At 37.5% G+C, this 68,562-nt stretch overlaps 6 protein-coding genes and 1 long non-coding RNA gene across 16 annotated transcripts in view; 5 read left to right on the top strand and 2 right to left on the bottom strand.

Moving 5' to 3' along the window:
- The window catches only part of LOC107563659 (rho-related GTP-binding protein Rho6-like), a 12,455-nt gene extending 8,197 nt beyond the window's left edge, over positions 1–4,258 (top strand). Inside the window, exons 3-5 of the mRNA XM_016248594.1 lie at positions 3,113–3,222; positions 3,758–3,892; positions 3,975–4,258. Of these exons, the coding sequence (XP_016104080.1) occupies positions 3,113–3,222; positions 3,758–3,892; positions 3,975–4,220 (491 nt within the window). The 3' untranslated portion in view covers positions 4,221–4,258. The remainder of the gene's footprint in view (positions 1–3,112; positions 3,223–3,757; positions 3,893–3,974) is intronic.
- A 3,903-nt stretch (positions 4,259–8,161) lies between these two features.
- Positions 8,162–15,256, bottom strand: LOC107563660 (uncharacterized). The gene is made up of 3 exons (XR_001606123.1): positions 14,947–15,256; positions 14,002–14,131; positions 8,162–8,396 (listed from the first exon to the last, which is right to left on the bottom strand). It is a non-coding gene; the product is annotated as an uncharacterized lncRNA (long non-coding RNA).
- Positions 15,257–20,216: 4,960 nt separating this feature from the next.
- On the top strand, positions 20,217–25,062 carry LOC107563658 (DNA primase subunit 1). The gene is made up of 13 exons (XM_016248592.1): positions 20,217–20,430; positions 20,652–20,809; positions 21,033–21,139; positions 21,472–21,545; positions 21,640–21,776; positions 21,901–21,959; positions 22,036–22,145; positions 22,385–22,476; positions 22,612–22,747; positions 23,125–23,194; positions 23,324–23,430; positions 23,527–23,625; positions 24,831–25,062. Exons 1-13 carry the CDS (start codon positions 20,322–20,324, stop codon positions 24,848–24,850), a joined length of 1,278 nt encoding a protein of 425 aa, XP_016104078.1. The 5' UTR covers positions 20,217–20,321; the 3' UTR covers positions 24,851–25,062.
- A 2,434-nt stretch (positions 25,063–27,496) lies between these two features.
- LOC107563657 (tuftelin-interacting protein 11) lies at positions 27,497–38,404 on the bottom strand. 3 transcript variants are annotated; one of them, XM_016248590.1, is made up of 14 exons: positions 38,323–38,404; positions 34,180–34,389; positions 33,909–34,065; positions 33,265–33,418; positions 32,994–33,121; positions 32,452–32,607; positions 32,172–32,363; positions 31,558–31,872; positions 30,949–31,055; positions 30,708–30,876; positions 30,046–30,289; positions 29,824–29,966; positions 28,093–28,258; positions 27,497–27,972 (listed from the first exon to the last, which is right to left on the bottom strand). In XM_016248590.1, exons 2-14 carry the CDS (start codon positions 34,380–34,382, stop codon positions 27,611–27,613), a joined length of 2,496 nt encoding a protein of 831 aa, XP_016104076.1. In that variant the 5' UTR covers positions 34,383–34,389; positions 38,323–38,404; the 3' UTR covers positions 27,497–27,610. The 3 variants fall into 3 exon arrangements, with proteins under 3 accessions (XP_016104076.1, XP_016104077.1, XP_016104075.1); XM_016248591.1 differs by having other exon boundaries at positions 34,180–34,386; positions 38,323–38,396; XM_016248589.1 differs by lacking the exon at positions 38,323–38,404 and adding an exon at positions 38,232–38,305.
- On the top strand, positions 38,366–48,912 carry naca (nascent polypeptide associated complex subunit alpha). 8 transcript variants are annotated; one of them, XM_016248587.1, is made up of 11 exons: positions 38,366–38,461; positions 39,254–39,329; positions 44,581–45,749; positions 45,840–46,040; positions 46,338–46,920; positions 47,373–47,458; positions 47,581–47,658; positions 47,759–47,905; positions 48,198–48,326; positions 48,464–48,586; positions 48,790–48,912. In XM_016248587.1, the coding sequence occupies exons 2-11, from the start codon at positions 39,260–39,262 to the stop codon at positions 48,802–48,804; spliced, it is 2,601 nt and encodes an 866-aa protein (XP_016104073.1). In that variant the 5' UTR covers positions 38,366–38,461; positions 39,254–39,259; the 3' UTR covers positions 48,805–48,912. The 8 variants fall into 8 exon arrangements, with proteins under 8 accessions (XP_016104073.1, XP_016104071.1, XP_016104068.1 ...); XM_016248585.1 differs by having other exon boundaries at positions 45,840–46,241; XM_016248582.1 differs by having other exon boundaries at positions 45,840–46,241; positions 46,290–46,920.
- Positions 48,913–49,243: 331 nt separating this feature from the next.
- LOC107563680 (uncharacterized protein At5g50100, mitochondrial-like) lies at positions 49,244–50,741 on the top strand. Its single transcript, XM_016248620.1, has 3 exons — positions 49,244–49,650; positions 49,855–50,040; positions 50,443–50,741. The coding sequence occupies exons 1-3, from the start codon at positions 49,528–49,530 to the stop codon at positions 50,632–50,634; spliced, it is 501 nt and encodes a 166-aa protein (XP_016104106.1). The 5' UTR covers positions 49,244–49,527; the 3' UTR covers positions 50,635–50,741.
- A 6,541-nt stretch (positions 50,742–57,282) lies between these two features.
- Positions 57,283–68,562, top strand: part of LOC107563673 (neurofascin-like) — a 12,754-nt gene continuing 1,474 nt past the window's right edge. The window contains exons 1-21 of the mRNA XM_016248606.1: positions 57,283–57,520; positions 57,596–57,663; positions 58,371–58,491; positions 58,618–58,723; positions 59,008–59,198; positions 59,285–59,407; positions 60,009–60,179; positions 60,469–60,580; positions 60,720–60,904; positions 61,923–62,054; positions 62,135–62,278; positions 64,453–64,564; positions 64,794–64,957; positions 65,193–65,340; positions 65,447–65,571; positions 65,651–65,752; positions 65,851–66,063; positions 66,942–67,018; positions 67,131–67,356; positions 67,446–67,561; positions 67,647–67,819. Coding sequence (XP_016104092.1) covers positions 58,386–58,491; positions 58,618–58,723; positions 59,008–59,198; positions 59,285–59,407; positions 60,009–60,179; positions 60,469–60,580; positions 60,720–60,904; positions 61,923–62,054; positions 62,135–62,278; positions 64,453–64,564; positions 64,794–64,957; positions 65,193–65,340; positions 65,447–65,571; positions 65,651–65,752; positions 65,851–66,063; positions 66,942–67,018; positions 67,131–67,356; positions 67,446–67,561; positions 67,647–67,819 — 2,726 coding nt within the window. The 5' untranslated portion in view covers positions 57,283–57,520; positions 57,596–57,663; positions 58,371–58,385. The remainder of the gene's footprint in view (positions 57,521–57,595; positions 57,664–58,370; positions 58,492–58,617; positions 58,724–59,007; positions 59,199–59,284; positions 59,408–60,008; positions 60,180–60,468; positions 60,581–60,719; positions 60,905–61,922; positions 62,055–62,134; positions 62,279–64,452; positions 64,565–64,793; positions 64,958–65,192; positions 65,341–65,446; positions 65,572–65,650; positions 65,753–65,850; positions 66,064–66,941; positions 67,019–67,130; positions 67,357–67,445; positions 67,562–67,646; positions 67,820–68,562) is intronic.

Raw genomic sequence — 68,562 nt, 5'->3', positions numbered from 1 at the left:
GCCTCCATCTGTCATGCAGTAGCCCAAGCGCGCTACTGTTCAGCTTCCACACTCCACACAAACACGTGAACTGCACACTTTTTTCTAGGCTAACATTAGATTGAGCTGCCATGTAAAGTTGTTACTACATACATATTTCAGATGATAAGCCATATTTGAGGTCGATGAATGTTAGGTGAGCATATGGATGTCCTGCCCGATGTACTCTATTACCAAAAAGACCAGCCGTTAACAATTTGTCCGTCACGGACTGCATGATTTCGCCACTTCGTGTGGAATTTTTTTTTCTGCGACTAATACAATTTTGGTAATATGCATATTAACAGCCTTTTAATTAGCAGAGTAGAATAATCATGGCTGATCGTAAGACATGCAAACATAAAAGAAAACCAAACTGGACGCGAGAACAGCTATATATTAAGGATATAATAAAAAATGTGGAGTTGGGATAACCTCCAAACCAAAGCCGATACCTTTTTAAAAGCTCATTATCATCAAACGTTTCTAAAATGTTTATATTCCGAGGTAGATTGCTGGCAACAGCCATTTTAGGATAGTTCCGATTTTGCCTTAGTGACTTAGGAGTCCTCTTCACTACTCCTAACGTTTCAGATTTAGGAGCAAATTTTAGCTCAAACACTTTGTGAAATACTCTTAGAACAAAAATTTAGGAGTCCTAAATTTAGGACTGACACGCCCATTATTTTTAAGATTTTCTCCTAAATCGGCAAGTTATGAGCTACTTTTAGCCTTAAGATGTTTTGTGAATACGGGCCCAGAAGTAAAAAGGGTAACTGTGAGGGAAAATACATTTTATCATGCACAACAGCTGACTCAGAATCTTGCATGGAAGATCTGGGCCCGTATTTATCAAGCCTCTGAGAATTACTCTCAAGAACGCTACTAAGAATTGACTTGAGTGTAAAAAACTTCTTGGATCAAAGCTGCACTTAAAAGTTAGTTATCAAGCATCTCAGTTGTAATTTAAGCGAAGTGTAGGACTAAATCTTAAGCGTCAGTCTTAGAGCTGACTCACGACACTTTGCTGTGCCACAAACGGGGATTTTGGATGACGAAATACGTATGGACCAATCACTGAATAGATTTCCTTAATTAAGAATATTCTCAGATAAATTCACATTGAATGGTTACATTCCTCAATAGGAGTTTACATTCAACACACATTTGACAATAAAGAATTTTCAAGAGAAAACATTATGGTAAGGAAACGAATTGTCATCACAACCTTCAATTTAGGGTTGTGCCGGTAGACGATAGTATCATGTATCGACGATAGTCAGAGATATCATCTGTTGCTGATTTATTTAAAGACAGCAAGACGATTATTATTATTATTATTATTGTCTGTCAAAAATATAGGCGCCTATCTTTAGTGATGCAGTGCGGAGAGCCGCTTCAGAAACTTGCCGCGGCGAGGATGGTGAGTAGCCGTGATCAGCTCCGGTGGTCGTGTCAGAGCCGTAAAGCACCGCACTTTGGTAATGTAAATATTCTTTGCTCGTTTCTGTTTGAATAACTGAGGAAATGTAACCATTTGACTGCTCGTCGTCAAACATTTCAAGAACATTCTTCCTCTCCTGAAAGATCTCCTCAGCGCCATCACAAACCCCTTCTGGCAACTCCTAACCACTTGAGAGACCTCTCGAGCTGTCTTAAATAACTGGGAGAGTAAGAGTGATTCTTAGCTTTAAGAAATTTGATAACTTGCTTTGATACTTAAATTTGAAAGTAGGAGTAAATTTTATGAATTCTCAGCACTTAAGACTAAAATGGCACTTTGAGAAGCTTGATAAATACGGGCCCAGAGCTGGAGAAGCCAATCAAACAACTCCCATCTATTCCCTCATTAAGCTAGTTAGGCTTTGTTAATTGTGCACAGCCTCGTTAAGTGGGGACGCAGGTGGAACACTGGCAGAGCGGTAGATGCTCGTGCAGACGCAATCACTTATCAGCATACATGAACAAACACACTCTAATCACGACTAATTACAGAAGCTTTGATTGAATTTGCTCATCTGGCTCTCGCTGCTTCAGGCATCTTTTCACACACTCTCCAGATCAAAGAGGAGACGGCATGAGAGGCTGCAACTGAGCCTTTGACAGGGTCTGGTGTGAGCCACTCCTGTAGCTCTTATCATTAGAAATTTGATTCAAGAGGAATATACAGTTTTTATAATTTGTTTTTCCAAACAGTAGGTACAGTCAGGTGTCAAAAGCAATTGCTATCAAATACAACCGATACAGGGAGATGTCTTACCATTAAAATTTACATCTGAATAGATCCATGACCCCTCGCACAGTAGATCTAATATTTTTGTCAAAAATAAATGTAATTAAAAAAATATAAAACATTCTTTACAAAATATATAAAAATATATAATTGGTTTTGAATACATAATTTAATTAAGATAACAATTATATAACATATAATAAAAATGGTGACATATTTAAAGCTGTTAAATCAGATTAATTTTCTACAATGGCCTTACTGTGGAGACCTGTATGGTCTAGTGTGCATAGTGATATCAGGGTTGTCTATTTTTTGTTTTGTCTCATCATATCTCTCCTCTCTTTCTGCTGGTAAGCCATATATCCTCTGACTAAACGTAGTGAGCTGAGTCACTGTCTACATATACAGCAGTAGTACGTGACTCACAGGCTCACACAACACCCAACAACTGAACTGAAAGTCGATACTCTAATAAGCACAAAAACAAGAATATTGGGCAAAATGCGCCCTTTAATGGACTTGCTTTATTTTCTGTCGACATAGAGCCATAATATGAGTGTGTTTGTGCGCGCATCCTTCAATGCCGTTGCCGTAGTTACAGAATGAGATGAGGTTCGGTCTGTACGGGGGACAAGACCTCCTCGGCAACTCATTCTGTCAATAAAGGAATCTCCGAGATTCGCCCACACATGTGCACACCTATTACAAGAACTGCCGTATGTATATATAACTGCCGTATCATCAAGTCCCCCTCGTAGCATTTGATCTTCCATATTCAGTCGCATTCACTCCTCTATCACAAGCATCTTATTTGACACCAAGTTTCCATTATTGATGTTTGTTATGTGGTTGTTCCTGCAGGTTCACCGTATTATGATAATGTCAGGCCTCTCTGCTACAGTGATGCAGATGCTGTTCTGCTCTGCTTTGATATAAGTCGCCCTGAGACCGTCGAAAGCTCTCTGAAAAAGGTGAACGACATTTTGACTTCTTCATTTTCTATTACACACTTATTCTTTTCTTTTTTTTTCCAGTTAAAATATCAAAAACATCCTTAAAATTGTTACTTAAGCAACACTTCATAAAACTTTTTAGAAAATGCATCTTTAATTAGTGTACTTTGTCTCATTGCACAGGCAGATTTTTTTCACTTGTTTTAAGTAAAAACAAGTTCAAAACAAATGAAAAAATGAAAGTGCAGTAAGACAAAATAGACTCATAATAAAGATACAAGCTATCAAAACAAGTCTTAAAGGTATAATTCAACCAAAAATTTAAATTGTGTCATTTACTCACCCTCATGTCATTCCAAACCTATATTACTTACTTTCCTTTGTCAAAAATAATTTTTTATTTTTTGTCCACATAATGAAAATCAATGTTGTTTTGAACCCCACTGACTTTCACTGTAAGGGCAAATACTTTTGGGTGAAGTGTTGCTTCTCAAGTAAAAATACTCATTAAGAAAATTATTTCTGCAGTATATTAACAGCTCTCTCCCTGCAGTGGAAAGCCGAAATCATGGATTTCTGCCCCAGTACTCGAATAATCCTAGTCGGCTGCAAGACAGACCTGAGAACAGATGTTTGCACACTGATGGAGCTGTCCAATCAGAGACTGACGCCCATCTCCCATGAGCAGGTCAGTCGATCACACCCTTTCTAGACTCCTCGCATCACTTTTTCCATCTCTGACTGCATTCTGTCTATTTTTCTGTTTGTAGGGCACCTTGTTGGCAAAGCAGGTAGGAGCAGAGGTGTACCTAGAGTGCTCTGCATTCACATCGGAGAAGAGCATCCACAGTGTGTTCCGCTCAGCGGCACTAACATGCCTCAACAAACTGCAGCCCCCCATAAAGCAAAGCCCCACTCGCCGGCTGTCCAAACGCCTCCTTCACCTGCCCAGCAAAGCAGAGCTCCTGACCTCCTCCTTCAGCAAGGAGAGAACCAAGAGCTGTTCCATCATGTGAGCTCCATGTGTGCCACTCCAATTCCAGAAAAAAAAAAAGATATTTTCGCTCTTCGAAAGGGTTGGTTGGGGGTAGGGGTGTTTGAGAGGAGGGGAGGTCATGACCTTTCATGACCCCTCCCTCTCTCTACACTTATGTTGTTGTTCTTCCATTCTGACACCCCACCTGCAAACACACTCATCCCTATGACAAAGAGCTGCTGCCATTGTTCAAGGTTTTCGGCTATTACACATCCTAGTATCGATTGAGTTCCCTTTACCAGCATATGGCTTTACATGAACTGCACTTTGTATCAATGATCAATCAGTCAGACAAAGAAGGAAATGCAGTGAATATTGGACACTGTAGGATATTTTTGTGGGTAGTCTTATTTGTTAGCGTGCATACATGTATGGGAATGTGGGATGAGCTGTGAACGTAATTTAATATTTAAAGGAAGAGGATGTGTTTCTGTTACACAGTACGCACTTTAGTGAATATGGACGCGATTGTTGAATGGAAAGTGAGAGGATGATTGAATACAGGTTGGCATTAGTTGCGGTTTCAATACAGAATTATGCTTTACTTGTATTAGCTAAAGTCTCTGGCACTGATCTACGATGTGAGATCTCATGCAAGCATAAGGGGAGGAGCCAAACAAGATTTTATGTCCTCCTGAAAAAGGCAGACAGTGTTATAAATCTGCTAGATGAAGCATCCAATCACATTTGTACAATCCAGATGGATTGGACATGCTGACACACTCTTTCACTCGCTCTCTGTCATCTCTACTGTAGTCCTTCTTGAGCTTTCTGCCCTTAGAAAATGGGTCATAAATTCCAGCCAATGAGGAGAAGCCCAGCATTGCCCAGGCCATTTCTCAGTATAGAGCAGGAGTTATTGCCACAAAGACCCCTTCCAGATGTTCCAAGCGTTCTTTTTTAGAAAACAAGATCTTTTATTGAAATAATTTTAGAGGTGGACTGGAAAGGTCATGAGGGGGATTACTAAGGGATATTGCAGTCCACCAAAACTGATCAATGTTGTATAAGTGAGAAGAAAATTTGAATGTTCCAGTTGATTTTTCTTTTACAGTAATCTTAAAATCTGCCACAACACCTAATTTTCAATAACATGCCTGTAAAGAGCCGACTTCTCTTGTCATGTGGTGAAGTTACTGGTTATTCTCATGGCTGGACATTAGATTGCATTATAATTTCAGTGATTCTCATGCATTCGGTCAGATCACTGTCACAGAGGACTCTCCTCTCATGCTAAGCCTCATTCTGGTAATCTCGGTCTTAAATCTCACTACCCCTGGTTGTGTAATGCTTAATCATAAAACAACTAAATCCTCACTTTGGACTTATAAATGGCCAAGTAGAAATGAACTGAGAAGTCAGACGAGACAGCATTATGAAGAATCTGACCTCAGAATAACTTCCAACTAAAGTAGTTCATCAAATTTAATATGATCAAAGACATGGTTTGGGAAATAATTTACACTACCGTTCAAAAGTTTGGGGTCATCTTTGCCATCATAAGAATATATAACATTTTTAAATATATTAAAATAGAAAACCGTTTTAAATTGTAATAATATTTCACAATATTACCGTTTACTGTGTTTTTGATCAAATGAATGCAACCTTGGTGAGCAGAAGAGAATTCTTTCAAAAACAAAAAAAATAAATACATTTAATTTTCACTAATTTAATCCAAAATGTTGTAGCACTGGATATTGTGAAAACTGCAAATTCAGTCAAATCTTAATTTGCATGGTCATTATGAGAATGAAAATACTGTGTCTTGCCTTAAGCGCACATTTGTACTACTTTGTTATTATTATATCACTGACTTTGTAAACTCTCAGTCTAGTTCATCTGAAAGAAGCGTTAGGAGGTTGTTCATTACTTCATGCTACATGCACTGATCACCAATTCTACACCGTTGCTTAGCAACAGACAAGTCAGTTAAGCTGGACTACATGTTCGAAAACCACTCGAGAGAAGTTGAGAGAGAGAAACGGTGTAAAAGTGAAAACAAGTTCTCTCACTGTAGCATAACAAATGTTTTTTTTATGGCTATAGTTTATAGTTTGAAACATAAATCATCTTACAGACCATCATCTTGATATGAATTTGTTACTGTTGTCTGGTTTAGTAGCACTCTTATATGTTATATGTTTGATGTGGTGGACCTCCACAATCTTCCTTTTGTTACTGAAGTCTGGACGTACATATGTTGTGCATAATCAGTTTTTGTACAGCCCTTTAAATGAAGTCTGTGAAGGAAACAAATTCAAAACAGACAGTATGATTGTGTGTGCAATGTAACTAAGTTATTAATTGTTGATTATTGCTGGTTCCGTTTTATTCTTTAGAACAATCTATTTTATATGGAATATTGTCTCTGATGTCATGTGTCACTCTTAAATTAAATTAAAACCTGGCTTTGGTCAGTAAATTGTGTAAATGTTTGCTTCTTTTTAGTGCCAGCACTCATTAGGAGAAAATGCCACGTCTAAAAATATTTACATTTTTATAACTTTTTACACGTTAAGAACTACAGATCCAGAGGCAGTCCAAAATATAATGAGAAAAGTGATGTCTAAAGTATATACATTTAACATAGAAATTAAATAAAATAAAAATGTTTCCCAGCAATCTCTATCAAATTAATTGCAGAACCATAAAAAACTGGAAAAGTCCTGGAAATTCATTAGTCAAAACGAGTGTGAACCCTGTATCTTAAATTTCGGGAGATAATTTCATAAGACAAAGATCCTCATATGACAGACTCTTGAATTACCTCTTTATTCACTCTTTATGGCACTCAAAACTAGGCCAACAGGTCTAAGAAAACCCGGGGTTAAATCATGTGATTCTACAGGAATACAGTAGTATGCAGTGAAACAGTGTACTGAATAATAAAGAGGCAGAAACAATAAAAAGATTTCCTGTATGCATCTGCCCTTTAATAAGTACTGTACACACATCCGACGAGCAGACAAGGCCATGGAATATATGGCGATATTTTTAGGTAAAAATAGCTTTAACTAAATAAATAAATATACCTTGAACAATTTTGGTCCATCGATTTTCTTTATGAATCTATCTAGCCTATATTCAGTTTCTAAAGCTTGCAAATCATCCAGGCTTTCTCAATTGCATCACATACCAATAGGGCAAACTCTGTCATTGATCTTTGCATTAAGTCCCTACACTATCCATCTGTTCACAAAGTTCCATATTACTCTACATTAGTGGTTCTCAATTGTGGTAGACCAACAGTTGGGTTATAGGTCTATTCTGAAAAAGCAGAAAAAAATCAATTGCAAGTAACCATTTAATCAGGTATAGTTTGGACAGCAAAAACAAACAGGCAATCGACTTCAAACAACCATTAAATGCTATGATATTTGGGCAGAAATCCATCTCTCAATTGATAGAAGAAATCAAATTAGGCAGAAATGTATGCTGTAAATTACTGACAAGCAATTATTGACCAGCGAGAAGCATTACAACCCTTGAGTTTTTGGTATTAATAAATTGCAATGTAGATATATTAATATACGTTTTTAATATAAATGTTTAATTTCATATAAAACAATATTACAACTATTTTTAATAATAAATAGATTAATCAATTGTTTTATTGATTAGATTTGTAATTTTGGTATATTGTGTTGGGTCAGCACTTGAGTTCCAATGAAATTCTACATCCTGAAGCAAAACCAGTTCAAAAGCACTTATCTACATCGTGTTCCTCAGTCAGTTCTTTAGTCTAGTACCTTTAAACGGTAGTGTGCATGTTCACACTATAGTATATTAATAAACAAAGAGTGCTTGTACCACACCATGTGCAGCTCTTTCATTTAATGCATTAGATCAAGTCAACCTTGACCAGTCACAGGTTAAGGCATGACTTTCAAAGGACATTTCTAGGAAAAGGAAAAGATATAACTTGGATAAAACAGCAGTCTGTTAAGCATGATTTTAAGAGGAACGTTATGAAAGAAAAATACGGCATCAGAGAGGGAATGCTTAAGGAAAGAGCTCCATCATCCAGCTGCTTGAAGTCTTCTCCACCCAAACAGCCCCAGTCCCTCTCTCCTCTGAGGTCTCTGGGGTGTCAAGTAAGGGAATAACAGAACGCCAGCTCATTACCAATCCCTCACATCCAACAGACAGAAACCTAGTGAGTGAGAGAAACTGGGGAGAAATCAGTAAAGGAGGGAATGAAATATACTCTCCAATTACTGACGAGCTGCAGTCTGCTATAGAGATACGCACACAAACACACACACGCAGCCATCAAACCAGCCACCGTGACTCCAATGCTAACAATGCCATAGATAGTCTAGAACCATATGCGAGTTCAGACCTTCAAATGTGCCGTCTACTCTTTCTTATGCACCTTTTCTGCTTGTGTTACTCACCTGCTCATACTTACATTATCAGAGTATTGACTGTGCTTGTTGTATTGAAACAGCACAGAAAGCATGTCTCTCTCTCTCTCTCACACACACACACACACACAAGAACAACTGCTGGCCTCGTGGCCTCAGGAGAAATTAATGTACATAATCAGCATATTAAATTTATTCATATATTAGCATAAACAATGTGAAACCTCTCAACTCACATCATCATACATTTCTGATTTATATTACACGTCCTTTTTAAAAACGCATGATACATCAGCAGCATATTGGTTATCAAATCTTTTCATGTATCAGTATCAGACAATATTGGGTATATATCAGATGCTTTTGAATATTTTATTGCTAATTTTCACAGATTTTAACATTTCAATTACCTTTAAATACCTTTGTAAAATATATAAAATATAAGTACAATTAAAGATTTTAAGTTAACATTTCAATCATAATAATAATAATAATAATAATAATAATAATAATAATTCCAAACCCTGTTTGGAAAACCCTTAAAAAAAACAATGAAAGTAAATGGGGTCCAAAACAACATGGATTGTCTTCTTTTGTGTTCTGCCAAAGAAACAGTCATATTTGCAACTACATTTGATGATTTTAATATGGTAGTGTTGCAAGAGTCTTGCACAGCTGATTTCTGCTGCGTTGGCAACAGAACAAAGCAACCGCACATGTGCCCTCATATGAGCATTCCTCTCACACTGCCATGGGCTTTTTCTTGCCAACGGGGTCCCCAAGGCTTCCCGAAAACCCACGAGGTAAACCCAACCCCCACCATCACTCACTCTCACACATATGTACAGTGTGTCACGGTGAACCCCAGAGGTATGCTGATAATGGATGAGCATATCTGGCTGTTTAATTAGCCAACCGTGGTTTTATGGCATCTGGGTCTCTGGGCCATAGAGAAGGATAAAGGTGTGGGTTGTATTTGGACATGTCAGGATGGCTATGCATGTCTGGAGTTTAAAGTAGCACAGGGTTTTTGCTGGTTACAGCTGAGGTTGAAGAACAATGATTTAGTGTATAAAAATCTGAAGAAAAAAAAACTGACCTATTTATAAGCTTTAAACTGTCCAGATGTCCCATGCTTGGGCTCAGGTTCTTGACTTCTGATTGACCTGTGCCTGTACAAGTTAACTAATCCTATATAATACGGTCTGTTTTATGAAGATAAAGCTGCATGTACTGTATGTGATAATCTGGATATGATACTAAAAAGAGAGATTTATGTCTCTTAAGGACAAATTTTGACATATGGTGTGACACTGTAAATAACTAAGGTCAGGTCAGGGTGCATTACACATGCAGTAGTGCCCACAATCACAGCAGAGTAGAGCAACTTCTCCAAATTATTGTATATGCTGCAATTTCATGCAGATATTGGAAACTTGTTTTTGTACTTTGATACAATCTTTTCCTGTAAAACCAGGAAACAAACAATGATATACAACAATGAAGTCTGATTGCAATTCCATGTGTATAATATGCTATCAATCATGTATCACAGCAACCGATGATATGCCAGACAATGAATAGAGGATTAAAGATATATTTTAAGAAAATTGCTTCCATAGCTTATCATTATCAGCATAAGCACTGAAGACAAAGTTAGAGATTTTAGAGAATTTGGAGCAGCTACAGACTGATACGGACTAAAGCAGGGTCTACAACAGGGGGTCCAAGGTGGGATTGCAGAGGGTCTGCCAATTACTGCCAATTACTAAAAACTAATTTAATATTTTAAAAAAATACATGCAAAACAAAAATACAATTGTATGTAATATATTATGTAATATTCTAAATTCAATTACATTTATTAATAATTAAGAAATCTAAAAACTTTTTAGATTATCATCATTTTAAAGAATGTAATATATATATATACTAAAGCAGGGTCTACAACAGGGGGTCCAAGGTGGGATTGCAGAGGGTCTGCCAATTACTGCCAATTACTAAAAACTAATTTAATATTAAAAAAAAAATACATGCAAAACAAAAATACAATTGTATGTAATATATTATGTAATATTCTAAATTCAATTACATTTATTAATAATTAAGAAATCTAAAAACTTTTTAGATTATCATCATTTTAAAGAATGTAATATATATATATATATATATATGTATGTATGTGTGTGTGTGTGTGTGTGTGTTATATATCATATATCATTATAAAATATTTTTATATTATATATTAATATTATAAGTAACTTTAAAGTTAGTTGTCTAGTACAATTAAAATATAAGGTACATAATCAAGTATATTACTATGTACAATAACTAACGATTATTTTAATAGCTGTGTAATATTATAAGTAACTTTAAAGTTAGTTGTCTAGTACAATTAAAATATAAGGTACATAATCAAGTATATTACTATGCACAATAACTAACGATTATTTTAATAGCTGTTCAACCTGACACAGCAGAAGAGGTCCTGCATTCTCCCAGAGAAAGCAGACATGTTGATTTTTGTTCAGAAAAAAATAATTAGCTTTGCAAAAATTGCTAAATAACATGTTGAATTTGTTGATATTACCAGTCTGTTAAAAAGACTTGACAGATTTGACCAAATTTCTTACAATTCCCAACCCTAAACCTTAGCATCATAACAAACACATTAATATGAACATTAATTTCCACCAAGGGATCCAAAGGTTGAAAACTGGCATAGATTTAAGTAAAATTCTAGATATTCAGAGCATGACTGCTAGTTATCTGTAGACAGTTCACAACCCACATATCCAGAAAGATCGGTACTGGAGGCAGCTCTTTATGATCAAAATCACACAAAGCTGTAATCATAATTACCCACAACCTTGAGTGGGCCTGAGAAGAGCAAGTATGTGAGAGAGAAAGAAAAGACAGGAGTAGATATGAAAACATGAGTATTCTCTTTGACTTTACAGTGTCAGACAACACATTTACTGCAGAAATCATGTAGTCATAGCAACAGCAGCAAAGTCTTAGTGCAAGTGTGTCTATGTGTAGGTGCACGGATTTACTTTTCAATGGCCTGAAAGAGAAAAATCGTACGAAATAAAATATTTAACATCTCTCTTTTGAGCACGTACATTCTCAGTGTGAAGATGAAAGCGGCAAACAGTCGCTTATCTGGCCAACTAAAACGGTACATTTTAATTAACACCTGCGCCCTGCGTTTATCAGTAATTGAAACCGTATCCATGCAACCCTTTCTGTGCGATGACCCCATTTGAAATTAATTTGATTTGAATGAACGCAAATGATGATCAAGACTGCATATTAATGTTCATAATACAGATAGCTGTTGCTGGGTGAGGTACCATTAGTAATCGATGTTACCTGTAACTCAAACTCAAACGGCAGGCATCCTCCTTAGATCAGAAGTGTGTCAGAGCCTGTCTCTCCAGCACAAACAAAGTTTGTTTTGAAGGAAACTGTTTTGAAGGAAGTTCTCTTTCTTCCTCAGAAGGAAGGGCTGATAAAGGGAAGCCCGGCTTTGAGATTTTCCACTGAGGAAAAAAGTCACTTCCACCCACACACGGAGAACACCACTGCAGGAGGAGGAGGATGTGAACTGAACAATAGACTCGTGTGTCGGTGGAGTTCTGTAGTTGAAGCTCTGACATGCTTCACCCTGTCGCCCAGATAAGCCTCTCTCCCCTCTCATGCTTCTCTACCAGACCCTCATCCTGCCCCGCAACAACAGCCATTGTTATAAGACAAACATTACAGTCTATTTTTGTCAAGGCTGATCAAGTAAACAAGGTGGTGCTGAGCTTGCACCGCCAACCTCATTTTATTTATCTCAACACAGAGACTCTGTGCCAAACATACACTAAAAAGAGGTTTGCAAGCTGCAATTTCAGTAATGTAGGAGCTAGTTGTCACACGAGAAGTTGTTACAAGAACTATAACTCAGTAATTATGAGGTTTTGAGTCAAAAATCGAATTACACAAATGTGTGCTTTCTCTAGCAGTAGTTTGTATGTGGGTTTCAAGCACTGTGCTCCAAACTTTCAAAATCAGTATATTTTTTGCAATATAGCTAAACCAGTGAACATTATTAAACCACATTAGCATGTACTCAGGTGAAAGCCAACAATAAAATAAAGGTAGACTTTAACTGAAACCTGAACCTGCATTCTCAGGACGAGCATTTTTTATAAATACATTTCAGGTCAGGACATTTTATAAATTGTTATAAATTTTACAGTACCATTCAAAAGTATGCGGTTGGAATTTATTTTTTCTTAATCTTTTTAAGTCTCTTGTGCTTACCATGCATTGAACAAAATGGAGTAAAAAAATATAGTAATACTGTGGAATATTAATTGTATTCCACAATTAATTAATTCCACGTAATTGTATGGTTCCTGTGATGGATGCAAAGCTGTATTTTCAGCATCATCACATGATCCTTCAGAAATCATTCTAATATACTGATTTGCTGCTCAAGAAACATTTCTTATTATTATCAATATTGAAAACAGTTGTGCTGCTTAATATTTATGTGGAAACTGTGATACACATGTGGGTCTCTGATAAATAGAAAGTTCAAAATAACAGCATTTATTCGAAAGAAAAATGATTTGCAACATTGTAAAAGTCTTCAGGTTGCATTGTGACAGCTTACCCCATATAGTATGACAACATGCTCTGCTATTAGGGGATTGTATTTCTTCAAGAACAGGAAGACATTTACTCAAAGTGCTGAAAATGGATCCCCGAAGGACGACAGGAAAAGCACTTATTCAGGGAAGAGTATTATGCCTGAAATAGCTTTGACCAGTTGCTACATGAACGTGTCTCTGCTGAGCCACTCAGGAAGCTGCTAGTAATTAATATAGAAACTTGCTGACAGAAGTTAAATCCTCTAACATATACAAGGAACACATAGGCCTTGATTAACGTGAACGTACTGAATTCAACACTAAATAAACAAAGACAGTGAGAGGTGTAAATGAGACTAGTATACTCAGACACAAGTGCTCTCAGTCAGACTCTCTCTGTGAGGGCTCTCACTTGTACAAGAGTTCCTATGAGCTGCACTCCATTTGGATTTACCTTCAGGTACTTGCTATGAAATGTCACTATGAATATGAAGAGAGTTTGCAAGAGGCTTACAGCAACAAGACCCTTTATCAAAAAACACACATTCCAATATCTGTTTCAGTACATGAGGCCTGGGACAGTGTTTTTCCCCTTCCATCACAGGATGCCTTAGAGGTGCCCTTCATTTACTGGCAGCGGACAAAGGCCTGGGATAATATTCCTTGTGACGGCCCAGTGCAACATTATACCCACACATCTTTACATAGACACAGGCATCATATTCAAACATTTATATACCTTCACCTGTTTACTGCGGTGACTGTGGACTCAGCAGATCGGAGCCAGTGTTAGCTGCAGAATTATCAATATGCATGCAGACTGTGTCGCAGTCTGTCCACTACTCAAGGAATTCCTGCCCTCCTGTGGTAAGACTCTGAAAATGAAAAAAAGCATTTCAGTGTTTGATGGTTTTATGCTGAATGCAGATATTATAAAAGGTTGACTAATTTTCTGTGAGCCACTGTATTTTAGTACATAAATAATATTTTCATATTTTTTCCTCTAACATTTACAAAAAGTATCTAAAAGAGATTTAAAAAAAAAAGATAAAGATAAAAATTCTGTCAAGTAAATATGTTTGCGATATAAAGCGATCATATATCTTCACAACACTTGGAATAAACTGCTTAATTTTACAATCTCATTATGAGCTTTTTGGGTCTTCTAAGTTTTGGTTACCCGGACTTTCAATGGAGGGACATAAACCTCTCAGGTTTCATTAAAAAATATCTTAATTTGTGTTTAAAGATTGAGTAACCAAAGTATTACAAGCTTGGAACGACATTAGGGTGAGTAAATGATGACATAATTTTCATTTCTGGGTGAACTACCCCTTTAAACACACTATTCACACTCTTATGTTATTTATTTCGTTTGCTAACAATGTTCAGTAGTGTATTCACATGGATCGCATGAGAATTGACATATTTATAAAAATAAAAAAAGGAAAACAATATCATTTCTACCAGTGATGCATTGTGTTTAGTCAAATTTGGTGTTGGAAAATGACATAACATTTTGGACGTCCAACTCCATTGTTTGGCTAAGGCTAATTACACAGTTAGCATTTAATTACCCTTAATGCACACAATTAATCAATTCCCTTTTCTTGCATAATTTGACAATAATGAGGACTGAAAACTAGACACAGTAAAAAGTATACATATTCTTTTCACACCTGATATTTACCTGATTTTTCGCTGCTTATTCACAAATCACGTCTCATATTTTTCAAGTTCTTCATTGGCACTGTCTCCTTGGAAAATAAGTACTTTACAAAAACTTTATAGGGCCAAACTGTACACCTGCGCGAGTTCGCCTGATTTAAACCACACATCGGTGTATTCCTCTTCAGCCTGTTGTAGCGCCTCGGTCCTAAAGGAGAAACACCCTAAACAGGTGTGTGTGGACAGTCCACCAGTGAATTTAATCATCATGATTCAACATAATCATAACCCACTATCTCCCTACCCTTGAGGTGGCAGAAGAGCAAGTAGAAAACAGCAGCCGGGTCGCGAGACCAATAAACACCAGTAGGTGGCGGAATATGCACCAAAAGCTGGTTTGCCAACCGCCATTAAACATTATAAGAAGAAGAAGAAAACCAACACGAAATCGCATGCTTCCATACTATATAGTATGCGAGGCGAGTAGTATGTCCGAATTCATAGTATTCGAAAAACAGTAGGAGAGAAGGCGATCAAAAGAGATAACATATATTTAATAGTTTGCTGTGTACTGTTTGAGGTCAACCCCTTTATGAGTCCGACTCTCTAACCATTAGGCCACGACTTCCCCTAGACAAGGAAGATGTAATTTAGAGGAAGAACATGAGGAAGATGAAAGGAGAGCAGAAATGGGGAAAATGAATGAATTTGCTGTTTAAATGGTGATTTTAAATGAACGTAAATACATAACGTTACTATATAAGTTTTGTGTGTCATATAAGCGTGATATGTAAGTTGTATAGTTCAATCAATGACAGAACAGAGGTTGGACAAAATAATGTGAACACCTGCAAAATAGGCAATATTTCTGTAAGTTGTTTTGTGTTGTTTGTTCACAATCTTTATTAGTGTTTGATGGCCCCTATCATTAACTTTTTGTTTTTACTCTCTATTCTTTTTCGCTGATGAAGTCATAATAATAATTACGGTCTTAATCATAAAATCAGTTGTTTTTTAATGCACAACAACTGATTTTAAGATTACAGATGTTTTTGTTAAACAGGAGGACACAGTCTGCTGGGGTAACTGGTAGGATAAAACAGACCCTAAAGGTAAGTCGCCGAACTCTGTGGTGACAAGTTTTTTTTTTGTTGGTTACTGGCGGTTAATAATTTAAACATGTGGCTTCTGCTGCCTGAGGTTTTTAGGTTTTCCCTCAGATTCTCTTCAGATTCACCACAGGGCAATGGGACTGGGCAGTAAACATTTGGGAGAATTCCCTCACTTGTGCGTTTTACTCTATGGGTACTACTATCTGGAGGTTTTACTTTGGAAACCGATACTGTGCTGATTGGCTTTGGCTTTAGTCCTAATGTTCTTGATGGCACATGCCATGTTTGAGGCAAAGAGGTTTTACTTGTTCTTGGTGGTACAGATTTATGTCCCATTTTTAGGTAGTGAGCCAGTGTGTAAAGTAGTCCCAGTAAATGGTTACAGTGCCCCAATCCTGCTTTACAAGTGCTCGGATATACGGGTTTTCTTTAGACAGCTCCACCTGCAACAAAACATTGTTATTAACAAAGCCATTATTAACTAACCATAACCCACATTTCAAGACAAGATGTACAAAATATCAGGTGTTTTTAAAATGAAAATCCACTTACAGACCTTTTTTCTTTTAAAATCACTAACCCCAAAAATGTCCTTTTGTCTTAAAAGTATTTCCAAACCATAGTGGATAACTAAGCTACACACTTACGTTATAACAAGTGTTGGGTAAATTATAATCTTAAAAATAAGATTATTGTACTCTGGGAAATGGTTAAACTGTTTTGGAAAAGTTTGGAAAAGTCCCCGGTACTTATATAAATAAATATATTTGCTACATTATACATCAGAAAAACTACTTGAGACCATATTCATATCACCCGTAACAAGTCGCATTGTATTATGACGTGGCTTACTGGAAACACCTGGTATTTAGTATGAACGAACGACCGAACAAACAAGCTCCAAAAACAAACTAAGGACCAAACCTTGAACCTAACTCGAACCGTCCTGAACATGGAGGGTACAGAAATTTGCTTACAACAACACAAAATACCTTTATGTTGTAAGGCGCCTCGTTCTTTCGCATCGAGCGAAAGAACTGGGCCCTAACACTACAGCCTGCTTCGTTTCTCTTCACTGTAAACCACAGGTATCATGGACATCAAACACTACAGTTCAACACTTTGAATTGGCTAAGAGGCTAATGTTAGCACATACAATCAGTGTGTAACGTCGCGATCTTCTATGCAGCATGCTAAGCTAAAGCTAACCTCACAAGAAAGTCGAAAAGGTATGTTTTTCCTTCAACATCGTGGATATAACCTTCGATCCAGTTGCTGTAACCCTTCAGGAGGATAGACCTGGGAATTTTTGATCCTTCGTCCGCCCATGACTCCACAACATTGAGAGTAAGTGGAGGAAGACATGACAGGTTTGTAGTCCACACAGCCATGTCCTGTTGTTGTGATTTCCTGTTTACCCTCACAGCCTCGTTTTCGAATCAAAATGGCGGCGGGCTGAATAAGGCGTATGAGGTCACGGGAGAGGAGGCGTGGCGGTAATGCTCAATTGGTGATTGCGAGCCGCCAATAAAAAACGAATAAGAAGAAGAAGAAGAGAGAAGGCGTCATATTGCCAATAGGGAGACGTTATTACTAATTTATCAGGCCATGATCAGGTCCATTATTGATTATGGGTCATTTGTATATGGGTCTGCTTCTAGTACTGATTTGAATAGGTTAGATGCAGTGCAAACAAGGGCTTTGAGGATTTGTTGTGGGGCCTTCAGAACTTCCCCAGTTTCAGCCTTGCTTATTGAAATGGGAGAAATGCCCTTATGGTTAAGGCACATTAAATTAGGACTACAGTACTGGGTAAAAATTAGTGGGTGTAATTATACATATCCAGCAAGGTGTTTGTTGCAAGAGTTTGTTAGAAGTAGGAAATATAATAATCAGAGCTTTTGTGACAGAGCAGGGACTTGAGGGCAACATTTCTGCCGCTCAAGTCAAAAGAAAGCGGGAGAACCTAAAACAAAAATATACAGTAAGATTTTTTTTTATTATTATTAGTTCACCCCAAATTTTAGTAGTTCATGATTTGATCATGCTAATGTTTTTCCATGTCATAGTAATGCAGTAATCTAGTGAATGTAATTGACTGTCTTGATATTGTGCTTTTCAGACCCGGGATATCCAACAAAGATATGGAGGAACTTCCCCTTGTGGTCGGTGATGGCCTGCAGCTGAACAGCGTGGAACAGCTTCCTATTACAATAGCATGGGGCATCACTTGCTGGTGGCTTGATCCGGATGTGGCATCCGTCTATTGCACCGCATGTGGGAAACTGGAGATCCAGCCAGCTGGGCAAAACCTGCCTCCACTGCCACTCAGCCAGCTGCGCAAAACCTGCCCCCACTGCCTCCAGGTCATCCGGGGTCGGGAACGTGATCAGCCTCCTCAAAATTCTGATGACTGCACTGCTGATTCTGTGCAGAATGTCATGCACCGTGGACTTTGGGATGTCAAAGCACAGTGACACCAGCCTGTACGATGCTGCGTGGGCCAGCCAGTAGAGAAACACAAGCACCTCAACATCTTTTTCCCAGCCACGGTCAGAATCTGACTTCAAAGCAGCGATGAGGGATGTGATGGACTGTCGTGAAAGCCGGAGGTTTGGACGGAGGTCAGATCCATCTTCGAAATACAATCGAAGAGTTGGCACAGCAGCATTCAGGCGGCAGTAGGTTGTAGGGCTCACAGTCTGTAAATGTGTGTGTGTGTGTGTGTATGTATATATATATATTATTATTTTATTTTTTTTAGAATATGTATTTGTTTATATTACTAATGTAATTTATGTATATTATATCTATCTAATATTTATTTAGGCTATGTATATATTGTATGTATTCATTCTCTCCCTCTCTCGCAGCCTGTATGATGCTGCGTGGGCCAGCCAGTAGAGAAACACCAGCACCTCAAAATCTTTTTCCTAGCCATGGTCAGAATCTGACTTCAAAGCAGCGATGAGGGACGTGATGGACTGTCGTGAAAGCCAGAGGTTTGGACAGAGGTCAGATCCATCTTCCAAATACAGTCGAAGAATTGGCACAGCAGCATTCAGGCGGCAGTAGGTTGTAGGGCTCACAGTCTGTAAATGTGTGTGTGTGTATATATATATTTATTATTATTTTTTTAGAATATGTATTTGTTTATATTACTAATGTAATTTATTTATATTATATCTATCTAATATTTATTTAGGCTATGTATATATTGTATGTATTCATTCTCTCCCTATCCAATTATGTATTAATTCAAGTTTATTCATTGATTCATGTCTTATGTTTGTCCTGTGTATTTTTTCTGCATTTATTTATAACAGTAAATTACTTTATTTCGTTGCTCCAAATGAGCCCGTCATGGTGTTCACAGACATGACTTTTTATTCTGAGGTAAAATGTGCTAGCTAAATAGGTGATTGTACTTACCTTATTTGATAAATGATTTACAAGCTGTCGACCAAGGCCTGATCTTTTATTTATTTAGTCATTTAGCAGACGCTTTTTTTCAAAGCAACTTACAAATGAGGACAACAGAAGCAATCAACTAGTATTAAAACAACTAAAAACCGATCCAAAGCTAAAACTTTATAAATACTACCTATACACATTTTAAAAATAAAGAGATTAAATAAAAATGACACATGCATACTACAACGATTTCATAAAGCTAAAAACAATTCAAAATAGTAAAGAACAAAAGGTACAAGAGTATAATAACGATTCTAACAGAACACTAAGCCAAACGCCAAAAAAAACAACCGCTACATATGTGTATGTACAACCATACACACACATATATATACACACACGTATTTATAAATTCAATATATTATTTCGTTTCCATTTTGTTTGTTGAAGTATTAAAATAACTCCAATTAAAAAAACTTAATAAAAAACCTATACAGACATATTCAGACAATTTAACTCAAATTAAAATAAATAACAAATACAAATCAAATGACAGTAGTTTATCAGTAATCCTAAAAAATCCGTGATCTGCGAGCAGCTGACCGAAGCCGCCTCTGAGCTGTTGATCCAATCAACGTTAAAACGCCGATGAAAGCGGTAAGAATAACGTGAAGCAGTGCTGATGTTCGCGCAGTAGTGAGGGCGCTGTTGTGAAGACGCGTGTCACGTGACAACATCAACTACTCGCCAACCGCCATTAAACATCAGAAGAAGACCAAGGAACAAGTGCGTCATTTCCTATTTACGTGAATTTTCCCGCGCTGCCTGTAGTTTCAGCTGTCATTGAGAACAAACACTGAACATTTTAAGGATGCCAACTTCAGATTATGATCCAGCTTGTTTGCCTGACTTGTTGCCGCTTTATTACCGCAGACTGTTCCCGTTTTCGCAGTACTATCGCTGGTTAAGTTATGGCGGTGGTAAGTAAACCTCTAACGTCTGAGATCACACAGCGAGCGTTTCGCTGGTCTTTAAAATGCTGTTTTCAGTAGTTTGTGCGTTTACAATGAAAAGTCGATCTTTATCGTTTTAATTGAACCAGTATGGTTTCTGCATGCGTATTTTTTTTATATGTAACCATGTTTACGTGTCTAGTTCAACATTTCTAATTTCCTTCGTCTCTTAATTTTGCCTCTTGCAGTGTCTAAAAACTACTTCCAGAACCGTGAGTTTTCCTTCACCCTAAAAGATGACATTTATGTGAGATATCAGTCCTTCACCACTCAGAATGAGCTGGAGAAAGAGATGCAGAAAATGGTTCCCTACAAGGTTGATATTGGAGCAGTCTACAGCCACAGGGTGATTATTTTATAGCTGGCATGTCCTGTGGTGAATATCATATTTTAAACAGCATTTTGATTCTTCTTTTTATATTGTTATATTATGCGTATGCCTTTTGAGCTTTTTCTGACTAAAAAAAAACTGTATGCATATTAATTGAAAGACTTGATGAGATATTCATTCAATATAGTTTCATATTGAAATGAAAAGATCATAATTTCTCTGGCTCTGTGATTGACAGCCCAGTCAACATAATGCAGTGAAGTCTGGAAGCTTCCAGGCCCTGGAGAAGGAGCTGGTGTTTGACATTGACATGACCGACTATGACGATGTCAGACGTTGCTGCAGGTATACAGATGTCTTCTCAGCTTCTTTCATCTTAATACATAAGATGCTTATGGAATAGAATATTCATTCAATATAGTTTCATATTGAAATGAAAAGATCATAATTTCTCTGGCTCTGTGATTGACAGCCCAGTCAACATAATGCAGTGAAGTCTGGAAGCTTCCAGGCCCTGGAGAAGGAGCTGGTGTTTGACATTGACATGACCGACTATGACGATGTCAGACGTTGCTGCAGGTATACAGATGCCTTCTCAGCTTCTTTCATCTTAATACATAAGATGCTTATGGAATAGTGTTTTAAATGCAGTTATTTTTAAAACATTTTTACTTCAGTGCTGCTGATATCTGCTCAAAGTGCTGGACTCTAATGATCATCGCTATTCGTATTCTGGACCGGGCACTTCGGGGTAAGCATAACTTCTCATCAACACACATTTACAGTTTACAGTAACATCACAACAAATGAAAACAATTGTAACATGTGCTGTTTGTGTGGTTCAGAGGACTTTGGATTCCATCATCTCCTGTGGGTGTACTCGGGCAGGAGAGGCGTGCATTGCTGGGTTTGTGATGATGCTGCTAGGAAGCTCTCGGTGGCGGCACGGTCTGCCGTGGCAGAGTATCTCAGTTTAGTCAAGGTATTCAAATATCAGATAACTGATCATCCTAGAAATGTTATGGATTTGTTTATCATATTCAGCTGTGTAATCTAAAAGCTTTGATTTAATGAATGAATTGTGTGTCCTGTGCATGTTTATTTAGGGTGGTGAGGAGACTCTGAGAAAAGTTGTGCTGTCAGATCCAATCCACCCTTTCATCAAGTAAGAGGGACTGATGACTTACTTCCTTAAGTGCATAATGTGTAAATGATGTAACTGCAGTCTCTTGTTGTTCTAGTCATTCTCTGTCTGTGGTGGAGCGCTATTTCCAACAATACGCCATTGTGGAACAGGACATATTGGGCAGTAAGGAGAGTGTAGACAAAGTGCTCGCTCTTCTGCCTGAAGATATCCTTTCATTTCCCATAGTGCTTTTACAATACCAGTATTTCAGTAGTCGCTACCAGTACCAGTCAAATTTCACAATTCTGTGTCAATTTTGGTACATATCAAAAAATATTGGAAATACTTAAATTGTTCATGTTGTTCACACAAGCAGGTTTTCATTGCGTACAATGTGAGTAGTGTAACTGATCCTTTTATAAGAGGAGCCCAGTTTACTGTTATTTCTTTAAGTCTGACTACACATATCAAAAAGGACCTGACAATCTATTATCAGGATGAAAAGAACCCAATGAAACGATGGGACAGACTCTGCGCTCTGGTGGAACATAAAAAGGTAAATGCAAACTACTCGCACAGCTGACCACGCAACAACCTTGAGATCTCCTCTTTGTAGACAAATAAAGCCTTTCACCAGGGAAGGTTAGTTCAGTTTCCTGTCGTTTTCATTTGTTTATGTGTGTCTGTGAAGTCGAGTATTAAAAAGGGTGGTCAGTACTTCGATAAGGAGATCATGCTGCAGTACTGTTACCCACGCCTGGATGTCAACGTCAGTAAAGGAGTCAACCACTTACTGAAGAGCCCCTTCAGCGTACACCCTAAGACAGGTGAGAACAAATATTACCAGAGTAACTTACTTTATATACTGCTGTTCAAACGTTTGGGGTCAGTAAGATCAGTCTTTTCTTTTTTTTTTCCCCCAGCAAGGATAAGAAATCTTTGTATCACAGTTACCACAAAAATATTAAGCAGCACAACTGGTTTCAACATTGATAATGATAAGAAATGTTTCTTGAGCAGCAAATCAGTATGTTAAAATTATATTTTTATTCAAATGCAGCCAAAACTTTTCAACGGTAGCACATTGCTAGTTTTAAGGTGCAAGTTTCATCTGTATATGTGTTTTACGTTTGAGGTAAAATGGCTTGCTAATGTCATTTCAGTTTGATTTTAAACATCTTTTTGTATTCAATATTTTCTTCAGGTCGAATCTCAGTGCCAATAGATCTGAAAGAACTGAACACGTTTGATCCTTTCGAGGTGCCTACGATCAGGTAAATCCTGAATATATCAGCATCCATCTTTGTCAGGTTGTTCCAAATAAGTTGTCAAGTGCTTTCTAAAAATACTTGAGGAGCTTTTGTCTGAAGTTCGATATGCTAGACTCACTGGTCTCTCTGTAGTCTGATCTGTGAGGAGCTGGAGAGACCCAGAGCAGATGAGGCGGAGGAAGATGATGTAAAGGACAAGGAGAATGAACAAGAAGCTGGAGAACGACGCAGAATCAGAGGTGAGCAAACATCATGTTTGACGGTTCAGTTTATTCACATGTTGGTATTGTTCAGGAGCCAACCTCTGAGCTAAACATGTTTTTGGTTATGTGTAGACTATAAGCGGACCAGCCTGGCCAAGTATGTGAAGGTCTTTGATCGGTTTTTGGAGGCAATGGCTCGATCTTGGAAAGGAGAGATGCTGAAGAAGAGTGGTGCGTTAGAAACAAGTTTCTCAGTTTTACTGACTTTCATGTCCTTTCACATACACTTGATTTCAGCATTTACATTACAAATGGATTAGGGATGCATGACACATCAGTTATTGGTTATATGGCATTTAGATTTGAGCATTAAATGACTATGTTTGTCTTTAAAAAAAAAACGATGTAATCTTTAGTCCATATCAAAATGAATATCCAGTTGATTTGATTTTGTTCTATTTTTATTCAGTTGGACAAAATAGTTCATAATTTCAATATTGGCCATGATATGAAAATAAGGATTGGCTTATCGTTGATTGCGTCCTTAAACTGATGGTGATTCTAGTTGATGTGACTGTGCAGATTATTTAATTGATTATTTGAATGTGATTTATGATTCCATCTTTGTCAGGTTGTTCCAAATAAGTTGTCAAGTGCTTTCTAAAAATACTTGAGGAGCTTTTGTCTGAAGTTCGATATGCTAGACTCACTGGTCTCTCTGTAGTCTGATCTGTGAGGAGCTGGAGAGACCCAGAGCAGATGAGGCGGAGGAAGATGATGTAAAGGACAAGGAGAATGAACAAGAAGCTGGAGAACGACGCAGAATCAGAGGTGAGCAAACATCATGTTTGACGGTTCAGTTTATTCACATGTTGGTATTGTTCAGGAGCCAACCTCTGAGCTAAACATGTTTTTGGTTATGTGTAGACTATAAGCGGACCAGCCTGGCCAAGTATGTGAAGGTCTTTGATCGGTTTTTGGAGGCAATGGCTCGATCTTGGAAAGGAGAGATGCTGAAGAAGAGTGGTGCGTTAGAAACAAGTTTCTCAGTTTTACTGACTTTCATGTCCTTTCACATACACTTGATTTCAGCATTTACATTACAAATGGATTAGGGATGCATGACACATCAGTTATTGGTTATATGGCATTTAGATTTGAGCATTAAATGACTATGTTTGTCTTTAAAAAAAAAACGATGTAATCTTTAGTCCATATCAAAATGAATATCCAGTTGATTTGATTTTGTTCTATTTTTATTCAGTTGGACAAAATAGTTCATAATTTCAATATTGGCCATGATATGAAAATAAGGATTGGCTTATCGTTGATTGCGTCCTTAAACTGATGGTGATTCTAGTTGATGTGACTGTGCAGATTATTTAATTGATTATTTGAATGTGATTTATGATTTTTTTTTTTTTACTTTTTTGCAGATCTTCAGAAGGACTTCTAAGACAGAAGTGCTGGAACTATAAAACAGCTGTTTATCAGAACGCATTTACGTGTTTATCTGAGGATACAGACACTTTGACATACAAAGAACTATAACCGTTTGATTCCATGTGATACTGCGCTCCTTTACTTTTCTAATGGAAATAGGTTTCCCCTCATTTTCTATGTTTTGTAAATCAAATTTTTTTTGGAATTTGTTTCATTTTTCTACCAGCTAAATAAAATAACTTGTACAAATCTGTTATATTTGTTGTCTGGTTAAAAGGGGGGGAAAACCCCACAAAATTACAAAAATGGTTGTTGTGACTAGGGCTGGGCGATATAACTAAAAAAATGATCACGATAATGTTTCATATCGAACGGTATCGATAATTATTGACATTTTTTTAATAACCTTTCTTAAACAGGGAGCAGTAGAAAAAAGGTTTAAATTGAACCACTATTTTTAATTTACCCAATTTATTAAGACAAACAACAACTTATTTTAGTCTTAACAAACAAAATGGCAAATAATATAAAATTGAAACAAATATCTCCTTTCTTATATTTTATATGCAGATTAAATAAGTAAGGAAACACTTGTTCTGTCTCCTGAGGCCACAGCAGGGCACAATGAGCAAAATAATGCACCTCATTAAACTGTTTATTCAATGCAATGAAAATAACGGCTGTCTATAAAAAAGCACATAACGTCTAAACTAATATTTATAAATCAAATATGATTTCGTAAATTGCATAAACAATAATGAACAAAACAGCATCATGTATTTATGCATAGCTTAATACAAATAGCCAAAGCGCCGATCACACGATTGCATGTAAAAACATATGAGACGCAGTGGAATGGAATAAAACCCCCACAAATTCTCGAGACATGTTTTCTGAAAGTTGAACCTCTTTTAACTTTACATGGCTTTCTATTCAACTCTTGCAACAGTCACAGTTGTGCGTCTCAGGAATGCGTCGAGCATCGTTCTGTGGGAGTGGCTTGGTTTCGGTTTGTTTACACGTGACGTCACTGGTGGCGCGCGAAATGCAGCTGGAGGGCAGGAAGTGATTTTTCTCTCCACAGAAATCACTGGCAGAAACTCCAAATGCCAGTGTTTTGCGTTGTTTATGGGTACTCAAATTGGCCAAACCGAGAAACCACAAGGAGCTTTTATCGTGTACGAAAATGTGTTGTTCATAAGTGGGGAAAAGTCAAGAATTTGGCTGAAAAACGCTGGAAAAAGTGGCTTGTAAACCTGTGTCTGCGGTCGGGAGGAGCGGAGCTCGTGTGATAATGCTCGTGCGTGTAAATGGTTATTATAGGATATAATAATATATTAAGATATTTATAAAGATATTAATAGATTGGGCTGCCACCTCTCACGCACTGACAGTCAGAATTTACTCAGTGCTAAACGCCACACGTAGACACGATGTAAAGAAGATATTATTTGCAGTTCAGAGAGCTTCACTGATTATAAAGGAACATCGTGAGAATTGAAGTGAGTGACAGCTTTTTAGTGATTATATGGAAGCGCTATTTGCTCGCTTTCTAGGCTATAATCAATTCAGAATTTGAATAAAAGTTTTGTTTTACGTGCTACTAACAGGACCAACAGCCACAAACCCTGTACATGCAGCACAGTTTCAGGAGTGACTGAAAAAGAACGGGTGAGATACAGGAAAGTCGGTAATGTAGGCTACTGTTTTAGGCATGATGCATATATATATATATATAGCGCTTTCATTGAATTGCTGCACACCCAACGCGCCTTACAATCGTATGAGGGGATATCTCTCTTCAACCACCACGTCGCACACCTAACATTCAAATATACCTTTTTCATTTGAATGCGATTTTTTTATTTTATTTTTTTAATTCGACTAATATTCCTTTTTTGTGATTCACAGTCTCCTCATCGAAGGCAGGCACGACCCTCATTTCAGCGTGTGTTTGTGTTCTGTTGGCTCTCTACTTGTCACTCATAACACATGCCTTTAAATGAAAAAAGCATGAAACTATCGTGCGATATATTGAACATTTTTTCTATCTTTGTCTCAGCATCTCTCACTGTTTACTCTCACTTACACTTTTAATCCGAGTGTCACACCTGCCTCAAGACCTTTTAACGTTTGCACTGTTAGCAGGGGATAATCCCTACATTTGGGGTAAAAAGACATAATTATGTATTGTGCCAAGAAGGTTGCACTGTCTGTTCGTTCACACAGGTGTGAAACTGATTGGTAGCTGCCTTTAGCGGAGCCTTTACCGATGACCTCCATTGATTCCTAAGACATGGGAAATACAGTTGCAAATGGACTTTGCTTTTTCATTTGAAATTTGGCCGTCACTGTGCGTTCGCGAAAGCGAAAATGCAAACGCTAATGCAGGATTTGCAATTGCATTTGGATTATGTCACAATTTATGCGTCCACATATTGAAAACGCAATTGAAAATACAATTTGCTATTCTATTTGAAAATTGTCCGGAATATCGTTCCATATTTATCGATGATGGTGTACTGTCAATAAATATCGATACGGTTTTATCGCTCAGGTCTAGTTGTGACATTTGAATCGAGTCAATGACAGGGTGGGAAGCGAAATGCAACAAACAAGCCTAGCGTTAATTTAAATACAAATTTATTCAAAACCAGTTCTTCAGCAGTATAAAACAACATTGATAGACAAGTCTGATAGAGCTGTTACAAACTGCATGGAAGCAGACTAGACAGCAACATTTAAATAGCTTTTTTTCGACCGAGCATCAGTCTCATTTGGCCATGTCAATTAGACTCTGTAGTGATGTTGGAACCCAGGTTTTCTCGCCTTGGACGAAGACCACTCCACGCTCAATGTAGATGACTATTCTGCCAAATGTGAATAACTGTTTGCCCATGTGCCTTTTGGCCACCAGTGGCATGAAAACAATGCCGTTCTCCTCAGCTTTGGCCTGGACTAGATCTTTAAAGTTGGTAGGTACAGATGCTGGTACAGCTGCGGTGCCTGGTGGACGTGTGGCAGGATTCTCCACGTCATGACGCTCAGGCAGAGGCTCGCACTGGAAATCTTTTCTTCTCTCTGTCTGAATCAGATATGCAATGTTCTCTCTTGCTCCAGGTTGCATATATCCACCTGCAAAAAGACAGACGGTGAAGTTGAAGGTAGAATGAGAGACCTGTACAAAGCTATAAATACATTTAGTGGACATGTGAAGCCAGCCTGACGTGTTATTTTTTCTAGTGTGTGACTGACCTAGTCCAGAGGCAACAGCGCGATTCATGATGTCAAGGGCTTCGTTCAGTTTTTCTTTGATCAATGGATGACTGAGCAGGTTCTCTGAGAGCAAACTCTTCCAGCCCAGATACCATTTAGTGATCTCCTCATAGTTTGGGTTGTTACTGAGCCAGGAACACAACACCTGCACCAGGAAACAAAAGAAACACCTAGTACTAAATTCAAATGTATGAGTTACACTAAACTAAATTTATTAATAAAAATAAGTAAACTTCTACATATAAATGAGTTGTATTTAAACAACTATTTTTAGTTTATGCCATTAAAGTAGTTCAATGAAACAGTAAAAAAAAATAAAATAAATCACTTTTGATCTGACAAATAGAAATGTAAAATGTTATATTTAATATTACAATATGTATTAAATATTTTAATTATGTTTAAAGGGGTCATATGATGCGATTTCATTTTTTCCTTTCTCTTTGGAGTGTTACAAGCTCTTGGTGCATAAAGAAGATTTGTAAAGTTACAAAGGCTAAAGTCTCAAATCCAAAGAGATATTCTTTATAAAAGTTAAGAGTCAACCACGCCTACCTAAAACGGCTCATTCTAACACGCCCCCACATGTCTACATCACTATGTGGGAAGATTTGCATGACACAGCCCAAATGTTCACGCAAAGAAAGGCGGCGAAACTTTTATTCTCGCTGTAGTATTGTTGCCGTTGCCGCCATGTCCTGAAGACGCTGTGTGTTTCGTTGTGAAAGCGAAACTACTTTGTTTGGTCTTCCAAAAGAGGACGATATCCGCTTCGTCATGCCTAGAGCTGATCTGTGCTGGTCGCTGAGGGAATACTTCAACTTAGTGCTCTGGATCGCCGGCATATTTTATGGAGGACTGTTTACTGATCCTGGGAGAGTAACGTTAGACTAAAATGCCGGCAGTTCTGACTCTCGTAAGTATGTTTTCTTTTATCATTTGCCACTGATGATTCAAATGTGAGTTTTGGGCAGTGTGGAGTAGCACTTGTTGTTTGTCATTTCTTTGATCACAAATGCAGACAGGGTTTTATGTTTACTCGGCACGATGCAACACAACGCGTAAAAATACAGTATAAGTCATTATAATCAGTAATTATGTCTGATTATATGGCACAACTGGATGCAACAAATGCCTCGTTTGTAATGGGCTTTAATGTTTTTGTCTCGTCGCTCCGGCCGGACACGCCATCACAGTATGGTAAGGGGCGTAACATTTCCGTCTCACACTTGAGGTATTCGGCCAATCACAACGCACTGGATAGCTGGCCAATCACAGCACACCTCGCTTTTTCAGACCGATGAGCTTTGTAAAAATCTACGCCTTTCAAAAAGCCGGGGCATAGAGGAGAAACAATAATGTACAGTATGTGGAAAATAATGTGTTTTTTTTACTTTAAACCGCATAAACATTTCATTACACCAAATACACAAAATAATGTTCTTTTTAGCAGCATCATATGTCCCCTTTAAAATGTCAGTTCAATGTGACAAAATAAAACAATATTAATTTCCTTTTTTAAGTACTGGCCAATTTCTATTCTTAATAAAATATGTTTAAATAAAAAAATGGATAAATAACAATAATAAAAGCCACAGATGTATTACACCAGTCAGTTTTGGTTTTAATAGATTTTTCTTTTACACCATTTTCATTAATACAAATTGTTTAGTATTCTTTTGACTAGTTGTAAAAGACTGTTAGGCTGACCTGTAGCCATTTGGGGAAGAAATTCTTATCCAGCAGTCCAACCATGGTGGAGACAGAGAGCATCCCTTCCCAGTCCATCACCCAGTTGAACGGCTCCAGTAGCTGCTGATGAGGATTCACCACCAGCTCTCCTAAACAAAGAGCTGTAACACAGTAGCAAAACCTTCAGAGACTCCCTCAGACTCCCAAAGTCTGACACTGACAATCTAAATAAGCACATACCTAGTTTGGGAACGATATTTTTGACCATGAAGGCCTCCCAGGCACCAGGTGTGAAGACATCTTTCCAGGGTTGCAGAATGAGTCTGGCGGAGGAGTCGCTGGGGTGCCAGCGCTGCAGGGCATAGGCTAGTTTACTGCGGATGGGTGCGTACAGCGGCTCAAGACGGGTTTGCATCAGAGGCAGCCAGGGATGAATCCATGAATGGATTGGTACTGTGTCTGTCAGTGGGTTCCAACTGTCCACCTATCCAAAATCAGTCAGAGAAGTAACATCTCATGTCAAGTCACCATTATTTATATAGCACTTTATACAATACTGATTGTGTCAAAGCAGCTTTAGCATCAAACAGGAAAATAGTTTGTCAATAATGCAAGAGGACAGAGTCCCACTAAAGTCAGTTCATTGATGATTCAGTGATGTCATCATCCAGTTCAGCTCTCTTCCAATAGTGTCTGTGCATTCAGTCAAGCGTCCCTAACTATACTCAGACATATCTATATATCTCAAAAATGAACTTAAATGATTTTAGCAAATGGCTGCAATATAACAAAGAGTGAAAAATTTAAGGGGGTCTGAATACTTTCCGTACCCACTGTATAACACATACTCAGGTTTGACAAGGTAACGTATAGTGTGAATTGGTCATATGTTCAGCACAAACCTCTCTCTGTAGTCGTGGGAAAATAAGCTGCTCCAAAACATGGTCCAGAATCCACAACGGTAATACAGGAGCCCAGCACTCGACACAGTCCACCATGGGCCCCACGTTTCTAGGCTGCCACTGAGACACACAGCTCCTCATGACTGGAACCCACACTTCCCATTTCAACCTGCACACAAAACGCGCTTGAGTCATTTGCTTCAACAGACACTCCACATACACGCTCTCAGATATGGGTTACCTGTGATAGGGGTCCATGTTAGAAGTGTCTGGACCACCATGAAGAGATTGTGAGCTTTCAAGAATGGCCCTCCACTGACCGACTTCCTCCAAACCATCTGAACAGTCCTATACACAAACAGAGAGATCGCAGAATTAATAAGACTCAGAGCTTATACAAAGTTTGGAAACAATAACAAAATCAATGACGATTAATAAACAAAGATCATCCAAGTATCCTGAAAAAATTTATCAGTTTCCAAAGAAATATTAAATAGCATGACTGTTTTGAATGTTGACAATAATAAGAAATGTTTCTTGAGCAGCAAATCAGCATATTAGAATGATTTCTGAAGGATCATGTGACACTGAAGACTAAGGTAATGATGCTGAAAATTCAGCTTTGCATCACCGGAATAAATAGCATTTCAGAATATATTCAATTAGAAAACAATTAGATTTTAAATTGTAATATTTCACAATATTAATTTTTGACTGCATTTTTTTAACAAATACATGCAGCCTTGGTGAGCATAAAATACTTTCAAGACTTTCAAGAACAAAAACACCTTCCTGAGCCCAAACTTTTGAACAGTGGTATAAAACATACTGTATAAAAAGTATTTTTTACCTTCAGTGGATCCCAGCTGCGAAGTCTCTCTTTCAATAAAGCATGTACAACAGACACAGCTAGGTCTCCCAAACCCAAGGTTTTGTACTCCTGATAGAACTCTGTCTGCAGCTGCTGGAAGATCTTAGCACACTCCTGAAGGCTGAGTGCAGGGCTGGCCTCCTTATCGCCTGCTTCGAAACGATCCACCAGGTTCATCACATCACCAAGTCGACCTAAAGCCTGTTCCTCCTCTGCCAGCCTGACCTGCAGTGCGTCACTCTCATGGGTCAGGGTCACCACAGTGTCCTTCTCGTGCTGCAGATGTCGTGCACTCTATATACACACACAACACAAACAGAAACTAATAAAATCAAGAACTGGCTGTTTGCTTCTGTCATTGACCAAAACAAGAATTTACGATGAAGTGAATTATGCATTTAAATATGATAAATAAGATGTGAAGGGTTGCACGTGGTGCACCACATAGGAAGCAACATTTACAAATACTACAATATTTATATTGCATACGATTTTATAATTAGCATTATATTACTTAATTTATTTAATATTATTTTACGTAAATTATTTTTCTAACTTGCTGCTGATTTAGTGCAAGTTTGCGAGTGCTGTACCTGTAGGATGTCTTGCTCTGTGAGCTCAATGAGCAGTTTGAGGTTGTGTTCCAGCTCTGGTAAAGAGAAGCCAGAGGTCTTCTGTTCTCGTGTGCTCACACTCAAAGGGGCCTCCTCAGGAACACTGTGCTTCTGACTCATATGACTGTAACTGTGATACACTTTCTGCTCTCTGCCTGTCATATCGATCACCTGAAACACGAGGGATGGTTTAACAACTGTTTCTTGTGAGATATATAAACGGTTATTGTTCATTACTCTAAGTGTTTTGCACTCTCACCTTAACCTGAGCCAGTTCTCCAGCAGGTCTGCTCATGCTCCTGTTGGCCAGTTTGCCATGAGCTTTCAACTCTTCCACAGTCTTGTAAGAATATTTGGGCTTGTTCTTTGCCGTTCCTGGTTCTTTACGCCATTGCCCCAACTCCCTCTGAAACTCCTTCAAAGATGGAATTAAAAATAAAAATAAAAATATGAAAACAGGATAGGTGATGAAAAATTTGGCCTGCTGCTGATCTGGGGCGCATTTCCAAAAAGCATTGATAGCCAAATAGGGTCTCAAGTTTCGTTGAACTCTGTTGGTAACAACAGATCTTGTGACCATAGTTGCTTTTAGGAAATGCACTCCCTGTTCAGTCAGATGCTTTTTTTTGTTTCCTGACCAAAAGAGAAAACTATTGAGTTCTATCCATTTTGTATTCAAAAAGATCCCTTTATGTCATTTAAATTGCTTATTTGGATGTGTATTTTTTAAACAACACTGTTTGAGCATCTGAATTTGATTTATCCACTGCAACCACCAAGAATTTGTTAGTTTTGACTTACATTCTCCTCCTCCTCCTCAGAGTCTACAGCAGGGAAATCCTGCAGGGACTGCTGGGTCCTCTCATTACCATATGCACCAACTGCTCCCTTCCCCTTTCGCAACTTAGCCTCAATCGGGTTCACAATACCTGTACACAAAGATTTCCATAAGAGGCCATTCACATCATAACCCCATCCCCAAGTAAACACATGATGCACAACATAATTCACAATAAGCTAAATGCAGCAAAACCAGTACACTGAGGTATGAAATAAAGGACTGTTGTTTTACCTTGAGCATTTTTGCCCAATCCTTTTCCTGGAACGTAGCCCATCTTCTGCAGAAGTTTTTGACCAATGCCTCGTGTGTGTTTCTCCCAGGATCCCAAGTCCTGCCCTGTTCTGATACCACCTGCAAACCTTTGGGATGTCTTAAAGCTCACACCCTAAAATAAAGAATTCAAATACATACTGTATATTACACAACTGTTCAGACATTTGGGATCAATAAGACTTTTTATTTATAAGGATTTGTTTAACTGAGAAAAAAAGATCAGATTGATCAGATTTAATTGATCAGAATTTCCACAAAACTATTAAGCAGCACAACGGTTTCAACATTGATAATAATAATAAATGTTTCTTGAACACCAAATCAGCATACTAGAATGATTTCTGAAGGATCATGTTACACTGAAGACTGGAGTAATGATGCTGAAAATTAAACTTTGGTTTGGTATAAATTACATTTTAAATATTTTAAAATACAAAATCATTTGAAATAGTAATACAAGCTGACATAAGCTTAGTTAAGAGACTTTCAAAATATATATTTTTTTAATCTTATCGAGACCCATATTATTAGTATATTATATATTATATTATTATTATATCATTCAAAACTAAAGACATTGTTGTGTTGGCATCTCACTTTACCGTTTGGAGTTTTTTGGGAACAGCCGCGCGAGGTGGAGGAGGTGCATCTCCACCATCACTGGAGTCATCTGAACCCTCCTGCTCCACTTTCTCCTCAGCTGCAGTCTTTCTAAGGCCAGCACTCACAAAGTTAACAGGAGCTGAATAGTCTTTCGATCTGTGTGGATACAAATATCAATATTGTTTATTGTCTTAAAATGACATTTACTGCTTATTCACCAAGGTCTTTAGCTGTTTGACAGCTGAAACATTATCAACAACAACCAAATACCTTTTCCCCCCAAAGCTGGGCTGCTCATCATCAGAGTCATGCTCTGCCCAAATCCCATAAGTCACTTCTTCTTTGGTCTGTCTGTGTCTGCGTCTGTCTGGGTTGAACTCATTGGCCAAGTCCCATTCAGACACCTCAAACTTCTCAATTTCCACACCATCCTCCTCATCACCTCTACGCCCATACAAATGGGACATTGACATCTCTCTGCTGGAATTAAACAGAATAATGTTTTAGGCCAGGGTTTTCAAACCAGGGTCCCGGGAGGCTGTAAGGGAGTACTAGGGGGTCCAAGGAAAATTTTTGAGAAAAACAGTGTAACAAATGTAAGATCAAATAAATTATAAAAAAAAATAAGATAGATAGATGATAGATAGATAGATAGATTAAAAAAATTCTGTAGTTTTTACAAAATAATTTTGGCAGCTGTGGTTGCCAGAATAATTTTGTAAAAAATACAGAAAAACTGTAAACACATTTACGGCCCAAAACTATATTTTACAGTATAAAACTGTAATTTACAAACAAGAAAATTTGAATGTAAACCAGTAAATTCAACAATGCACACTGCTATTAAAATCTATTTTGTACCTTGAACATACTGACAACCACCATAAAAATAAAAAGCTTGTAAGAATCACAAGTAGCTTCGCCACAAGCAGAAGTATATACTAATACATAGAAGGTGCACAGAGTCATTCATGCAAACACAAAACACCATCATGGTAACACACATGATACTTAAATAATGCATTAAACAACAGAAGATGTAACAAAGCCCAAATATACATAACTAATAACAAAAACCAGATTCCAAAAAAGTTGGGACACTGTACAAATTGTGAATAAAAACAGAATGCAATGATGTGGAAGTTTCAAATTTCAATATTTTATTCAGAATACAACATAGATGACATATCAAATGTTTAAACTGAGAAAATTTATAATTTTAAGGGGAAAATAAGTTGATTTTAAATTTCATGGCATCAACACAAGTTGGGACAAGGCCATGTTTACCACTGTGTGGCATCCCCTCTTCTTTTTATAACAGTCTGCAAACGTCTGGGGACTGAGGAGACAAGTTGCTCAAGTTTAGGAATAGGAATGTTGTCCCATTCTTGTCTAATACAGGCTTCTAGTTGCTCAACTGTCTTAGGTCTTCTTTGTCGCATCTTCCTCTTTATGATGCGCCAAATGTTTTCTATGGGTGAAAGATCTGGACTGCAGGCTGGCCATTCAGTACCCGGATCCTCCTCCTACGCAGCCATGATGTTGTAATTGATGCAGTATGTAGTCTGGCATTGTCATGTTGGAAAATGCAAGGTCTTCCCTGAAAGAGACGACGTCTGGATGGGAGCATATGTTGTTCTAGAACTTGGATATACCTTTCAGCATTGATGGTGCCTTTCCAGATGTGTAAGCTGCCCATGCCACACGCACTCATGCAACCCCATACCATCAGAGATGCAGGCTTCTGAACTGAGCGCTGATAACAACTTGGGTTGTCCTTGTCCTCTTTAGTCCGGATGACATGGCGTCCCAGTTTTCCAAAAAGAACTTCAAATTTTGATTCGTCTGACCACAGAACAGTTTTCCACTTTGCCACAGTCCATTTTAAATGAGCCTTGGCCCAGAGAAAACGCCTGCGCTTCTGGATCATGTTTAGATATGGCTTCTTTTTTGACCTATAGAGTTTTAGCCGGCAACGGCGAATGGCACGGTGGATTGTGTTCACCGACAATGTTTTCTGGAAGTATTCCTGAGCCCATGTTGTGATTTCCATTACAGTAGCATTCCTGTATGTGATGCAGTGCCGTCTAAGGGCCCGAAGATCACGGGCATCCAGTATGGTTTTCCGGCCTTGACCCTTACGCACAGAGATTGTTCCAGATTCTCTGAATCTTTGGATGATATTATGCACTGTAGATGATGAGAACTTCAAACTCTTTGCAATTTTTCTCTGAGAAACTCCTTTCTGATATTGCTCCACTATTTTTCGCCGCAGCATTGGGGGAATTGGTGATCCTCTGCCCATCTTGACTTCTGAGAGACACTGCCACTCTGAGAGGCTCTTTTTATACCCAATCATGTTGCCAATTGACCTAATAAGTTGCAAATTGGTCCTCCAGCTGTTCCTTATATGTACATTTAACTTTTCCGGCCTCTTATTGCTACCTGCCCCAACTTTTTTGGAATGTGTAGCTCTCATGAAATCCAAAATGAGCCAATATTTGGCATGACATTTCAAAATGTCTCACTTTCAACATTTGATATGTTATCTATATTCTATTGTGAATAAAATATAGATAGATTGATAGATTGATAGATAGATAGACAGATAGATTGATTGATAGATAGACAGATAGATAGATGATAGATAGATAGATAGATTGATAGATACATACAGATAGATAGATAGATAGATGATAGATAGATAGATAGATAGACAGATAGATTGATAGATTGATAGATGATAGATAGATAGATAAATGATAGATTGATAGATGATAGATAGATAGATGATAGATAGACAGATAGATAGATGATAGATAGACAGATAGATAGATAGATAGATAGATAGATAGATAGATAGATGATAGATATAGATGATAGATAGATGATAGATAGATACACAGATGATAGATATAGATAGACAGACAGACAGATAGATGATAGATAGATGATAGATGATAGATAGATAGATAGATAGATAGGCAGATAGATAGATATAGATGATAGATAGATGATAGATAGATAGATTGATTGATAGATAGACAGACAGATATATGATAGATGATAGATAGACAGATAGATTGATAGATAGATAGACAGATAGATTGATTGATAGATAGACAGATAGATAGATGATAGATAGATAGATAGACAGATAGATTGATAGATAGATGATAGATTGAGAGATGATATATAGATAGACAGATAGATAGATGATAGATAGATTGATAGATAGATAGACAGATAGATTGATAGATACATACAGATAGATAGATAGATAGATGATAGATAGATAGATAGATAGACAGATAGATTGATAGATGATAGATAGATAGATGATAGATAGACAGATAGATAGATGATAGATAGACAGATAGATAGATGATAGATAGACAGATAGATAGATGATAGATAGACAGATAGATAGATGATAGATAGACAGATAGATAGATGATAGATAGACAGATAGATAGATGATAGATAGACAGATAGATAGATGATAGATAGACAGATAGATAGATAGATAGATGATAGATAGATGATAGACAGATGATAGATAGACAGATGATAGACAGATAGATGATAGATAGATGATAGATAGATAATAGATAGACAGATAGATAATAGATAGACAGATAGATAGATGATAGATAGACAGATAGACAGATAGATAGATAGATGATAGATATAGATGATAGATAGATGATAGATAGATAGATAGATGATAGATAGATGATAGACAGATGATAGATAGACAGATGATAGACAGATAGATGATAGATAGATGATAGATAGATAGATGATAGATAATAGATAGACAGATGATAAACAGATGATAGATAGATAGATAGATAGATAGATAGATAGATAGATAGATAGATAGATAGATGACAGACAGATGATAGATAGATGGATAGATGGATAGATAGATAGACAAAAACACACCAAACAGTGCTACAGTGAGTAAAAATAAGAAAAATAAACTAATTATATTCTCACGTTTATAATATTATTTTTACAGTATAAATTTTAAACATGAAAATACATCGCTGCCTTTTCAAATTTTAGGATGATGATAATAATTGGGGCTCCGTGACCTAAAAGACTGAAAACCCCTGGTTTATGCACAACAGTATTTACATAAAGGAGTGGAACCTGCTTAACCTGCTCACATTAAACACATACGATAAAAGAAAGTGTTATTGCTCGTAATATTAGTACGTCAGGCAAAGGTTTTCAAAAAAATATACAGGTTAGCATAGCATTGCTATTTTTTGTAAACAAACGCACATGCTTTCTTTTAAAACAGTTAACGTTACTGTGAATTCTCCACCACGTCCAACGTAACGTACAAACAGCTCTGAGCTGAAACAGAAGCGCTCAAGCACATAAACAATATTTTAATTTAACCTGATAATGTGGTTCTGTCAGCAAGAGCGTATCCAAAAGCAACTTCCTGTCGGCGCCGGAAGCAGAGCTGTGACATCAGAGCGACGCAGAGGCCAGGAACCCTCTCTTACAGCCATCTTGGATCCTGTTCCCTGAACTAGTGAGTACTTCTGTGTTACATCTATTGTCATCCTAAGCTGTTTTGATGCTTTTGACCTCTGATTTACTACTTGTATCGACGCTTTAGTGTTCCTCTGTGCTGAACGGTAAAGATTTGTTAGTTTGGCTCAATTATTGAGGAAATATCTTACTGAATACAACCGGCTGACTGTTCAAAATGGGGGAGCGAGACGCACCTGCGTTGCTGTATGCGAGGACTTTGAGCCTAACGAAACGTTCAAAACATACGAAATATAGTTTTATAAACCACTAAAGCGATATTTGTTTAAAGTCTTTAATGTAATGACAAAAAGCACTTGCTTTGTGTGCGTCAGTAATCATTGGAAAGTTGATCTCGCCTATTAGACAAACAATTTATAAACATACAGAGATAACGTTACACGTGCTGTGATAGCATTACAATATAAAAGGTCAAAAACTAATTTGCTAGTGTTGTCCGCGTTGTTTTGTTTTCACTTGGGCAGTGCTTCTCTCAAACAGCAGTAGTGTGTCAGTGCTGCTGTTACACGCGTGAAGTGTGCACCACACGCGCACCTATGACCAGCCTGTGAAACAATGCTTTTGTGTAGTTATGCTGAATAGGCCATGTTATGTGCTTGGGTTTTTATCAAACTCGATACTTGATCAGATGTGAGCCAGAGGCCTAGTGTGCTGCTCACTTTGAATAGTAAACATATAAAGCCACATGAATATAAAGCACAGACTAAAACTTCTTATTGACTTCATTTTTGCGAAGCTAATGATCTTTGTATTATGCCAATTTCTGTTGCAGTCCAGAATGCCAGGCGAAGCCACAGAAACGGTCCCTGTTACAGAGCAGGAGATGCAGCAGCCCCAGGCGGAGACGGGTTAGTACTGCCGTTGAATTTGCATGTCTGACACTAAATGCAGTTTGTGGAAGGGGTCCTGGAGCTGTAGTTTTATTAATTTTGGCAGTTTTTATTTTTAAGAATAAAGCAGTTGCAAGTTTGATCAGTCTATTTATGGTGATTTTGCACCTGTTTTAGATTTCCTTCGGGGGGGGGGTTATGTCCTCTACCAGCTGTTGTAGACTTCACAAAGCAGGTTTCTGTAGTTGGAGTGGTCACATGTTGATTTGTAGGGTGGGGATGCCATTTGAGTCCACCTAGATGTTTTTAAGTTAATGTTCTTGAGCCCCTCCCTGGATTAAAAACTGCACTAGTTCGGTTAAAGGGATAGTTTGGCAACATTTTGTGTTGATCCAAACTAGGTATGGGCATTGGAATATTTGGGCTCATAAAAAACAAATATTCAAGTATGCGTTTATTTAAATGACGTTTAACGAGATAATTTTTTAATAATCAAGTTTTTGTCACCATTTCTGAACAAGCTTATGATTAGGCATTATAGACAACAATGTTACGAAAACGTGTGTAAACTACGTATATATATCAAGCTCCGGGTGAAAGGTGGCTTCTCGGACTGATAACAATAAGAACGCGCGCCGACACAGACGTTCCAGAGAGACACAAAGATAATGGTGTGCTAAGCAAAGTTTCTTACAGCGCTTTGTTTTCTGTTTTTAAACCAATCTCACTCGAGGAAACGTAAAGGAAGCGTATGTCTCAAGATCATTTCGCTATCAGATAAGCTCTCTTCTCGGCTCACTTGGGGTATAGCTGCGCTTACCTGCAGTCGTGAATGCAGTGATGGAGAGCTGTCTTTCCTCAGTCAACTGGTGTTTGGGTTTCACGTGATTTCTCATTGTGATGGTGATATTATGATAACTAGTCCAAACGAGTCGTTCGTTGTAGTTTTTGAAAAGTGATTTCTGTTAAATAAAAGATCTCCTTTTGAAGTGGACTTTGAGCTTTGTAACTTTGCAGATCTTTTTTATGCTCAAACAGCAACATTACAGACTAACTAAAGTTGAAAAAGTGAAAAAGCATAATAGGACCCCTTTAATTCTTTTGTAGTTAACATGTGTCTTTTCTTCTCCACCTGTTTTTTTTCTGACCCCACTATCCCAGTGAGGTTCAGTCTGAGTTAAACCTCTTTTTTTGGCTCATTTTATCTGTAAAAGAAAACATGCCTAATAATTCTGCACACCTGAATATAAGGAGTTTTTCACTTCCAGCCTTCATGGACAATTATACAGTATATCACTTATAAATGATTAAATACAAAATTAATAGTAGTTATTAAGATTGTTGTGGTTTGGAATTGGTAAAATGTGCTTGGGAAAAAAATATGATCAGAATATCAGTGTGCTTAATAATTATGCACGCTGTGTATAAAGAACAAAAGCATTCAAGCTCAAGCAGAGCAAATGGAAAAATATAACAGACCGTACCAATTACAGTACAAAACGTACATACACTCGAGTCGGCCTGTGTTCATGGTGTTTATATTGTTTCACATGTTAATGTTGAGAAAAACAATAATATCCACATGCTTGGGTGAAAGTTTGTTCCTCAGTCTGATAACAATCAGAACGCGCCGACAAAGAAAACAGTGTGCTAACAGTTTTCTCTCTTCTTGGCTCACTTGGAGTACAGCTGCGCTTACCTGCAGTCATGAATGCAGTTATGGACATCTGTCTTTCCTCAGTTGACTGCTGTTTGGATGTTTAATGTGATTTCTCATTGTGATGGTGATATTATGATAACTCAGTTTCACTGATTCAAACTACACCAGATGACATTCTTTGATCAAGTACAATCAACTTAACACGCTCCACAGCGCCACCCAGTGCATTTATTTATAACTGACTTTTAGGATGTATTCACACCAGGAAAGTCCGCTAGTTCACTTGCTTTGGTCCGGACCAAATACAATGTTGATATTACATTTTTTTTAGTGTGGTTTGCTTTCACCCTTTTTGCAAGTGAACCAGAAATTGTAAACAAAACCACACGTGTGCTAAGGTCATCCATTCATTGGACCGAAATTCTCGAGCGTACCAGAGCTCGTTTGGAACCGGACCTCTTCAGCTGGGTCTCGGTGCGGTTGTTTGGTCCGCACCCGAGTGCGATTGCTGTATTCACACCTGCCCAGAAGATCACCAAGGGGGGAAATAAACATGAGTTCGATTCAATCGAACCAAACAAGACAGGTGTGAATGCACCCTTAGTTTGCGTGCTTAGGATTTATCATGGATTCCCTGCAGCACGTAGTAAAATTCGAATAGTGTGTTTATTTTTCCAATAATAATTACAAATCGACTATTTGTGCACACCCCTAATCCAAACCTGTGTGAATTTTTTTTAATGGGAACACAGATGATTTTTTGGAGAATCTTTTTGACTTTTATTGTATAGACTAATAAAATGTCTTATGACAGTTGAATTAACTCTTTAAGCAGCAAGTCATACCTACAGTGTAGTTTTGAGATTATGAAATTTTCATCATTTACTTATGGATATAATGATTGGTAATAAGGTAATGACAACATTTGGTTCTGAAAAACAATCGATCCAGGACTGCCTTGCCCAACAGTGTGTGCCTGTACTGATTAATATTACACTAAAGTTGAGTTTGATATTAAAGTGATATTAAAATGCCTCCTTAAATCTTTGTGCGTGGAATTTGGACAGTGCCACTCTGCATGAACATTTTCCTAACATCTCACAGAATTTGAGTGATTGCAACCTGAATAACTGTAAGAAATTTATAACAAGGGTTTATTTTTAAATATTGTCTTAGATTAGGAAGTGTATTAGGCTTTACTGGGATTTATTGTGTTCAGGAATGTATTTGCAAGCCTTTGTGATCTTCGTGAGGAGAATCATGCAATTTAACATGTTTCCAAATTATTCTGATTTTGAGGAAAACAAGCTTTTCTGTATATATCTTGATGTACAAGCTTTTTGGGTCATTTTTTCACAATGTAAATGTTGAAAATTAAGTGTTAAAGTAACAAAATGAGTAATTTTGTTGTGTAAATTTGAGTAAGCATGCAAATCTTGGTCAAATATTGGGCACATTTAGTTAGAGCTGCACGATATATCGAAATATCGCAATATGCATATCGCAACGGCGTGCGATATCATTATCATTTTAATAATAGGCTACTTAAATCAAAAGGTCAAAGATTTAGTTCGACGCATATAGCAGAGAATTGCTTGACGTTAAAAAGAGTTAAGTGCAATAAGAGGTCTGTCTGACTCACACCTGAAGCGCGCGCACAAGCTGCATCTCACACAGCATCTCTTCAGTTCTGCTGCACACGTACAAAGCGCACGCACACACACACAGAGACACGTTTCAGACCAAGTTGATTCGTCTTTCGCATCTCCTCCGTATGTTTGAACAGACACATACACACAGAATTATGTCAATGGTACCCGTCTCGACGATCATTCTCGTAAACGCAGTCGGTTGTTTTAAATGAATGTAAACAGCTGAGAAATAAATCAGATGTGTATCATTATACTGTGCAGTCGGTTTTTAAGGGACAGCAGCCTATAAATACATGCTGCTGAATATGTCACTAATGTTAATCAAACAACAAAACAGCTATAACAAAGATTAATCTAAATTTAATTCATACAGTGAACACTATGCAGTGTTATTTTACACTTAATTATTAAATTTCTGTACCTGAATACTACTGTTTATTTTATCTATGCTTGTAAATTGTGTATTTCTTTTTTTCTTTTCTTTTTTACTGACTGTTCACTTGCCTTTAATCATGTTTGAACTTTCTCAGACTATAGTTTTTGCTGTGGTATATGAAGTAGTACTTAAAGTATGTGGAAAGCAAAGTTACAATGATATAAAATTAGTGTCATGACTTTTTTTTGTTTGTATGTTCACACTGATGTTAAATTAAATTTTCTGATTTGTGACATTACTTTTTATGTAATGCTAAAACACTGCTGGTCACTTTCAGAAGTTATAGTGATTCTTTCTTTTCCAAGAAAGAATGTGAAACATATTGGTTATAATTTTCATTTTTAAATATTTTAAAATATAATTGAAATTAATTTTACACACTTTAAGCAATATCGTATCGAATATTGCATTTTTTAACAAGATATCACATTTTTCTTTAATATCGCACAGCCCTACATTTAGTCATAGATATGGAACACTAAATATCTTGGGTAGTACTTTGGTAAACTGCGCATATGACAATATGAGGAATTAATATATTTCACATTTCATAATATCCTGACTACTGTTTTTGAAGTTTAATTGAATTTGGAACTTGGGCACTGCATGGCACAAAGTTTTATGTTTAAATGTTTGTTCTCATTTGACGATATGAGATTGTCAGCACATTCCTAATCTAAATATTTAAACATGCCATCAATTTACGGCTACCATGCTTTTTTGCTACTTTTTTTTAAAATTAAAGTTAGAAGTGCGTCTTGTGACCTATTATTGATTAATTTCCCGATACTGATCATGGGATTACAGTTCATAATTTTAACCAGTAACGTGGCAAATTTTAAATGCACATAAATCCTAACCAATCTCATGCTCACACATTGACCCAGAAGGATAGTGTTTTTAACCAGGTTTTTATTGCTCTATGATCATCATTTCACAATATGTACTTTGTGTTTCAAGTTGTTTTTAATTGGGATCATGTACTGTAGAAGCAATACACCACTTTTTTACAATATTTTAAACAAAATGCTATTTGTTTATTACTTGTGCCTTTGAGGGCTTTTCACTTATGTTTTGTAGAAACTTTATTGCTGTCTGAATAGGCAATGTTACATTTTAGTAATTTTTCTTTAGGTCTAATTTACCATAATGTATTGCATATAAAGTCTGAATCACAATACTGAAGTGGGTAGCAAGTGCCAGTTCCCGTGGACTGTAAATGTGCCAGAGATTGTGTTAATCTTCGAACAATGTTCGTTTAGTACAGATGTTTTTGAATACTGTAGTTCATTGCCAATACCTGTCTAGTTCACGCATGTGGTGTTTTTACAAAGCCTTACAATTCCTAACCCGATAATCAAGGTGTGTTTGATTTGATTTAGTAGCCAGTTGTCCTTTGTGTCCTTTAACACATTTGTCCAATTGACAGCAACCCTCATAACCAGCATGGATGTGATGGTTTACACCATGCCACTTTTTAATTGCCAAGAAAATTCACTCTAGCCCTTTTATCTCCATTAGCCACACCTGCTGCTGCGGCTCCTCCTCCCTCTCAGGCAAAGCCTAAAGAAGGCAAAACTAACCCCAAGCTGTCCTCTTCTCCTCACACCACCGCTCCTAAGCCAGTTCCTGCTGAACGCAGGAAACACTCCTCTCTGTCTGCCTCCTCAAGCTCCCCAACCTCTCCCAAATCTGCCTCTGGCCCTCGTGCTACCCCCCCATGCTCCCCTTTGGCCTCTTCTCCAGCTGTCTCTTCTGTAGCTGGGAAAGCTGAGCAGACTGCTCCCAAGGTGATAAAGGCTGGCAAACAAGGGAAGAAACAGAAAGCAAAGAATTTTAAACCTGCTGAACCTGAGCAAGCACCTCCCTCTGCCTCTAAGCCTGCTCAGGAGCCTGCACCAGTTGCAGCTCTGCCGTCTCTTGCTATACCATTACAAGAGGAAGCTAAACCAGCAGGAGTTGGAAATGCTTCCCCTGTCTCTCCCAACGTTGCTGTGGCTCCTGTTGCCTTTAAAGTAACTTCTAAATCTGCTGCCCCAGCACCAAAGTCATTTTCAGAAGCTGTGGCCACCAGTCCGTTCAAAGTGTCTGAAGCCCCCAAGGTTACCTCTGAAGCTCCAAAAGTAGCAACCCCTGTTGTTTCAGAAGCCAAGACTCTCTCGCCTTCAAAAGCAGCTGCCAAGCCTGGCTCTGCCCAAGTGCCAAATGTGAACCCAGCCACTGCTGCTCCCCCAAAATCTGCTCCTGCAGCGTTTGAGAATGATGATCTCCCACCTCTCTTACCACCTGAGAATCCTTTTACAATGCCTACTTTCCCCCCCATGCCACCTAGTGCAATGCCTGTAGTTACCCTAACAGCTCCCAAAGCAGAAGCTGTCTCTACCAGTAAAGTTGAATCTGGCCCTGCCCCTAAAGCTAAGGCTGCTCCTAAAACTAAGCCAGCTCCTAAGGTTGAACAGAAAGCAGCACCTGCCCCAAAAATTGAGGCTGCATCTAAAGTTGACCCTATTCTCACCCCTAAAGATGAGCCTAATCCTACCCCTAAAGTTGCAGTTGCTTCTGCCCCTAAGACTGAGGCTGTTCCTAAACCTAAAGCTCAGGCTGCCCCTATTGTTGAGGCTGCTCCTGCACCTAAAGATAAGTCTTCCCCTAGCCCTAAAGCTGAGCCTATTTCTGCCCCTATGGTTGAGGCTGCCCCTAAAGCTGAGTCTGTTCCTGCCCCTAAGGTTGAGGCGGCTCCTACCGCTGTATTTAAGCCTGCTGCTGCTACTAAAGCTGAGGCTGCCCCTAAAGCTGAGTCTGTTCCTGCCCCTAAGGTTGAGGCGGCTCCTACCGCTGTATTTAAGCCTGCTGCTGCTCCTAAAGCTGAGGCTGCCCCTAAGGAAGAGGCTACTCCTGCACCTAAAGTTAAGTCTGCCCCCAGCCCTAAAACCAAGCCTGTTCCTGTCACTAAGGTTGAGGCTGCCCCTAAAGCTGAGTCTGTTCCTGCCCCTAAGGTTGAGGCGGCTCCTACCGCTGTATTTAAGCCTGCTGCTGCTCCTAAAGCTGAGGCTGCCCCTAAGGAAGAGGCTACTCCTGCACCTAAAGTTAAGTCTGCCCCCAGCCCTAAAACCAAGCCTGTTCCTGTCACTAAGGTTGAGGCTGCCCCTAAAGCTGACTCTGTCCCTACCTCTAAGGTTGAGGCGGCTCCTACCGCTGTATTTAAACCTGCTGCTGCTCCTAAAGCTGAGGCTGCCCCTGCTGCTAAAGTTAAGCCTATTGCTGCTCCTAAAGCTGAGGCTGCCCCTGCCGCTAAAGTTAAGCCTGTTGATGCTCCTAAAGCTGAGGTGGCGGTGGCTGCTAAAGTTAAGGCTGCTCCTGCCCCTAAAGTCGAGCCTGAGCCTGCCCCTAAATTTAACCCTGCTCCTGCTCCTAAAGCTGAGTTTGCCTGTGCTCCTAAAGCTGAGTTTGCCTGTGCTCCTAAAGCTGAGTTTGCCCCTGATCGTAAAGTTAAGCCTACCACTGCTCCCAAAGTTGAGGCTGCTGCTCCCAAAGTTGAGTTTGCCTGTGCTCCTAAAGCTGAGTTTGCCTGTGCTCCTAAAGCTGAGTTTGCCGCTGCTGCTCCCAAAGTTGAGGCTGCTGCTCCCAAAGTTGAGGCTGCTGCTCCCAAAGATGAGGCTGCGGCTCATAAAGTTAAGTCGGCTCCTGCCCCTAAAGTTAAGCCTACCCCTGCTCCCAAAGTTGAGGCTGCTGCCCCTAAAGTCGAGGCTGCCCCTAGCCGTAAAGCTGAACCTGTCCTTGTCCCTAAAGTTGAGCCAGTCCCTGTTCCCAAGCCAGTTAAAGCCCCATCAATACTGGAACCAGTCATCAAGAACAACAAGGGTATCTCTTTCTGTCCGTTTTTGCCTTCTATGCTTATGCTGGTATAAGCATGTATACCCCGAAAAAATTTATTTTAGCGTCACTTCATCAGTAAAAGTAAGCCTGGTAGCTTTATGGTCTGAAAATCGCCTTTCTTTAGTCTTTGAGTGAAATTAAAGCTTCAGTTGGATGCTTTACGGGAAGTTGTTCGAAGAACATTGGGCCAATAGCTGAATGTTTTTTGAGTTTATCAATGTGAATTTGTTCAGACTTGTAAGTATAATGGCAATTTACTTTTGCTTCCATTTTGAGGCTTATGTAAAGTTATATAAAAGTATTTGTGCCATTTAAACAGTTAAACTGATTCACCCATTTCTCCATTGCGTTTGAAGATTTTGATTATTCTAACAGGATTTTTGGTGAAAATCTATGTGTCAAATGGCAAGTTAATTTAATGTGTCTGGGTGTTTTAGGGTCTGGCACTGAATCTGACAGTGACGAATCGGTTCCTGAACTGGAGGAGCAGGACTCTGCACAGACACAAACACAGCAGGCACAGGTAAGATTCTTTTTTATCTTCGCATACAAAAAGCATTATTTTTCCCTCCCCTTCATTTTCTCTCACCATTTCTTTTTCAGTTTTACATTGGCATGAACTGAAATTGCATTCCCTTTCCACAGCTTGCAGCTGCAGCTGAAATCGATGAGGAACCTGTCAGCAAAGCAAAACAAAGCAGGAGTGAGAAGAAAGCCAGGAAGGTAGGTCATCCTCAGGAACTGAATTAATCTAACTTTAACACCAAATTCAATTAGAATTAATGCAGTATTGTTAAACTGTACCCTTTCTTCCCTTTGCCAGGCCATGTCCAAATTGGGGTTGAGACAAGTTGCTGGTGTTACTAGAGTAACCATTCGCAAGTCTAAGAACATTCTCTTTGTCATTACCAAACCAGATGTCTACAAAAGTCCAGCTTCAGATACTTACATTGTCTTCGGTGAGGCCAAGGTAAAGATCAGAAAAAACTGCTTTCTTATTTCTTGTCTTATTTAAGGTTGGTGTGCACTCCTATCTCAGCCATGTTTTGGTTGACAACTAATTCTACATGGCAACATTGCCTGGTGATCTGGACCAAAGTGACCTCTTGATGATGATTTAAACAGTTTGACTTTCGTTCTTCTGAGTCTGATGAAGCCAAACTTTCTGTCCTGAGAGAGGAAACTTTCACAGTGGTGTAAATGAAGAACATATTGAAGCTCACAAAACAAACTAAAATCCTGATGGTTTCTGCTCCTCTTAGATTGAAGATCTGTCACAGCAAGCTCAGTTAGCAGCTGCAGAGAAGTTCAAGGTTCAAGGAGAAGCCGTTTCAAACATCCAGGAAAACACACAGACGCCCACAGTACAGGAGGAGAGCGAAGAGGAAGAGGTGACTGTTAACACTGTTGTGATTCTAGCACAGAATAATACTGAACATGCTTTCATGAAAGGTCTTCTGTTGGTGTGTTCAACAAATGTGAAAAGTAAATGTCCACAGTCGTGAGTGATTTGCTTTACCATTTGCAGGTTGATGAGATTGGAGTGGAGGTCAAGGACATCGAGCTGGTCATGTCACAGGCCAATGTATCCAGGGCAAAGGCTGTGCGCGCACTGAAGAATAACAATAACGACATTGTCAATGCTATTATGGTGAGTTAAACTTATTTTCTGTTGTTGTTTTTAATGGATAGTATTTCAAAACTCTTCTGTGATGAATTAACATTTGACTTTCGTTCTTCTGAATTTGTCCTGAAGCCAGTTCATTTGTTCTGAGAAGATCTCAGGCTTTAAATGTGGTGTCATGGTATCAAGCAATATTACTCAATTTATCTTTTTGCCTTTTTTCTTTACAGGAATTGACGATGTAGTTGGAAATCAGGGACTGGGTCACATTAAGATGTTGCTGATTTGATCTACACTATTGTTTGTACAATTTATACCCAAGAGAAATAAAGGCGTGGCTTGATGAAATGATACATTTTGTTGTATTTTGTGTATTTATTACTATTCATGGAAATGTACTTCATTGTATAGTAAATTTGTCCAGAGAAGCTCAAAACATGAGTTGCATTGAGCAAGGGAAAGTAAAGGTATAAACTTGCTCCTATCACTGTCAGAGGATGGATCTTTTTTTTATTATTTGTATAAAAACATTATTTAAAATAAAGATTGGGATGTCCAGTCGAGGTTGTGTTGGATTAAAAAAAATTATTCAGTGGAAGATAGGTTTTCTTGTAGTCACGATTTCTTTCAGATATGTAGAATGGACATTATGTGGGACTTTTATTTTGGAAAAGTAACCAGGAACAGTCGCAGTCGGTGATCTCACGTGTGCACTGGCATTTGTTTTGAATATTTTAATTACACAATTATTTTCACGCCACAGTATTGAAATGTCTTCAGCACACATGCTTGCATATTCTCGGTAAACAAACAAGTGTCACTTCGTCTCTTAATGCGTTAACGTTACATCAATGTGTTGTGTAAGTTCTTAGCGAGTTAGCTAACAGACATCGGAACCGATCGACTCAAGTACAGCACGGGATTTTAAATGCTCCTTTCGCTTAATCAAATCAGTTCATAAGACTAAAATGGCTTTAAGATTAGCTTTGGTTGGAGCTTTACGTTATATCGGCTCCAGGACGAGTGTAGTTGGTGCACGACGACTGTTCTGCTCTCAAAAGACAGGACAAGAATCTTCTGATACTATAAGGGTGAGAACTCACTTCTCTCTTAGATCATTAAACTAATTACAGTGGCGTTGTTCTTACGCCCAGGATAGTCTAATAAATATTTTGCACGCATATATAGACTTGGCGTGTACTCTTTCGAGCTTGTACATATTATAGAATAAATATCATTTAACCCTAGTGAGCTTTCCACCCAGGCCTAAGTGTCATGTTGATTTTGTGTCATAGGTGCTGTATGATGGAGAATGCCCAATATGTGTTAAAGAAATTAGCTTGCTTCAGTTTCTTGAGAGAAATAGAACGGGAAAAGTAGATTTTGTGGACATCTCACTGCCAGCGTATGATGGGAGCAAATATGGAGTCAGTTATGAGATGGCAATGGAGGAAATGACGGTAATTGATGAGAAGAACACGGTGAGTGGTCTTTTTTTCCTTCTTTTTTTTTTTTATAATGTGGCAAGTCCCAAAAGCATTTAAAAAGTCCACCCAATAATGAAATCATCATATACTCACCCTCATTTCATTTCGTTTGAGGCCTATATGACTGCCTTTCTTCTGTTGAACATAAAGGAAGATATTTTGAAGAATGCTGGGAAAGAAAATGGTTACCAAGATTCTTAAAAATATCTATAAAATAATATAAATGTTATGCATGTTTTCCCCTTTGATTCCTTTGACTTTTTTCATGAGTTCTCACTGGTTTTCCTCAGTCTAAAATATTCTGAAACATTTCGATGGTTTTTAAATTCAAGAAACATCTGATTAAATATATAACTCGTTATTCCTCAATGTGACTGTTTGTTCTTCTGAGGGCAGATTCATCGTGGAGTTCCAGCTTTCACAGTGATGTACAGTGCAGTGGGTTTGGGTTGGCTTGGCACGTTCATCTCTCTCCCACTGGTCAGGCCTATAATGGACCGAGCCTATGGGGTGTTTGCAAGAAACAGACTGAAGTGGACCGGCAGAGAGGGCTGCACCACTGGACGCTGTGCTAAAAAAGAGACATAAGGAACAAAGCGCTTTAAAACTAATTTTCCAGGTCAATGGATGTAGTGAAGTGAAGTGACATGTGGCCAAGTATGTTGACCCATACTCTGAATTAATGCTCTGCATTTATCCCATCCATAGTGCACACACACCGTGAACACACACCCGGAGCAGTGGGCAGCCATTTTTTTGCTGCGGCGCCCGGGGAGCAGTTGGGGTTTCGGTGCCTTGCTCAAGGGCACCTCAGTCGTGGTATTGAAGGTGGGAGAGAGCGCTGTACATTCACTCACCCCCACCTACAATCCCTGCCGGTACGAGACTCGAACCCGCAACATTTGGGTTACGAGTCCGACTCTCTAACCATCATTAGGCCACGACTTCCCCATGTATCGTTAGTTACAGCTGTTATTGTTAAAGTTTTTTGCATTTAATATTTAAAATTGTCTGAATATAACTGTAATATCAGCGTGCTCAGAATAATCTTTTATTAAGATCTACAAGTTTACTTTATAAACACTGTGATATCTGTATATACAATAAATTACTCATGCTGGGAGAAAAGAGTGTTGACAATTTGAACAACTCCAAGGGAACTTTTTCTAAATTTAGAAGCCTCCTGACTGACCATCAAGTGTTAGGATGCAGTAGGACAGATTGTGCTTTAATGAGGGATGGTCAGGGGTTTGTCAGCAGTCCTTTACACCAGCCAAGAGGATTTGAATTTAAGAGTAGGGCGGGATTAAAAACCACAACAGAAACAAGTGTAAACACCACACGATGTAATTCAAGAGAAAACGAGCACTATATGTGTCTTTGGAAGGAAAGTGAACATTTATTTATCAAGTTCCGAAAAAAGAGCACAACAGATAAGACAAAATAACTTGCGTTTATTTGCTAAGGCTTTAAGATTTACAAGTGACCCTCAAGTTTAAGCGTGCTTTGTTGAATTCAACTTAACTTGACCTTTTGTCTTAGTGAAGAATAACATGTTTTTTTCTTAATGATACAAGTTGTAATCATTACTTAACATTTAAAACGTCAAGCTATAATATTATGTATTATAAAAAATATATTCTTCATTTCATTATTAGTTCAGTTATAAATTATGGTGAATATGGGTCTGAGAATAGATACTAAAGTTTGTGTAGCATTTAAATTCTCCGTTGTTTATGGTATGCATTAAGGTCAGCCTTTTCACAATACATTAACAAACTTAATATTTTATACGTTGGAAATTACAAAAGAGAAAGTAGTCATTTGGTCTGCTGATGACTTTTTTCCTATGTCTGGCATTTTAAATAGAGGACTTGTTGATTCACTGTGCCTAAGCACATGGATATGGTCACGTTGAACTGTCTGTACACAACGTGATGCAAAGGCCACTACCAGTCCTCAGATCACAGCAAAAACAAAAGTGGCAAATAGCTGCACTTCTCCGCTGTCTGCCATGTGACCAACAGGCAACTATAAATATGTACTGGAGGTTCATGGAAGTGCTAAACGGTATTTTTCTGACCTACTGTTGACACCTTGGTGTCTTATTTCAGAGTTCTGAGCATTGTCACTCTGTTCTTATTCACAGAAAGGCTTATAAAATCCACTCTGCAAAATCACTAAAGAGATTGGTGAGTTAAAGGCTTAATTATAATTAGCTAATTAAAAATAACGTCTACAAGGAGAATCCCTCTCAAGTCTCATAGATCAAAGAAGACTCAGGCGTTTTGGGGCAATTAGCCTTAACATCTAAAGACACATCTTTTTCGCCTGACCAACTAATACTAGCACTTACCTATTCTATTCCATTCTATTATATATAAAAATTAAAAAAACCTAGCTACGTGTAACTGAGACTTGTCATGGTAGGGTGAATTCAGGTAATCTGGGACATTTTTTGCAATTTTGACTTCTGCGATTTATTTCGATATCTATCTAACACATTAGATCAACACATTAGACTTTTCTGAAATCCCTAAGATGTTTTCTAACCACACCAGAAGATAGAATGTTGATATTATACCCAGAGGAGACATGCCACAACTATTAGTGTTTTTTGTGCAAAAAAATTCTGCCTGAATTTGATAATCTGGGACATATGTATTAGGCCTAAAAAAAAAAAAGCCTATATTCACCATATTTTATGCATGCCAAACACAATATCACCAATTTTTTAAATCATTATGAAAAAAATGACAAGTACAGAAATCTCAAAAAGGAAATGTATATTTCAATATCAGGAAAAATAATTTCTTTCTGTACACAGGATGAACAATCTACTGTGTTAATTCATTTTAATTCATTTAAAACTATTATTAAAATTGTTTAACACTGTATTAACATTTTAAAGAATCAACTAAAATTTAAGTAACAGCAAGCAACAATTTGATTAATGGATTATTCAGTCAGTTATTCAAGTTCTCCATTCTATTAAAATTGGGGCTACTCGGGGAACAAACACTCCGTGTGAGAGTGTGTGTGTGTGTGTGTGTGTGTGTGTGTGTGTGTGTACAGAACACTGTCAGCAGTCCTGGGCACAGCTCCCCCTCCTCCCACAACCGTTGTATACTAAACTAACTGGGAATTTGGGAAATGAAATTAACAGTTTAATTCATCCTGATACCTTTGCTTGCTACTGGAATACGTTTCCCAGATTCCATCTCTGTAGCATCTCTCTAGCTAGCTGGTTTAGATAGCTGCTAGCTACTGTGAACTTATGCTAATATTATAACCTCCAGTACTCCACATTAACACCCATTTCTCATTATAGCATTTATTATCCCTTGTCATTAGACTTATAAAGTCCCTAAATACATATTTCCTCCATTTGAAGACTGTCCCAGATTACCCAAAGCATGCAGTCCCACATTCTCAATCATATTCGATAATGTGGGACAACAAAAAAATGTTCGAAAGAAAAAAAAACTAAAATACATTTTCAACACTTTAATACATATTTTGTTGCTTGAATAGATCACAAACATAATTTGACAACAATTAGGAACATTGTATTATTTATGACAGATTTATGTCCTTAACATTAATCTAGTCAGAATCCTGTCACTGACCTGGTCATGCAATTCCCAGCAGAGCTTCTTGATTGACAAGTGCCCCGCCCCTTTCTGTGGAATCACCCAGTGAATTTATGACAGATTTATGTCCTTAACATTAATCTAGTCAGAATCCTGTCACTGACCTGGTCATGCAATTCCCAGCAGAGCTTCTTGATTGACAAGTGCCCCGCCCCTTTCTGTGGAATCACCCAGTGAAGAAGTCATGTGATTTCAGTCACATGACATCTATGCTAAAATTATAGTAAAAGTCCTGTTGACTAAATTTTATTAGAAATAAACACACTGGTGCTTAGGTGTCCCAGATTACCCGAATTCACCCTACTTGTATACTGTTGTTCTCTCGTTGATCTGATTGCTTCTATTGTTCTCATTTGTAAGTCGCTTTGGATAAAAGCCTCTGCTAAATGATTAAATGTTAATGTACATGAATACTCATCAAAATGGACAATTCAACATCATTTTGTGTGTAATTCTCCGTTCATGCAATGTGAAAGAGTAGCTACTCACACACTGAGATGCGCTTTCTGTGTGTGTATGCTTCAGTGTGCGCTCAGAAAACCGGACCGAGTTGAGTTCTCTCTTGCGGCGTCAGATTTATTCATGTCTGCTCTTCTCTTACTCCCACATATTGACATTTTTTGAACGTTTTATGCGACGTGCAGCAAGTGTATTTTAGCTTATGTCCCGCCGGTGGGTTCATATGTACGCATAACCTCAGAGCCACGCAGCAGATTCGTTCTGAATGAATCTCATCCCAAATCGTCCCTCCCTAACATTTTCATCTCGTTTTTATTCGTTGACGAAAATGTCAATAGATTTACGTCATAGTTTTTGTCATTTTAAAAAGAGTTTTAGTTCGTTATCGTCTGTGAAAAAATGATGAGGAAAATTATTCGTCAACGAATTGAACACTGGTGCTGATGAGAATTATCTGGGTGAGAACTATAATACAAGAACATCATTAAATTATGAAGAGATGTCCTTACTGGTCACACAAGATTGTGAAGGGCTGTGTTTTTTGACAAGTTACAAATCATTGTTAGAGAAGTTACAAATCAAATACACAGCCATTTTAGACAATGTATTGAGCACTTCTGCCCATGTAAATTCTGTATGAATGTCAATATTTATCTATTTTTTAGGTTTATGAAATGAAATCAAACTAAGAGCACCACTAGGCTACTGTATAATCACTAGTTTATGTTTTTTTTTTTTTTTTTTTTATAAGATGAAAGCATATAACAGATGTAGGCCTAAAGTATAATAAAAAATTCAGGCGATTTTAATACTTTACCAATGAAGTTCAGACTATAAAAAATAATGGGAGAACAGTGGAAATGCAGTGGTTTTAACATTTTAAATGTCATGAGATTGATTTTAAAACAAAACAAAAACCTTTGGTTTTGAAATACCTTTAAATATTCTTTACTAGTCCCATTATAAAGATGATAGAGACATAGGCTACATAGAGACAGATTATTGCAGTGTGACCATTTCCTTAAAATATACAATACTGGAGTCACTAATCATGATTTTAGTGATGTTTTCAATGCTTGAACTGAAAAAGCTACATTGTCATCGCTCATGTGACTAGCAGTGACTGGGACGCCAGTCAAGAGCGCTATTTGTTGTTTTGGACAGTTGTGCAAATTTGTCCCTCTGAGAAGTTTAGTTATTTTACTTCAAACTCTGCTTTGAAAAAACTGGTGAACTTTTTTATCATAAGATTTTTGACAGACTGTCATGGCTTGGAGACCAAACATGGACAAACAGTGCAATAATTATGCTTTTATAAATTGAAAACAGACTGCGCAGGATCCTCCATCTGCACTAAACACTGAAGCCATTGAAATGTCAACTCAGGTAAGAGACAAATATATATATATATATCACTGAAGGAATTGATGCTAAAAACCCCCAGAAAATATACACTTACATAATATGATTTTAGCTGACTTTATTTTGTAATGTTTTCATTTTTATATTACTTTTTTATTTTTTATAATAAAATGTTTTGTATCAATTTATCATGGTATTGCTATTTGGAAGTGGTTTCCACTATGACTGGCTGTAAAAACACAGTGATGTCACTCAGTAAAACAATGTATGTTTCATTATAATGTCATCCTCCACTCTGACTTGAGCTGAGAGCTGTGAGTCAGCTGCTTCATCTGAATTATGCTTGTCATTGCAGACAGTGTCGACAACACAGACAGATATAAACCAAGGTATGAGCCTGTTGAAGGGACTGTTAGTAGTTATGAACATAAAGAATTGTGCATAGGAAAAAATGGCTAACTTTAAAATTAGTTTACGTTCATTTGTTTTCGCTTTGAGACCACTCACTAATTGTGAAATATCAATATCTTTCAACTTAGGCTATTTATGGCTTTGCTAATGTAAATACGACAAGATAACAATTGATGCAAAATCAGGTCATAAAATAAAGACTTTTGAATGGTACTAAAACCACTCATTATTAGTCAAAACTGACATTATTTAATATTTGAAAACAAAATCTGTTATTTTGCAGTTTAGTTTATCATCTTCCCTATGGTTATACAGTTATGCAATTATGGTTACATTCAGATTCAATATCTCATGACAAGTTAACCAGCATCTGTTCTTCCAAACAAGATGTAGTGCCACTTTAAGGCTGAACTGAAAAAAACCTTCAGAGATATTCTGTCTGAACAGAGCCTGCTTACTGTATCCATGTGGACAGAGGTTTCATTGTCCCGTCTCTGGAGGAAGCAGTTCATTCAGGCTGGTGTCTTGCGCTGTACAGTTTGGTGCATGGCACTGCAGCGCTGCTGATGTCATACACACCGCTGAAGATACTGAAGTGCTGAGGAACATGACCAGAATTAGGTTATACTTATGTCTCTGTTTACTTAGTGAGCTGACTCAAGAACTGTTTTGTTCTTTCATCGTATTACCTCATCTGTGGAGTGTACAGTAAGACCGTACTGGCATATTGTATACTTTATGCGTCCCCGGATGCCTGAGCTGATGTGGGTTTGGAATGTTTTTCTGTGGTTGAGATCCTGTTTCCACCCACATCTTCTCTCTTGAGTCAAGCTCTGCCCTCTGGCACGCTGTCATGACATGGATTTCATTCACCTGGTTCTGTTTTTGACCATGATAACTTACATTTACTACGTTTAAAGCTTTATTTAGTTAAAGTAAATATTTAAAGTATTCAAAAGAGTATCAGTTTATTAGAAGCTGATTTAAATCTCTTTTAGATGCAGTCATGAGTCGCATGACCGCATTTGAATTTCACTGAGAAACAAACATTTCATTCATTATGAGTTAGCTTAGTTTTTCAGGACCAAACAATGCGACCCACACATTGATGTCATAATCAAAAAGAATGCAAAATATCTTTGAGTTTGGCTATTTATGGCTTAAGGGCTTTTGCTCATGTAAATTTGACAAGATAATTAATAAAAGGTCAGATAATAAAATAAAGACTTGTATTCTTGAATTATTATTTTAACAATAAAACCTTTGCCACTATAACTAACATGAATTTAGCTTTTTTTTTAACATCTTCCATAAGTATACAGAGAGAGAGAGAGAGAGAGAGAGAGAGAGAGAGAGACGTCATTCATGGTTCATGGGTAGAGTGGGCAAATGGATGAAGACAATGTAGAGGGATGTTAGTTGGAGAGGTATACATTACAGAGGACATCTGCTTGGATTGACATTGTTTTGGACCTATTTGAATGCAACAGAAACATTTGGGATTGGAATGCCATTTTTGAAATATGGGGCAATGATGACAGATTAATATTACCATAATGAGGAAACAAACTACGGGCCTGATATAAAAGGTAACAATCTCTTGACTAATGTGATATTTGTATAATATATCATATAACTTTGATATATATTTGTTTTTATTTTAGCTCTGTGAAATGACCTGCTGACACAGATAAAGAAGATTCTGTGAATCCTGGATACTCCAGTTTAGTTGGTAGGCTAGTTTGTGTAATTACACACACAGGCTATTGTTTTCCCACTTTAGGTAACTTATAAAGTAGAATGCAGTAAGTAAACTAGGCTATTTTACAAACACATATGCATTATGTATTTGCATATGTACAGCGTAATGAATTAATCATCCAAAGGAGTTGAATATATTCCTGTTTTTGGTCTTTTATCTCGGCCATTTATATTTTAACAGTTGTTTCTTTAAAAAAAAATATATAATCATATATTAAATATACACATATAATGAAAATACGTATACTTATTTAAAATACAAAAATAAACTTGTTTGTGGTTATTCTGGATGTAACCAGCATTGACGCAAGTAGGATTACGCACAGGCTCCGGAGGTGCATAAATGCAAATAGCTCTGATGTGGGGAGCGAATCATAGTTGTGGAAAGCGGAAGAGGGCGGGGACTTAAAATAATACCAGTGGTTCATTTGCATATGGATTAGTTTGGTTTGTCTGCTTCATTACAAACGCTTAAACAACGAGCGCTTTCAGGGTATACCATTAACTTCTACACAACTCATAAAAACAAAACAAAAGCTTTAATAATTATTAAAACAGATTAGTTATGAATGAACAAACAAGGAGGTTCAAGATAAGCATATGTAGGGAAATAACTTACTTGAGTATTTAGTAGTTATTTTAATAGGCTACTGGTGCTAGTATTTTCTCTGTTGTCAGATCACTGTTAGGCAGATGCTGTTCAAAGCAGAGATGAGTGCTCGGAAGTGTTGGAGGATTCCTGCCATACTTACTATCCTACAGCAAACATGGATTTTAGCCATGGAAATTCCTCCTGATGGTGAGGAACTGCTATTTGGAACTTGTCCACAGCTGGCCTTGTGACCAGAGTTCATTGTTTATTCTCATACGTTGTCCTTTTAATTCATTTACCATTATATTTTCTGTGTACTGTAAATCCCCACAGTCAGGCAGCCTCCGATGATCATTAAAGAGAGTCCTCAAGACCACATAGTAGATCCAGTTGACCCTATTATAGTAGAGTGTGAAGCAACAGGGAATCCACCTCCAGTGTAAGCATCCAACAAGGCACTTACTGTCACACAACGCAATATATAATTATACATGTCAATTCTTCCACCGGACTGACCTAATGACTTAATAATACCTTTTTTTAATTGACTTACCTTATCAATTTGGATTATCTAGATATTTCCTATGATTTGCTTTTGTTTGGTTGTTTAAAAAGTGAAAAAATATTGACTGATTGCAAATGTAAAATGTCTGCATTTTTAAATGACTATTTACAGTTGTGTTAGAAAAAGTGTAATTGACAGATGACACTTATTGCACATAGCTTCACATGGACACGTAATGGAGTGTACCTGAATGTGGCTCGAGATCCTCAGGTCAGCATGAGGTGGCGTTCTGGCACATTAGAGATTTTCTTCTGGGGTCGTCCTGATGACTATGAGGGTGTCTATCAGTGCACGGCGACTAATGAGTTTGGCTCTGCTCTGTCCAGTTACATCAGTCTGCGTGTCTCCAGTAAGCCCGTACACAGCATGCAATTGCTAATACACAGCAATAGCATTGTGTCAATGGGCTTTTAAACATATAATTTCTGTGATCAGAGGCCCGTACGTGGTTGAAGGAGTATCTTGAGCCAGTCTCAGTGGTGGTTGGACTTCCTCTCATCCTTCCCTGCAATCCTCCTGTAGGTCCTCCAAAACCTGACACTTACTGGCTGAACAGCAGTAAGTCTCCGACTCAGATGTTTCTGATACGAAAGATAAAATTATCTAAAGTTGCTTTGGAAGCATCAGAGTCAGTGTTAAGTTGTAAAGTTTGGGGTCAGTAGGATTTTTAAAAAATTTTTACAAGTTAAAGTTATGATGTTACAAAAGATTTCTATCTCAAATAAATGCTGTTCTTCTGAACTTTCTTTTCATCAAAGAATTATAAAAAATGTACCGTTGTTTCCACTAAATTATTAAGCAGCACAGCAGTTTTCAGTGACTATACTGAAGGATTCATGTGACACTAAAGACTAAAGTAATGGCTGCTGAAAATGTAGCGTTGCCATCACAGGAATAAATTACATGTTTTCTGTATGAATATATTTTAAAATGTATTTTTAATTGTAATAATATTCACCTTTTATTGTATATTTGATCAAATAAATGCATAAGATAATTATTTAAAAAAAACATTAAAATATCTTACAGAGCCCACTCTTTTGAACGGTAGTGTATCTGTATAACGAGTATTCAGTTTAACAGTTACGATTGTTGAACCTTAAATAAGCCTTTAAATATACTGGCAATAGTTTTATCCAAGTTCATTTTTATTCCATAGCCATGGTATCAATCCGTCAGGATCGTCGCGTATCAAAGGCAGAGAATGGAGATCTGTACTTCTCCAGTATCGTAGCAGAAGACGCTTTTACAAACTATGTCTGTGTCGCGCGCTTCCCCTTCACGAACACCATCCAGCAGAAACCGCCCCTCATCCTGCAGGTGCTCACAGGTCTGTGTTTGAGGAATTATTTTTTATTCTGCTATAGGATTCATCTTTAAGCAAATCTGTCTTAACAATTCCTCCCGTGCTTGTGTCTGTGTGTGTTCAGTTGAGGAAGAGCCATGATTAAACCATCTAACAATCTAACGCCATGGTGAGTTAGGACTCTTTCTTATGCTTTTTTATTGTAAACACTCGACAGACCTTAACTGATCCACTAACTATTCACCTCTGCTTTGGCCAGGTTTGTAAAGTGTGACGTTGTCTATCAAATTTGTGATATTTTATGTCTATGCAGCTCGCATGGCAGCCCATACGGCACCCAAGTTTCTGAAACCCAAAGGAACCACCAGCACAACCATTGCGATGCTGGGCGAAGAGCTCATTTTGGAGTGTTTTGCTGCTGGAGTGTGAGTTTTAAAATCATTTTGATGACATATCTGTTTTCTGAGAGCAGTTGAACGCAGTTGATTATTTGATTGCCTTGTTGTGAAACCTGCTTTTAACTTTTAACCATTAGTAACTCTGATTCTCTCTTTTTTCTTGAAGTCCGACTCCCTCCATCAAATGGACTAAAGATTGGGAGGAGATGTCCATGACGGGAAAGAAGTTGGAGAACTTTAATAAGACTCTTAGAATAAAGAACATCTCTTTGGATGATGGAGGAGACTACATCTGCAGCGCTTCAAATAGGATGGGCAGCCTGGACCACGTCATCACTGTCAGGGTCAAATGTAGAATACTTCATTACTTTATTACTACTGTTCATGGCTGTCACTATGTGGATTGACCCCAAAAAAATTCAATTCTGTCATTATTTGTTCATTCTTATGATGTTCTGAACCCGGTATACTGCCATTTTTTTCTATGGAACACAAATAGAGAATTTGAAGACAGTTCATGCTGCTCTGTGCCATACAATGACATGTAATGTTTCATAGTGGCCAGACCACATCTGTCATTGAACAAAAACACATGATAAATGCACCATAATAATTGTCCAAACAACTATTTACATGTACATTGTGTGAGGAAAAGACCAAAATGTATGTCTTTATTTACTAATAATTATGACACCATTTCACCTCATCACATTAGCTTGGACATTTAAAACATCATCTGACATAAGTGATATTACACCTGGTTCCATATTCACAGTTCTGTTCAAAAGTTTGGGGTCGGTATAATTTTATGAATGTTTTTAAAGGAAGTCTCTAATGCTCAGTGAGGCTGGATTTATTTGATCAAAACCAGTAATATTGTGAAATATTATTACAATTTAAAAAAAACTTTCTATCTGAATATATCTTATGTTTTTAATGTATTCTTGTGATGGTAAAGCTGAATTTTCAGCATCATTACTCCAGTCTTTAGTGTCACATGATGCTTCAGAAATCATTCTAATATGCTGATTTGGTGCTCAAAAACATTTAGTATTAATAATGTTGCCAACAATTGTGCTGCTTAATAGTTTTATGGAAACTGTGATACATTGTATTTTTCAGGATTCTTTGATGAATAGAAAGTTCAAAAGAACAGAAACCTTTTTTGAACATTAATATAATTTGAGCATTTCAGAGTGGCAGATTTTCAATCACACAAATCTATACCAAAACATAAGCATTATGGAACTATCTGAAGATGAATAAATAATGATACATTTTATTTTAATTATTACTTACAGAATGACTGAAATGAAAATCAAGATCACTATCTAATCTCAATTCTCTTTCCACCTGTTGCCATCTACAGCGGTTCCGTTCTGGGCGGAGAAGCCCGAGAGTCTGGTTTTGTCACGTGATGACAGTGGTAGTATAGTGTGTAGAGCTGATGGAATTCCTCGACCCCAGATGCAGTGGCTGGTTAATGGAGAGCCAATCAGTGGTGAGAAAAACAACAGCTTCATTTACAACCAGGTGCACTGCCAAGCTTTGTAATGCTCACTCTTTCTGTGTTCACTTTAGATGCTCCTAAGAGTCCAGGCAGACAGGTTTCAGGAGACACTTTGATGTTCAGGGCTGTGGTCCCAGACAGCGCTGCTGTGTTCCAATGCAACGCTTCAAACCAGTATGGCTATATCATGGCAAACGCTTTCTTGGCTGTAATGGGTAAGAGCTAAGAGAGGCTGGAATGAAACATACTAGCATTTACATGCACCATCAGTTTTAACCATTACTTGCAACTTTACCCTTACGCAAAGAAAATATATTTCCTAATATATGAATGATCAATATATTAAATTACATAATGGTATATTAGAAATTAGAAATTATATTAAATATGTGACAATATATTTACTTATATATCACAATATATGCCATTTTATATTCAGTAATACACTTTATAATATATAGATGTACATGTGATAAGATATGGTACTGCATGTGTAAAAATATATTGAACATATTCATGCAGTATATACACACATATATGGAAATATATATTTCTTATATTTAACAATCATTTATGATATACTATATGTTTCATATTTTAAAATATAGCTAGCTTGCAATAGGAAGAAAACCTGCTCATAATAAAGCACTAAGTAGACAGACTATCACTGTGCTGAACAGTGCACTACCATTACTTTTTAAATAAAGTAACATCATTTAACAGTGTTTGGCAAATAGTTTTCCTGACCACAGACTTCTACTCTTCTGCACAACGGTAACCACACAAACTTACACATACCAGAAACCCTTTTACATTTCAAAATAATACAACATTAAACACTAACAGATATCCCCCTATATTAATATTGAGCAAAAACACATGAAATAACACTTAATTTTAACATTTTTACTCTCCTTTAACAGTCAGAAGTAAAGCATGCTGGGAACTAAAAATCTGCTGTAACTCATTCAGTGAATGTGTGTACATACACATTCACATTTATATGGGAACATATATGTCCAATACATACTCAATAAAGGATCAAACAATGAATATTTATTTTTGTCGCTGATGGAATTCCTCGACCCCAGATGCAGTGGCTGGTTAATGGAGAGCCAATCAGTGGTGAGAAAAACAACAGCTTCATTTACAACCAGGTGCACTGCCAAGCTTTGTAATGCTCACTCTTTCTGTGTTCACTTTAGATGCTCCTAAGAGTCCAGGCAGACAGGTTTCAGGAGACACTTTGATGTTCAGGGCTGTGGTCCCAGACAGCGCTGCTGTGTTCCAATGCAACGCTTCAAACCAGTATGGCTATATCATGGCAAACGCTTTCTTGGCTGTAATGGGTAAGAGCTAAGAGAGGCTGGAATGAAACATACTAGCATTTACATGCACCATCAGTTTTAACCATTACTTGCAACTTTACCCTTACGCAAAGAAAATATATTTCCTAATATATGAATGATCAATATATTAAATTACATAATGGTATATTAGAAATTAGAAATTATATTAAATATGTGACAATATATTTACTTATATATCACAATATATGCCATTTTATATTCAGTAATACACTTTATAATATATAGATGTACATGTGATAAGATATGGTACTGCATGTGTAAAAATATATTGAACATATTCATGCAGTATATACACACATATATGGAAATATATATTTCTTATATTTAACAATCATTTATGATATACTATATGTTTCATATTTTAAAATATAGCTAGCTTGCAATAGGAAGAAAACCTGCTCATAATAAAGCACTAAGTAGACAGACTATCACTGTGCTGAACAGTGCACTACCATTACTTTTTAAATAAAGTAACATCATTTAACAGTGTTTGGCAAATAGTTTTCCTGACCACAGACTTCTACTCTTCTGCACAACGGTAACCACACAAACTTACACATACCAGAAACCCTTTTACATTTCAAAATAATACAACATTAAACACTAACAGATATCCCCCTATATTAATATTGAGCAAAAACACATGAAATAACACTTAATTTTAACATTTTTACTCTCCTTTAACAGTCAGAAGTAAAGCATGCTGGGAACTAAAAATCTGCTGTAACTCATTCAGTGAATGTGTGTACATACACATTCACATTTATATGGGAACATATATGTCCAATACATACTCAATAAAGGATCAAACAATGAATATTTATTTTTGTCTTCATTTCTAAATATATTTGTATGTATCAATATATAGCTATATATGGTCAATGCATATTTTGCTGTCTATTGAAAAATATAAGCACTAGTTTCCAATATATGGAAATGTATTATGTAATATATTGCATTATATTTTGCAGTATATTGCCATATATTTTTGTTTTGTAAGGGTACTCTGTTGTCTGCAGATATGAAACCTCGACTGCTTGTTCCCAGAGATGAACTCATTAAAACAACAGAAGGCAATAATACTCATTTAGACTGCCCATATTTTGGCTCTCCTAAACCTGATCTGCGGTGGTAAATATATGTCTTACTATCATTTATATTCATCATCCAAGTCAGTATTGTAAGTTGTAAGAACAGTAACTTGTAAGGAGTTTTTACTTTTGAATTGTCACAAATACAAGCATAAAAACAGGAAATATGTCTGTTGTGATGGTGTGAATAAACAAAAAGTGGAGTAATTGCATAAAAGATTTCAAAATGTAAGCACACATAACAAAGTTTCCAATCAACGTGTGTATAGGTCAAAAGGAGGACTAGGTACCTTAGAGGGAAGTCGTCATATGATTCTTCCAAATGGTACATTGGAAATCAGAAACACAAAGCTACAAGATCAAGGAAGCTATGTGTGTGTTGCAAGCAATGTCATTGGACGAGATGAGAAGGAGGTCCAACTAGAGGTCAAAGGTCAGTATCTGGAAAAGTTACTGCTTTGAAATTTCTAATTAAAATACCTATATTTCATATGCACAATGTCCATTTAAAACGTTTAAAAATGATTATGGTTTATAAAACATCCAAAGAAGGAAAATTATATTGCTTTATAGATTCTTGATTCTCCATTTTACTTGTAGATGTTTTGTATATCATTATAATGCAGGTTGCCCTGCTTATTAAAAATGAACTTATTTTTATTTTATAGAGCCCATTAAAATTGTCCGTGCCCCACACAATACTGTAGTCATAAGAGGAAGTCTGGCTCACTTTGATTGTAAGATTAAATTTGACCCGACTCTGGATGTCACCGTCACTTGGCTTAAAGACAAGAAGTTCTTGATCTTAGGAAGGAGGTAAACATAAAAAAATCTGTCCGCAAGCATGATGGAAGTGTCATTAATTATTCTAATGGTTTACTGCATTAAAATATACTGTATTTGACTGCTTTGTGTATTATAGGATGACAAAGGACGAGGATTCTCTGAGCATTGCTGATGTGTACAGACGAGATGAAGGCGCCTACACCTGCAGGGTTAAAAGTGAACTGGAGGAGGTCACTGCCTCAGCCAAACTCACTGTGATGGGTACCAGCACATATACTGTCTCTACACATGTATACAGTATAAACATGAGAACATTATTCATGTATACTTTTGCTTTTAGATCGTCCAGACCCGCCCAGTGACCTAGAGATATCAGACCCATCAGAGAGGAGCGTTAGACTCACCTGGATACCAGGACTAAGCAACCACAGTCCTATTAAAGGTACACAAATACACACATCCACACAAACATAGATGCAAACTACATTTTTAAACAGTCTAGCCTGACAATGACATAATCTTGAATTAATTCTCTTTTAGAGTACATGGTTCAATTTACTGAAGATCTCCTTGCAGACTATTGGCTGCTGCCAAGCAGCTGGAAGAACCTGTCCAGCTACCCAGGGAGCCTAAACTCTGTCATTTTACAGCTGACACCATTTGTAGAGTACAGATTCCGGGTCATTGCTGTAAACGGTATAGGTCCCAGTAAACCCAGCTGGCCATCTGAATACTACCAGACTGGAGGAGCTGGTAGGTCCCTATTCTATTCTATTCTCGTTCAAAAGTGTGGGGTCGGTAAGATTTTTTTTTGGTCAATCACAACTACGGTAAAGTCCATTCACAACAAGGACGATACCTATAATGATAAAGATATAGTTTTAAAAAATTTTCTAAATTAAAAAAGAATAGCAAAGTCCACACCACAACTATAACGATAACAGCACAGGGGAACAGTATTGTTGGAATCACTTTCAGAACGATGAATGATAAACGTTGACAGCCAGTCAGAATCCACCTGACTTTAAAGAGCTTGAACATTTAAAGAGGCAGAAAACAGCATGTGCTTATTATAAATAAAGAATGTTATCATATGTTGGTATGGACGCTTATATAGCTATCAATATGGTTATCATTCTTGGTGTGAACAAGCCATTATTGTGAAATATTATTACGTTTTAGAATAGATGTTTTCTGTTTGTTATATATTTTAAAATGTAATTTATTCCCATGATGCAAAGCTGAATTTTCAGCAGTCATTATTCTAGTCTTCAGTGTCACATGATCCTTTGGAAATCATTCTATTCTGCTGATTTGGTGCTCAATAAACATTTATTATTATTATCAATGTTGAAAACAGTTGTTCTGCTTAATAAATTTGTGGAAACCACGATAAATGTTTTTCAGGATACTTTGATGAATTAAATGTTCAAAAGAACAGCATTTATTTGAAATACTTTTGAAAAATCTTTTGTAACATTATAAATGTCTTTTTTTACTGTAAATTTTTATCAATTTAAAACGTCCTTGTTGAATAACTGTATTAAGCTCTTTAAAAAAATATATATTATTATATTATATTATAATATAATATATTGTACTGTATGTTGAATTATGTTTTGTGTCTTTAGTGCCTGATGCCATCCCAAGAAACATCCAAGGAATGGGAAGTGGAGTGTTCAGAAATAACATGGAAATCAGCTGGGAGGTGATGTTCTGATGATTGATGGATAGCAGTCATTTTATTCAGAGTTGTTGAGTGTGATGTAATCACATGCATATGATTTATATTAACTGTGATGTTTTTGTTGTGTCTGAAGCCACTGGAGTACAGAGAATGGAATGGGCCGAAACTGGGCTACATGGTTTGGTGGAGACGAAGGGATTCAAGGGAGGAGTGGAAGAACTACACAACATACTGGTGGTGTAGCTACATCATCTATGACACTGACACTTTCACGCCCTATGAGATTAAAGTTCAGGCCGTCAACTTCTTCGGCTATGGCCCAGAATCCCCTATTGTGCTTGGCTACTCTGGGGAGGACCGTAAGTTCACATCTACTGAAGTTCTGTTCAGCATACATTAGAAAAGCAGATTCTGGTCAGTGCTTCACTCATATTGGGTTCTCTAACAGGTCCAGTTGCTGCTCCATCTGACCTGAGCGTGTCAGACATTGAGAGCACAAAGCTGACAGTCCATTGGGATCCAGTGGCACGAGCTGACATCATGGGTGATATAAAAGAGTACAAAGTATGGCTTCTTAGTTGCACAGGTAAGTTCATGCCCTTGCAGTAAATGATATGGGCTGCTGATGGAGCTGTGGTTGGTTTCTCAGGTTTATTACTGGAGAGAAAGCAGTCGTCTGCCCTGGCACATTGTTAGCAGGAGGATTAAGACCAAGAGTTTTAAAGCTAATGGACCTCGCCTGTCTGGGACCCTGACCGGTCTTGTACCATATAGTAACTACAGAATGTATATTGTAGTGGCCAATAACCGCTACGAGGAAAAGTTTTCTTAAGTTTATTTACTACAGACACACTTTATTTTCAGTGATGCACTTACATAAAAACAGCATGTGAGGATGAAAAATTCATCAATCCTATCATTTACATCATAATATAATCACATTAGCACAGGTTGATTTGCAGTATGTTCTGTATACCACAATAATTGTTCCTTTTTCATCACTCCATCCATCACACATTTCTCACGTTGTTTATTCCTCCTTTATTTTTGTTTATGTCTTTTGCGATTGGACCACTGAAGGTCTCTTGAGAGGTATGAATGTCATACATATGTTATGTCATACATAATAAGTGTTTACTTTTTTAAATTAAATTACCTTATTTGTTTTACTACAATCATTAATACACTACAAGTATTCCAGTCTAACGATTGAGCTATTTTTTTGTTCAAAGGTTTGGGAAATTAATAATTTTTTTCAGCAGGATGCATTAAATTGTTCAAAAAGTGACAGTAAGGATATTTATAATAATAATTTTAATCTTTCTATTCATCAAAGAATGTATCACAATTTTCACAAAAATATCAAGCAGCACAATTGTTTTCAACAGTGATAATAATAAGAAATGTTTCTTGAGCAGCAAATCAGCATATTAGAATGATGTCTGAGGAAGAATGGAGTAATGATGCTGAAAATTCAGCTTTACCACCATAGGAATAAACATTCAAATAGAACACAGTTCTTTTAAATTGTAATAATATTTCACAGTATTACTGTTTTTACTGTA

The sequence above is a fragment of the Sinocyclocheilus grahami genome, unplaced genomic scaffold, assembly GCF_001515645.1.
Source record: "Sinocyclocheilus grahami isolate Dianchi unplaced genomic scaffold, SAMN03320097.WGS_v1.1 scaffold885.1, whole genome shotgun sequence".
Taxonomy (NCBI): Eukaryota; Metazoa; Chordata; class Actinopteri; order Cypriniformes; family Cyprinidae; genus Sinocyclocheilus; species Sinocyclocheilus grahami.
The sequence above is the reverse complement of the archived record's forward strand: the minus strand, read 5'-3'. Positions and strand labels throughout refer to the sequence as shown.

Bases quoted from the DNA above. Each gene is read 5' to 3' on its own strand.
- LOC107563658 (XM_016248592.1), top strand. From the start codon at position 20,322: ATGCCAACTTCAGATTATGATCCAGCTTGTTTGCCTGACTTGTTGCCG. The intron at 20,431-20,651 runs GTAAGTAAACCT...TGCCTCTTGCAG, and splicing joins CTGGTTAAGTTATGGCGGTG to TGTCTAAAAACTACTTCCAG. The intron at 21,960-22,035 runs GTAAGAGGGACT...TTGTTGTTCTAG, and splicing joins CCAATCCACCCTTTCATCAA to TCATTCTCTGTCTGTGGTGG.
- LOC107563657 (XM_016248589.1), bottom strand. From the start codon at position 38,302: ATGTGCTTGAGCGCTTCTGTTTCAGCTCAGAGCTGTTTGTACGTTACG. The intron at 34,390-38,231 runs GTAACGTTAACT...GTTTAATTCCAG, and splicing joins GACGTGGTGGAGAATTCACA to CAGAGAGATGTCAATGTCCC. The intron at 32,364-32,451 runs GTGAGAGTGCAA...CTCGTGTTTCAG, and splicing joins GAGAACTGGCTCAGGTTAAG to GTGATCGATATGACAGGCAG.
- naca (XM_016248580.1), top strand. From the start codon at position 39,260: ATGCCAGGCGAAGCCACAGAAACGGTCCCTGTTACAGAGCAGGAGATG. The intron at 46,921-47,372 runs GTATCTCTTTCT...TGGGTGTTTTAG, and splicing joins AGTCATCAAGAACAACAAGG to GGTCTGGCACTGAATCTGAC. The intron at 47,906-48,197 runs GTAAAGATCAGA...TGCTCCTCTTAG, and splicing joins TTGTCTTCGGTGAGGCCAAG to ATTGAAGATCTGTCACAGCA.
- LOC107563680 (XM_016248620.1), top strand. From the start codon at position 49,528: ATGGCTTTAAGATTAGCTTTGGTTGGAGCTTTACGTTATATCGGCTCC. The intron at 49,651-49,854 runs GTGAGAACTCAC...TTTGTGTCATAG, and splicing joins AATCTTCTGATACTATAAGG to GTGCTGTATGATGGAGAATG. The intron at 50,041-50,442 runs GTGAGTGGTCTT...TTCTGAGGGCAG, and splicing joins TAATTGATGAGAAGAACACG to ATTCATCGTGGAGTTCCAGC.